At 35.7% G+C, this 72,089-nt stretch overlaps 1 protein-coding gene across 3 annotated transcripts; it reads left to right on the top strand.

The window, feature by feature from the left end:
- The first annotated feature begins 12,689 nt into the window (after positions 1-12,689).
- Positions 12,690-64,281, top strand: DYNC1I2 (dynein cytoplasmic 1 intermediate chain 2). 3 transcript variants are annotated; one of them, XM_024765712.1, is made up of 16 exons: positions 12,690-12,845; positions 14,166-14,282; positions 16,628-16,745; positions 27,752-27,842; positions 34,745-34,860; positions 44,451-44,546; positions 44,774-44,936; positions 45,051-45,150; positions 45,645-45,770; positions 46,666-46,812; positions 47,174-47,287; positions 47,604-47,737; positions 48,619-48,763; positions 58,672-58,812; positions 60,662-60,787; positions 62,337-64,281. In XM_024765712.1, exons 2-16 carry the CDS (start codon positions 14,175-14,177, stop codon positions 62,448-62,450), a joined length of 1,839 nt encoding a protein of 612 aa, XP_024621480.1. In that variant the 5' UTR covers positions 12,690-12,845; positions 14,166-14,174; the 3' UTR covers positions 62,451-64,281. The 3 variants fall into 3 exon arrangements, with proteins under 3 accessions (XP_024621480.1, XP_024621481.1, XP_024621479.1); XM_024765713.1 differs by lacking the exon at positions 12,690-12,845 and adding an exon at positions 12,954-13,092 and having other exon boundaries at positions 62,340-64,281; XM_024765711.1 differs by lacking the exon at positions 12,690-12,845 and adding an exon at positions 12,954-13,092.
- The last annotated feature ends 7,808 nt before the right edge of the window (positions 64,282-72,089 follow it).

Below are 72,089 nucleotides of genomic sequence, written 5' to 3'. Positions count from 1 at the left end.
CTCCCTAAAATACTATTATGTATAGAATTCTGGGTTCTGTGAGACACAGTTTGACAAAACCTATTTCAGCATTGAGTTCTTCCCACAAGGCAGGCCTTTCTCAGCCTTAACTGTCTAAAAGCTGCTAATGATAATGACATTCTCTGATGTCACACTCCCTGTGTCCTTTGTATAGATGATACCATGCTTTCTGAGAAGGTTTGGTTCTCCCTGAGGGGTTTTATATCCTCACCCTGTTGATGAAAACTTTTTCTTCTAGGACTATTCGACTCTCCTTTGCCAACTCCTGTTCTGGGTCCTTGTCTCATTACCTAGAGGCAGTGAGACATTTTGGTGAATTTCCCTCTAGTTTTTTTTCCCCACGTAATTGTTTACAAGTGATTGGAACCATACTCTATATACAAACTTATATCCTTTGTTTGTTTGTTTGTTTTTCCTGCTGTACGCGGGCCTCTCACTGTTGTGGCCTCTCCCATTGCGGAGCACAGGCTCCAGACGCGCAGGCTCAGCGGCCATGGCTCACGGGCCCAGCCGCTTCGCGGCATGTGGGATCTTCCCGGACCGGGGCACGAACCCGTGTCCCCTGCATCGGCAGGGGGACTCTCAACCACTGCGCCACCAGGGAAGCCCCTATATTCTTCTTTTCTCACTTGCCATTATAACAAAGGATTTTCTCATATCATCACACTCCTCAGAAGCATCATTCTTAGCAGGTAAATGTTTCCACCATATTGCCTGTACCATAATTGATGCTGGTTATCCTCTGTAGACATCTAGATTGCTTCTAATTGTTCACAATTATTTTACAAGTCACAAAAACTCTGTAAATATTTTTAAAATTATTTTTTAGGATGCACTCTCAGGTATTGAACCAACTGTTGAATGAGGCAAATATTTTTCAAGCACTGAAAATTATTTTCCTAAAGACAGCAACAATGTGCACATTTACTGAAAGCATCTAACAGAGTGTCTGTCTACCTATTGAGGCCTAGAAGTTTTAAATAATTTCTAACCTGAGTTACAAAATTATATTTCCTTGTTTAATTTGCATATCATCACTACTAGGAATTGGACATTTTCACACCTATTAGCCATTTGTTGTTACTCTGTTATAAACTGTCTGTTTCTTTGCCTATTTACTTCCTAGTCTTCTAGTAATTTTTCTATGATTTCTGTGAGTTCTCTGAATGTCAAAAATGATTTATAAGTAGTACATTCATTGATTTTAATACAAAGGGTTTGCTGTAGAGCTGCTTGGAAACAATCTATTGGCCATCACTTCTGAGTTTCCTTGTTTGTTGTATTACAATGTGAAGGTGAGATTATGGTTTGTGAGCCTTGAACTATTAGAATTGTAAATCTGTAAGGTCCAAAGTAATAAGTACCACTATAATTACATTGTAATTCATTCAAAATTCAATGACTATTCACCATGGGCTAGACACTGTTCTCGGGGCCAGGGAGGCCATGACGCCAAGCAAGAGGGGAGCCCTAGCCCCTGCAATTTACTGTCTTTACTTTGGTACCTTGATAGTCTAGAATACACCTGAAACAGTCAAATCAATGGCAGATACTGTTCTTTTTTTTTTTTTTTTTTTTGGTACGCGGGCCTCTCACTGTTGTGGCCTCTCCCGTTGCGGAGCACAGGCTCCGGATGCGCAGGCTCAGCGGCCATGGCTCACGGGTCCAGCCGCTCTGTGGCATGTGGGATCTTCCCGGACCGGGGCACGAACCCGTGTCCCCTGCATCGGCAGGCGGACTCTCAACCACTGCGCCACCAGGGAAGCCCAGAATACTGTTCTTTTGAAACTGTGCAATCATTCAGAGAATAGCTTCTTAGGCAGCAAGTTAAAACAATGAGGGGGCTGTTAGTGAGAGAGTTATAGACAGCACCCAGCGACAGCTGATGTGATGACGACTGGCCCTAAAGTCCTAGAAGCCAAAAGTTGGAATCTAACTCCACCTGTTCCTTCATTCCTATTCCAGCCTCTGAGGTTAATTGGCTCCAAGGCCAGGGAAACATAAGGACTATGGGATCTACTGCTCTGTGGCTCTGCCCCAAGTCACCCTTAATGCTGATCAAGTTCTCACTTTGTATCTTCTAGCAACTGACTCATTTGTTCAGGCCACGTGTGACCGAGTCCCTGCCTGCCATCCCAACTCTGGGAACCCTTATCTTGTGTCTCCACCCCTGGTTTCCCTTACCACTACCTAATTTTCCCCCTAATCTATTAGTTATCTGTGCCCAGTGCTGTCTTGGTTGAACCTTAACCCCTTTAGTCCTTGTGGCTGGATTCTCATTTCCTGCTACCACACTTCCCTCATGAAGGCCATCTGCCTGGATCTGATGCTAGCTAGAGTCACACTTGCTGCAACCTGCCCACTTAGCACCACAGATGTCTTTCTCTTTCCTCCAGAAAATATTTAGGGGATGGAATCAACAGTGATAGATGTGGGAGATATGAAACGTGAAAAGGATGATTTTGCAGGACTGTGGCTAGAATGACTGAAGGAATTGTGGTTTCATTCAGTGATATGTGGAACAGGGGAGGAGCAGGCTTGCTGGGAAAGATGACAGGTCAGTTTTAGACACATTGAATTTGAGGTGCCTGTGGATCTCCAGGATACATCCAGTGGAGAGTTGGATGTATGGCTTGGGAGCTCGGGGGATAGTGAGAGATATATATTAAGCTCAGCATCTGTCAGTGACCAAGATTTCTATATTCATATATAGCTGAAAAGATCACTGAGCAAACCAAAGTTCTTTTCCCGTTATGCAAGTCTGTACATGTTGTTAATCAACAGTTCTGTATAATTGGAAGCTCATTTCCACGTTAATGTAGAAAGTCTTAGCCACCCTGAAATTTGCCTAAAGTCAGTAAGGTCAGATGTTGAATAAATATTTATTCAAAGGGGAATATTACAGATCGATGCTTCTAACCTGAAAAGCAATCAGTCTGGGTCTGGTTTGGGCTTTACATAGGGTTTGTGGTTGTTTAGCTATATTACACCTGCCAATTAGTAATTGTTGTTTTCCACCCTTACATTAGATAGCATATTGAATATGCAGGAGTAACTTTTAAAAAATGATACAAGATTTGATTCTACCACAAGAAAGTAAATCAATACAAGAAATTCCGGGGGAGAAAGGTATCTCCCTACCACACTCAGGGTCGGGGGGTATGTATTCCTTTAAAGGGGCCCTCTTAATTCCCATTACAGTTAATGGGAGTTGCGTGTGTGTAATGAGAAGCACACAAGCCTTGCTGTCTCTATCAGAAAATGATTCCTTTTGTGTTGATCTCCTAGCTGTGTTTTCATTCTACCTTTTAAAACCATTACACCTAACAGAGTTTTGAGTGCATTATAGGTAACTTTAAGAAGCTGTCATTATCTCCTCTCTCTTAACCACATCATAGGGGGTAGAAAAGTGAGAGCACAGTATATACACCATGCTGAGGAGAGGAAACGTGCCTTGAATTTTTGAACCCTCAGCCTATTTTCTGTAATGCTTGGTGGTGAATCACTCTTAAGTGCTCCATCATTCACTAGGATATGTACTTCCTGCCAAAGGTTAGCAGATTACAAAAGTATCCTCAGCTCAGAAGGGACTCATAATTCACCATCACCTTATTTTGACACTAAGAGAGAAAATATGTGCATCAAGACAAGCAGAGGAAATAATGAGAAAAAAACCCCACAACGATATTAAGTTAACAATGCAGCAAACACTCCAAAGGGAAAAATACAGACTAGAACAATAATAAGGATAATAGAAAAGTAATGCTGTTAAATTATGAGGAGAGATTTGCTGGTCAGCTCCTGAACACTTCTCTGAGTGAAGATAGTTTCTTAAATAGCTTCCCTTAGGCATGAGAGGAAATGGGAAAGTTAAGATAGTTTCCAAAGTTGGAATAAAATAGTTGTGCCAATGTTTCAAAAAGACAAGGTCAAATACATTTCCTGAAGGTGAAGTGGAAATATTTAGAAAGTATAAAAACGCAAGTGATGTGGAAATAATTGTTAACTTGCAAAAGATGAGCAGTCTCAAAGCACAAAGGCAGGGTGGTGGAAACATCAGGAACAAAACCAAAGTGAAATCGTATAGGACCTTTGATTAACATGTCAAAACAATAGGAGAGATGCAATATTTATGAAAAGATCCCAGGAAATATGCTCTTTGCCTGATAAAAAGGTCACAGGAATGTATATATTAAATTTTAGTACATTTCATTTTAGCAGAGTTTATAACCAAACAAGTGACATTTACAGAAAAATACTAAAAGTATAATTACCAGAAAGCTTTGTGTTTCACTAATGCAGCTATAAGTTTCTTTTTTACAACATAATTTCATAAACTTTGTACAATGAGGGTATATATCATAACAGTTGTCAACAGTTTTAAATGCTATTCGACTACCTGGGAAAGACTTACTGGAGTTCCTTGAATAGTTTGTGATGCCTGGATCACTGGGTGACACATTTCTAACCCTTTCAAATTCCTTCCTCTTCTGATTTGGGTGTTGCATCTTTCGGACAGTTTGTGAGTTTGTTTAAGTGCCACAGTTTAATATGCTACTTTTTTCTTAACTTCTCTATTGAATATAACCTATAAACAGTAAACAAGACCCGACTTAAGGTAGAATTTTTTACAGATTATATAAATCCATAAAATGTATACAATGTACAGCTGTACAATGAATTTTTTATAGATTATATAAATTTGTGTAGCCCCCCCCACCCAGACCATGATATGGAACATGACCAGCACACCACAGACCTCCCCATTTCTCCTTCAAATCAATACCCCCATACCTCATAGCTACTATTCTGACTTATAGCATGAGATTAGTTTCACCTGCTTTAAACTTTCGTATAAATGAAATCCTCCAGTGTGTTCAATATGTTACTTATATAAAATTTTCTAAATGTTGGCATGTTGAGTTCAAGTGTAATTCTAGATATGAGTGTGTTCAGCAAATGCAGTTTTTATCTATTTTACTTTTCTCTTACAAACTATTCTGAGAAGTTTTACTTATTTATTTTGATATGGACCATTTTCAAAGTCTTTACTGAATTTGTTACAATATTGCTTCCGTTTTATGTTTTGGTTTTTTGGCCACGAGATGTGTGGGATCTTAGCTCCCCAACCAGGGATCGAACCTGCACCCCCTGCATTGGAAGGCAAAGTCTTAACCACTGGACCACCAGGGAAGTTCCATCTGCGAAGTTTTAAAATGCAAGCTCCCTCTCTCTCTCCCCAAAACAAAAAGCCCCTTCAGTACTAATGCTTACTATGATTCCTCCTCAGCCCTGCCACTTTAAGAAGTAGGAATGGCATGGTGGTTTGAACTAAATAATATCTGTAGAACTGACCTTTTCTCAGCCATTACAGTCTATCTAATCAATGCTAATAATGAGTTTTTAAAGTGTTAAAAATGAAACGAAATAAAAACTTGTGTGGGGTTTTTTTGGGTTATTACACATTTACTTTTTTTTTTTTTAATTCAAATGGGCCACAGGACAAAGTCTTCATTTTATCCTAGATCCCAAGACCTCTAAGCCTCTTCTCTAGAGACATTCATTATTACTCACTTCTTGTGTATCCTTGCACAGGTATGTACACACAGATATGTTTCTTCTTTTTTACAGAAATGGAATAATTCTATGCAAATTACTCTGTACCTTACTTTTTTCAATTATAAATTATAATGGAGGTCATTTGCCATCAGCATGTAGAGAACTACCATGCTAATTTTAAAGGTTTCATGGTACTGCATTCTATGGCTATATCTTTATTTACTTAATCAGATTTTAGAATTTGAAAAACAGATATGCATCCCTGTTTGGCCAGTGATTCTTTAACCACAATGAGAGAGAAATTTCAGGACACTAAGATATAGAAACCAGTTAAAGGGTTTCACATATTTTTTATTCCCTATTAAGTGGATGGAAATTCCAAACAATATCTAGGTATTTCCCACACCTCTTTCAGCTCCCTGTCTGAAAGCAGTAGTCTTCAGTTCCTCCAGCCCAGAGCTGACATATTTCCCTGGGTGAGTAGGTTTCCCATGGTCTTAGAGAGACCAGACTCCACAGAATAATCTTGGCTACTCTTCCAATGAAAGGAGGAGATATTCTGACTTTGTAAAAAAGCAGTAGTTTCAAGAGTGAAAGTTTTTCCCCTTAGGGAACAAGGCAAGGGTGCTGTCTTTCATCACTCTTATTCAACATTGTACCGGAAGTTCTAGCCAGAGAAATTAGGCAAGAAAAAGAAATAAACTATGTCTAAACTGGAAAGGAAGAAGTAAAACTATCTCTATTCACAGGTGACATAATCTTTTTTTAAAAAATAAATTTATTTATTTTATTTATTTATTTTTGGCTGTATTGGGTCTTCGTTACTGTGCGTGGGCTTTCTCTCGTTGTGGCGAGCAGGGTCTACTCTTTGTTGTGGTGGCTTCTCTTGTTGTGGAGCACGAGCTCTAGGCGTGTGGGCTTCAGTAGTTGTGGCACGTGGGCTCAGTAGTTGTGGCGCGCAGGCTGTAGAGCACAGGCTCAGTAGTTGTGGCGCACGGGCTTAGTTCCTCCATGGCATGTGGGATCTTCCCAGACCAGGGTTCGAACCTGTGTCCCCTATATTGGCAGGCGGATTCTTAACCACTGCACCACCAGGGAGGCCCATAATCTTATAGTATATATAGAAAATCCTAAAGAATCTACAAAAAAGCTGTTAGAGCAAATAAACGAATCCAGCAAAGTTTTAGGATACAATATAAACACACAAAACTCAGTTGTATTTTTATACACTAGCAATGAACAATCCAAAAAGGAAATTAAAAAACCAATACATTTACAATAACGTAAAAAAGAATTAAATACTTAGGTAAAATTTAACCAAGGAGGACAAGACCTGTACACTGAAAACCAAGAAAAAAAAATTACTCAAAGAGATTAAAGAAGGACTAAATCAATGGAAAGATACTCTGTAGTCACAGATGGGAGGACTTGGTATTACGATGGCAGTACTCTCTGGAGAGTTTTTATCATAAATGGGTGTTGAATTTTGTCAAAATCTTTTTCTGCATCTATTGAGATGATCACATGGTTTTTATTCTTCAATTTGTTAATATGGTGTATCACACTGATTGATTTGCATATATTGAAAAATCCTTGCATCCCTGGGATAAATCCCACTTGATCATGGTATATGATCCTTTTAATGTGTTGTTGGATTTGGTTTGCTAGTATTTTGTTGAGGATTTTTGTGTCTGTGTTCATCAGTGATATTGGCCTGTAATTTTCTTTTTTTGTGGTATCTTTGTCTGATTTTGGTATCAGGGTGATGGTGGCTTCATAGAATGAGTTTGGGAGTGTTCCTTCCTCTGTGATATTTTTGGAAGAGTAGTTTCAGAAGGATAGGTGTTAACTCTTCTCTAAACGTTTGAGAGAATTCTCCTGTGAAGCCATCTAGTCCTGGACTTTTGTTTGTTGGAAGTTTTTTAATCACAGTTTCCATTTCAGTACTTGTGGTTGGTCTGTTCATATTTTCTATTTCTTCCTGGTTCAGTCTTGGGAGATTGTACCTTTCTGAGAATTTGTCCATTTTTTCCAGGTTGTCCATTTTATTGGCATATAGTTGGCTTGTAGTAGTCTCTTATGATTCTTTGTATTTCTGTGGTGTCCATTGTAACTTCTCCTTTTTCGTTTCTAATTTTATTGATTTGAGCCCTTTCCCTCTTTTTCTTGATGAGTCTGGCTAAAGGTTTAAAAGTTAAAAAAAAAATGGCAATACTCCCCAAAGCAATATACAGGTTCAATACAATCCCTATCAAAACCCTAATGTCCTTTTTTTGCGGGAATAAAAATATCCATCCTAAAATTCATATGGAATTTCAAGGGACTCCAAATAGCCAAAACAATCTCAAAAAAGAACAAAGTGGGAGGTCTAACACTTCCTGACTTCAAAACATACTACAAAGCCACAGGAACACTTCCATGACTCCAAAAGTTTCCTTTTGCCTCCTTGGCAGTTAGTCACTCTCTCCATCCCAGCCCAGGCAATCCCTGATTTGCTTTTTGTCATTGTCTAGGATTCTGCCTTGTTTAGCATTTCATAGAAATGTGATCAGTACATAGTCTTTTATGTCTGACTTCTTTTACTTAGCATGATGTTTTCAAGATTCACTCATGCCGTTGTGTATATGAGTAGTTCATTCCTCTCTGTTGCTGAGTAGTATTCCACAGTATGAATATATTACAATTTTATCCATTCACCAGTTGGTGGATATTTGGGTTATTTTCAGGATTGATTTTTTTATTGTTTTGTTTTTTATTTTTTTACAGTTATATTCAGCTGTGTCAAGTTCTGGATTTCTTTTCATTTATCCTGTTTGCAACTCATTGGAATTCTTCAATCTGTGGAATGGTGATTTTCACCAGTTGTGGAAAATTGTCTTTACATCTGAAATTGCCTCTGCTCTACTCTCTCTCCCCTTCCCTTCTAGAACTTCATGACATGCTTATTAGACCTACTTCTCCTATCCGCCATGATTCTAAATCTTTCTAACATACTATCTTTTTTTCCTCTCCATATTGCATTCTGGATGGTTTCTTTAGTACTATCTTCCAATACACAAATTTCCTCTTCTTGACCTGTTCCTAATGTTTCTAGGACCCTGGGAAAGAGTACAAATGGAAGGCAACATACTATATAAATATATTTAAAAGTTAGCCATCAAGCTAATAAAGTATTAAATAAAATAGATTCCATCCTCTGATCTTGACAAAGACCAAGTTTGAATTTAAAATTCTTGGATTGGGTTTCCCTGGTGGCGCAGTGGTTGAGAGTCCGCCTGCCAATGCAGGGGATACGGGTTCGTGCCCCGGTCCGGGAAGATCCCACATGCCGTGGAGCCTGTGCATCTGGAGCCTATGCTCCGCAACGGGAGAGGCCACAACAGTGAGAGGCCCGTGTTCCACCAAAAAAAAAAAAAAAAAATTATGAAATTCTTGGATACCTAGAGCTCTGCCCTATAATATAGTGGCATAGGGAGAGCTAACTCCTAACTGTTAACCCCAAACCCCTGTCTTCTCTCCTCAGCTCCATTCCACACTGCAAGGGACATCAAATGTACACATTTAGACACCCAATTTACAAATCCTAATTCCATCCATAGTCCCATGAGAGCCATTTCCTGCCCATCCCCTGAGGGCACAGTCTACTCTCAGGGGGAGAGACCTAAGGAAGAGGTCTGCATGAGGAACTGGAAGCAGGCTTGGGGCCATCTGAACTGGGAATTTCAGGGCTCCTGGTGGCAGAAGTATGATCCAGAAGGGGGCATATAGATTCTGTGTGACTTACCATATCCTTAGCCATGCAGATTTTTTGTGGCTGGATGAAGGCCTGCACATTCTCCAAAGCAGAGTGTCCAATGCTGTGTAAGGGCAATACTGCTCTCTTTAGCTATGTTTAACTCATCTATTGAGTTTTTAATTTCAGTTATTACATTATTGATTTCTAGAAGTTCCAGTTGGTTCTCTTAACAATCTTCTGTTTTACTCATATTTTAAATTCCTTCTTTAATATTTTTCAACATGTTAACCTTGCTTATTTTATATTCTGTGTCTGATAATTCCAATATCTGAAGTCCTTGTGGGTCTTATTCTACTATCTGTTGTTTTAGTTGGTTGGCTCTTGCTTTTGGTGCCTTCTTTCTTCATGTGTTTTGTGATTTTTGAGCTCAAATTTCTTAAAATTTGACTGTGTAGAATTCTCCAAAGCCTGGAATAAGGATGGATTTCTATAAAAAAGATTCATGTTTGCTTCTCCTAGGCACCTGAGTACATGACAAGTCTGGGACAACTGTAAACAAAATTTTCCATCTGTGTTTTTACGAACCATCCAAGTACTGACATTTCAGGCTGCAAATCCACATGAAGGCCCTTTTGTGATTGCACATTCTCAGAGAATTGCCTCTTTATTCCCACCCCCCTCAGTGGCAAAGTTTTTGGGCAGTCCTTCAGGAGTAGGAGTGGATTTCTTAGATCAAGGATGTGTTTGGAGGTTTCTTTTTAAAATCCCAGTCTAGAGTAGGCCTTGGGCTTTGTCTTTTATGATCTGACCCCTACAGGGCTGTGAAAATTCACAAGGTTAGGTAAATGCCCTCAAGGTTCCTACCTTCCTTTATCCTAAGTATTCTTTACTGTCTTGCCAGCTTCTTGAAGCAAGAAGGAAGTTGTTTTATCCTCATTTTTAGTTATTTTCAGTGGGAAGGTCAGTTGGGGTACAACTCTGCTTTATTGCTGTAAAAGTCTTACACAATGTTAATATTTCTTTAATCTATTTTGCTTCATCCCTACTGCTAATGCATTGGCTCATACACATGTAATTTCTGGTTCCATCCAAAAGCCTTCCAACTGCATTCCCTGCTTCTAGTCTCTACTCTGCCTGTTCTCTCCATATCCCATCCTTCCAACCAAGCAGGATCAATAAGGGTCTCAGGAAGAAACAGAGTTCACTCAAATAGTTCAAATGAAGGTCTTTTAATGAAAGGATCAGTTGCAGAGGGGCTAGCAGAGGTAAGGGAGCAAATAAGAGTTGATGAAACACTTAGAGACAGAGGAGAAGATAAAGAGACAATGAGAGAAGATAAAGTTTCCAGAGCCCAGTGAAAGGCAGAGCCATAGAGGAGGGGCCACCTGGCAGGAGTTGTAGTCATGGAGGGATGAAGCTACTACTAGAGATATAACATCAAAGGAGAGAAGGAGTGGGGAAGAGGTGCCAATTTCACTTTCCATCTGCCTTCTGATAACCTTACCTAAGCCTCACTTTCATTAAACCCAACCTCAGAGAAGATGAGGTCAACACCCAGAGGCATGAGCTTGGCAGAGAAGGGCAGGAAATGAGTCCAAGGGCCAAATAGAAAATATCAGCACACCAGCCTTTCCTCAGACACTTCAAAAGGTCAGTTGTCTAATATGCTAAACTTATCATACCATTCTCCTACTTAAAATCTATCAGTGGATTCACATCATCTTCACGACTAAATCTAAACTGGAATATGTGACTTCACCCCTGCCTATGGCTTCATTTCCCCAGTTTTTGTCTTACCCTACAGCCATTCTGAATTATTTCCAGATTCTCCAGTAGTCCCTGATCTCACACCTCCTCTGTACATTGGCCATATTCTTTCCTCTTCCTAAGGCAACCTTATGCATCTACTTTGCTTGGCAAACTTCTACTCAACCTTCCAGAATCAAAGACTTAGCTCTGGAATCACCTCCTCCTGAAAATTTTATTTTTCAGAGTTTTTCCATCACTTCCTTACTTAATCCCATCATAATACTTAGTTGAACTGAGTATCCCAACTGTCCTTCCCCCTTGAGAACAGAGATATGCATTTTAGCTCTTACCGTTCCTGGCACACAGTAGGTAATCAATAACAATTCTTCAAATTAATAAATGAAAACTAAATATTAGGAAAAAAGAAAGAAAAAAGGGAGTATAGTTATAAACCTCTTTGAAATTTTAGTTTATGGGGGAAAGTCTTGGAATTGAAGGATTTCCTTTCTCAAATTTATTTCTGAGATATTTATCTTGTATATAGGCAGAGCAAGAAAAGGAAAAGACTAGACACAGGCCCAAGGACTTAGATTTTGAATCCTAGGATTACTGCTAGACTTGGGCAATGTCATTCTGGAATATAAGAAAGACATTGCTTTGGTGTCAGCTTTAATTCTTGCTAAATAATGCTTTAAATTCTTTAAATAAAAATTTTAAAAATGTGTATCAATCCACACATTTCTGGTAAATTCATATTCCAATAACTTTTGCTTTCTTTGTATATTAAAAAATCTAAAACTGTGGAAACCTTCTTGCTTGGTTTAGATTCCAATAGTATAAAATGCTTTCTTTTAAAAAATTCTTTGAGATAAAACCCAAATGCTACCTACCACACTGCAACAAAACACTGAGGAATTATTTGCTATGCTGATTAACATATTCTGATTAATTCATTGATTGCAACAGTTATCATTTTATTTGCAGGCTCAAATAAATATTCCATGTATACATGGAATATTTAAAGAAACTTAAATTTAAAGAAATTTGGGAGGAAATACAGGAATCAGAGGTTTTCTTGCTAATTTTCATAACTGTAACACCCCAATGAAGCCAGTTTACAACCACGAACACTAGTGAAAACTGAGTAAAGATTTACAAATCTCTTTCTAATTAAAGACAATTTCTCACATTTTTTTGACAGATGAGGTTACACTACATTTTCAAAATTTAGATTTTGTATTCTAGAGTTTGCTTAAACCTCTGTAAGGCGTTTTTTTTCTAATACTGGTATAAATATCCTAGAAAGTGTTCACCAAATGTTCAGTGTAATACATAGGTTCACCACTTGAAAATAACCCTTCTTAAACATTCGGCCAATGTTGAGTCAAAGATCTTAAGATATAACACATACAACATTGTGAGCAATAACCAGCGGACAAGACTACATTAAGGAGAACTGCTGGAAGCTTCTCTTTGGAATCCTGAAGGAAGGCCTCAAGGTGGGAAAATCGGAAGACTAGGGAACACTACGTGTCCCAGCATACTTTGCGACTACCGTTGACCACAACTCCCAGAGTGCATTGCTCGCCGTACGCAGGTTTTCTTTGTAGCTGGGGCTTGTAGTTCTCCCTGGTCGAGTCAAACCTTAAGGCGAGGGTGGGTGTTTGCTTACCCAGCCCCAGGCTATTAAGCTTAGTCTTACAGGTTTTGGCAAAGCGGAAACACTTCGGGACCCTGAGGCGGATTCTTTGTCTCATCTCTCGGCTTCTGCTTTACACAGGTAAGTCACAGAGGGGCTACAGTTCCCCGCAGCAGGGCCCCTCCCTTTCTTTCTGGGAGTGACCTCGTTGTGGTGAAGCCATTTGTCCCTCAGCTCTCGCCGTAGCAGCCGCCGCCCAACCCTCTTTGTGTGCTTGGGGAAAGCTGCGGAGCTAGTGGCCGCGACTGTTGCCTTTGGGGGCAAAGGAGAGGGACGTTACTGGAAAGTTGCTGGCAGGCGGACCCTTCCCCATCCCACCATCTAACAGGTGGGTTGACTGTCCTTCCCTCTAGGCCCTTCTGTCTGCTGTGTCTCACGTCGGGACTCTAAGGGCGGCTTGGCAGTTCCTGCTGACAGCGCCGCCCGGGCCGGGCTCCGGGAAGGAGAGGCGGGGAGAGCCAGGTGCGGTGACTCATGGAGGCCAGGGGAGACGAGTCCACTCCGTTCCCTTCTGGACCCTCCGGAGGTGCCCCGAGGAGCCTCGAGGCTAGTTCGAGGTCTTCTCCCCCGGACCTATTCTGCACCGCTCCCTCTTGGCCGTGACCCCAGGGGAGAAGTGACTGCTTTTCGCCTTACTCCATTTTATAAATAAAAGTCGCTATTACTTGCGTTGACAGCGTTTTCCTTTACTTGGTGTGTATTTGAAAGTACCCGAACGCGGAGGTTGTAGCACAAAATTCCTGAGACTTTCTCTTCCTTGGAGTTTTAAGAAAGTGAACGCGTCAATCATGGAGGCTCCGGCCTCTAGGAGGTTAAGCGGACCTGACAGCTGTATGTAGTTATCCGGTCAGACTTTTTTGTTGGGCTTTGACTAAAAACGTACTTACTTTAAGTATATTTAATAGTTATTGGTGGTAATATTTGTGTTTTGCTTCTTCTTAATGTTACTATTACATGGTAGTTTTAGAATTTATAGAAATTTTCTGTGTGACCGCCTGTTTTATCAAATTTCTAGGAATGAATGCAAAACTCTGATAGCAGATTTGATCTGTGTCATATAGCTTAGCTTTTAATGCCAGCCCGTGTCCTCTGTTCTAAGAGCCAGAGATATTGTGTTGAATTTGAGCATGTGAACATTAAAGAGCTTACTGGTGCTAGTTACTATGTTCAATTCTGGGTATTTATTTTTTATACACATTTGTTTATATTGATAATTTTTTTCAGGTCTTAGTAATATATGTGCTTCCGTTATTTTAAAAGTAGAGTTTATATGTTCTCTTTAGATAGCATTGAACTACATGGCCTTGCGAGACAGTTCTCTTCTTGAAAGACTAATTTTTTTTAAAGAGTGCTGCTTTTACCAATGTAATAATGATTGTAAATGATTATATGCTTTTTAAGGTCGCAAACATGTCTGACAAAAGTGAATTAAAGGCAGAGTTGGAACGTAAGAAGCAGCGGTTGGCTCAAATAAGAGAGGAAAAGAAAAGGAAAGAAGAAGAAAGGAAAAAAAAAGAAGTATGTTTGATTTTTTTTAAAGATAATATAAAATAATTGGATTTTAAGTACTCATACCTTTATGTAATACTTTCAGAATAGTTAAAATTCCAGCAGTTGTGACTGCAAATATAGCACTTTAGGTGAAAAGTTCAATATGCATATTTAGTCTTCTAGGGATATGTTTATTATATAAAGTAAGGGGCATCTGCCTTGTAATAGCTCATAAAACATGGCATATACATCATAACTTAGTTTGGACTTTGAACTTACCTGAATATTTTACTCGTTGGAACTGCTAGTTGTTGGAATAAATAATGGCAAAGAGAAATATAGAATAGATTATTAATTGATTAGGGGATTATTTAACTGATTGTATCTCCTTTATTATGAGTTAGTCATTGAAATATCTTTACCAAGTAGTGGGTTTGATACTATTGTAAAGGTGGACTAGGTACTTACATCTTCTGATTTTTGGCATCGCCATTTCATCATGTATGGCAAATATACATTGACCCTGAGCTGGAGATATTTTACTTTCTCCTGTATTGAAATGTACATTTATCTCTATGGAAACTGTTTAGGCAGATTTGTATACTTTTATCATAGATGTTTTAAATGGCCAGTGTTAAGATAGTTTGTTCTCAGTGTGACAGTACCAAGTTTTTCTATGTGATAGCCTAAACAATAGCCAAGACTTCCAGGAATCTCTTAGGGAAAAAGAAAAACCGAAGGTGCAATTTATGTGCAGCATTGCTATGATACTGTAAAGGCCTGTACTTGAAGAATTTTCTAGTTTATTCTGAACCTTTTTGTGATCCATTATTATAAGAGGGTTGGACCTTAAAGTTCTCTATTTGATCAAAAGCCAACTGATAGAAGCATGAGTCAGACTGGCAGAGCCATTCCAAACTAGTATGTGTAGCCTTAAACCCTTCAGGGCTGAGTGCAAATTTGGTTTTTGTTTTCTAAAGATGGCCATAGGTGGCCCTAAGGGATATCTATTACATGCTTTATATCTGATTTAAAGGTTATCAAACATTACCAGAGACATTACAATTATAATACTATTAAACAGTGAGTCTACTAATATATTGTTATATACAGGTAAAGTGTCTACTTGATAATATAGTCTGTTTGGCTATTTTGATGAAATTTTCTGATGACTTCTTTAAGTTAAAATGGTATCAGAATATTATGACTAACAAAATTTACTGCAGACGATTGTATGAGTAATAGTTGTCTAGCTGAAAAAGACTTTTGAGGTGTATATATAGAACTTTTTCCTTGAAGGCTTAAATTTCACTTGAGATGTTTTGGATGATCTGAGAGTGTTGAGGCTTATCTAGTTTAACTGGAAGATTTTGCTAAAACTATAAATGGCTGAAATAAACGTTGGCAAAAATTTCAATGACAAAAAATGTTTTGTGCTATGCAAGAGTAAATTTTAATTTTACCAAACCAAACCGTGTGTTTATCATCATAAAAATAAGACCTGTAGTTTATAAAATAAAAACAAAACCTGTCTCCAGATGAATTTTTGACAAACATCCTTTACATAAAGTTGAATAAAGACACTGAAGACTTCATAAAGAAGTTTGAGGTACTTGTACTTTTTCAACGAATCAGATTGTTCATTTACTTAAAATTTGTTATCTCTTAAATGATTCAGTCTTTTTTTTTCTTCATAGTGTTGTGGTATTTATGTATTTGTGAGATTTCCACAATTCCTGACCATGGATAGCAATTTCATGTTGTAAATAAATAGAAATTGACTATACTTTTTGAATTTATCTGTTCAGAAAATTTTTGTGAGAACTCCTTGATTACATATAAAAATGGATCAATTTAGGGCTTCCCTGGTGGTGCAGTGGTTAAGAATCTGCCTGCCAATGCAGGGGACACGGGTTCGAGCCCTGGTCCGGGAAGATCCCACATGCCGCGGAGCAACTAAGCCCGTGTGCCACAACTACTGACCCTGCGCTCTAGAGCCTGCGAGCCACAACTACTGAGCCCATGTACCACAACCACTGAAGCCCGTGTGCCTAGAGCCCATACGCTGCTACAAGACAAGCCACTGCAATGAGAAGCCTGCGCACTGCAACAGAGACCCAGTGCAGCCAAAAATAAATAAATAAAATAAATTTTAAAAGTTTTTTAAGAATCAATTTAATACATATCATTTGGAGATTCTTACTAAAACTCTATTGAGAATGATTTTCATTTAATGACTATAATGTGTATTCAAAACTAAGTCTACCTCCAGAAGTATACAGTATTAGCGTGTTATTTAAAAAATTTATATTTTTTGCAAACAAATGTTTCATACCATATGTAAATTAAAATTTTTAACTTAAAAAATTTAGACTGATCAGAAGAAGGAAGCAGCTGCTCCTGTGCAAGAAGAATCAGATCTTGAAAAAAAAAGAAGAGAAGCTGAAGCATTGCTTCAAAGCATGGGGCTAACTCCAGAATCCCCCATTGGTAAGGATAAGAATATATCCATTTATAAGAGATAGGCATATATCTTATTCAGCCCAGACATACGTGAGATGAGTTGATTTAATGTATTTTGTATATTTTTCTTATTTGTGCTTCTTAAAAATCATTAATCTTATAATTCATTTGGAATTGACTTTTTTCAGATGTGCTAATATATGGTTATTTGGTTTGTTCAGAAGAGCAGCAAGACTATATTTATTAACATAAACCAATTGACTTTTCTTGTTAAATCAGTAATTTATTTCAACAAACATTTGTTGAACAAGTTATCTGTGCCATACTATATTAAGCCCAAAAATGACTGGGATTACTGATCTTAACTCTATAATCCTTTCTATAGGTTGAAGAGAGGTATAGTGAATCAAAGTTCTAAAAGTATATCAGTATTCAAAGGTATAGGAGTGGAAGGAGAAGCTTATAGCCGTCTGCTCTCAATGCTAATAAGGGAAATGATATTTGTAGCTTATTATGGCAGCAGTTTCACTTATTCTTGTTCTTTTTCTGGGCTGTTCACTTAAAGCAATACTAGACCAAAAAGCTGAAATAATAGAGGTATTGAGGACAATCTGGTTACATATAAGAAAGCATTAAATGCTTACTTAAAATAATTCTGAGCTGGGTGCTGTTACATAGTATTTTAGTTTGACATGGGCTTTGTCATTTAAGGACCTAAAATTTCAGGGTTAGTTTGTGGGCTAATTCCATCTAGTCCAGGGGACAAATAACAGAAGTAGTATCTGCTGTATGCCTATTGTGAACTGCAATATAACTGTCTTAGAGCTACAATTTCTAAAAGGTTTCAAGATGAAAAAGCTGGTTACTTTCATGGTCGGCTTCATTGTTATTACTTTCAGCTTATTTGCCTTTTCCTTATTGGTAAAATGTGAAGACTAAAGTACTTTAATTTTTATGTCTTTATAAGCTTCCGTGGCATATTGCAATTTTAAAAGTAAATGAATTAGAATACTTTTATCTTGTTAAGAAAATACCCTAGTAACTAAACCAAGTTGCTTGTTAGCTATATAGTCCTTTTTTTAAAAAATACATTTATTTATTTTATTTTATTTTTGGCTGCATTGGGTCTTCGTTGCTGCGCGTGGGCTTTTCTCTAGTTGCGGTGAGCGGGGGCTACTCTTTGTTGTGGTGCACGGGCTTCTCATTGCGGTGGCTTCTCTTGTTGCAGAGCACGGGGTCTAGGCGCGCGGGCTTCAGTAGTTGTGGCACGCGGGCTCTAGAGTACAGGCTCAGTAGTTGTGGCACATGGGCTTAGTTGCTCCATGGCATGTGGGATCTTACTGGGCCAGGGATCAAACCTGTGTCCCCTGCATTGGCAGGCAGATTCTTAACCACTGCGCCACCAGGGAAGCCCAGCTATATAGTCTTTAAGTGATCATTTTTTTATGAGCCTTTAGCTTTGTTTTTTTCCTGTAGGATTTTTTTCCCCTTTTCTGTTCTTTTTAGAACTTCAGTTTCACTAAATCCTCTTGCTCAGATTTCTCAGTTTATGGCCCACTTCCATCACCTGTTCTTGAAAGACTGTTCTTTAGTTGTATGTTCGTGTATGTGTGTGTGGTGTGTGTGTGTGTTTCGCCCTCATTTCCCATCTCCAATTCCATTGTCCTTTCCAGTCTTGCATTAAGTACCCATTCTTGGAGTTTTAACATACGTCCTTTTGATCTGTCCAACATGTGTTGACATTTTTTAAGATTTCATATATCTAAGTGTGTATGTTTTATATACATAAATGGCATTGTACTATATGTCTCACTCTGTTTTTTCCTTTTTTTCAAGCAGCATTGTATTTTGAGATTTACCCATGTTGTTACATATAGATCTAGTTATTCACTTCTGACTGGTACACAATATTCTGTTATATACTATATTTTACTTATCTGTTCCCCAGTGATAGGCACTTAGATTGCTTCTGTCTCTTTGCTTTGCTATTCCAAGCAACACTGCAAAGAACATATTCTTTTCCCTTGAAAGGACTGTGGAAGAGTTTCTCTGGAATGTATGCTGAGGAATTGACTTGCTATTTTATTGTGTGTAGGCTGACTTACATTTATTAGGTTCTACATACCACTCTCAAGAATGACTGTAAGTTTATGCTCCTGCTACCAGTGTATGAGAAAGTAACTGTTTCACTATATCCACATAACTTGATATTATCCAACTTTTTAGTTTTTGTCTACTTGACGAGTATAAAGTAGTATGTCAAAATGTCATAATATACATTTATCTGTTTACAGTGAGATTGACCATTTCTTCATATATCTATTTACCATTCAGATTTTCCCTTCTACGAATTGCATGTTCATGTCCTTTGCCCCTTTACTATTAGGGTTCTTTACCTTGCTGTAGGAGTCGCTTGTACTTAAGAGAGGACTTCTTTGTCTGTTTTAGTCTTCTAAAAAATACCTTCTCCTAGTCTATCATCTACTAACTGTTCATAGTATTTTTTTGGTTAATTTTTGTTGGAGTATAGTTGATTTAAAATGTTGTGTTAGTTTCTGCTGTACAGCAAAGTGAATCAGTTATGCATATATATATATATATCCACTCTTTTATAGATTCTTTTCCCATATAGGTCATTACAGAGTATTGAGAAGAGTTCCCTGTGCTATAGAGTAGGCCCATATTAGTTATCTATTTTATATACAGTAGTGTGTATGTGTCAATCCCAATCTCCCAACTTATCCCTCCCCCTTTCTCCCCCCCTGCCCCCTGGCCCCAGTAACCATAAGTTTGTTTTCTACATCTGTTACTCTATTTCTGTTTTGTAAATAAGTTCATTTGTACCATTTTTTTTTAGATTCTACATATAAGCAATATCATATGATATTTGTCTTTGTCTGACTTCATTCAGTATGACAATGTCTAGGTCCATCCATGTTGCTGCAAATGACATTATTTTGTTCTTTTTTATGGCTAAGTAATATTCTGTTGTATGTATGTACCACATCTTCTTTATCCATTCCTTTGTCAATGGACATTTAGGTTGCGTCCATCATAGTATCTTCTATTGAACAGAATCCTTCATTTTGATGTGTTCACATCTTTTATTTTGATAATGGTCAGATCTACCATTTATAACCTTTTTTTTTTTTGAAAAGAAATCCTTTCCTACTTTGAGGATACAAATATATTCTCCTACATTTTCTTTATTATTTTATCCTTTGCCTTTAGATATTTGTGTTATATTTTTGAATATAATATGAGGTAGGGATCCAGCCTAATTTTTCTCCATATAGTTAACTAATTTTCTCAATACCATTTGTTAAAACATAGTCCATCTTTCCCGCACTGATATTCTGATGCCAACTTTGTCATTGAGTCAGTTTTCATATATTCATGGGCATTTCTGGGCTCTGTATGTTCACTGTTGACCCATTTGTCTGATTCTATACTATTAACACACAGTTTTAATTACTGTGGCTTTATATTAGTATATTCTAATTTCTTTTATAGAAAATGGCCCCTTCTTTTTTCTTCTTTTTCAAAATAGCCATAGCTTCACAAAATTTTTCTTCCCCTCAAAAAAAAATAGTTTCTTAAGCTTCCCCTGAAAACCTTCCTGCACTATATGTTGCATGTTTTTAGTCTTTCTAAATCTAGAAGATCCTCCACACACATACTCCTTTTTGCCCCATGTCATCGACTGGTTGAGGAGAGTGGGCCAGTTGGTCTCTAGAATGTCTCACCTCTTGGGTTTTTCTGAGGGTTTTCTCACATTTAAGCTTTTGTTCCTCTATCCTTTATATTTCCTCTAAACTGGAAATTAGATTTTAAAAGCTTGATTAGCTTCAGGTTGAACCTCTTTGGCAAGAAGATCTCATAGATTATTCTGTGTACTTCATATTGTATCACGTCAGTAGCACATATGTCTGGGTTGTTACCAGTGATGTCAAGATTGATCGCTGGGTTACAGTTGTGACAGCCAGGCTTCTCCATTGTAGTTACTTTTTTTCCCTTTGGACTAGCAAGTAATATCTGGAGGTGATACTTTGGTACCATGGAAATATTCATTTCTCTGTCAGCTTTTTACCAAGTAGTTTTAATACTTATTGATGAATCTTTTCCAAATCAGTTATTTAATTATTTTTATAGTTCCATCATTCCTTCTACATTTATTGACTGAAATTCTTCTGCAAAGGGGAGGTTTCCCTCAGTAACTAGGGCTATTTGGTTACCCTGAATGCATTTCCTGTTAGAAAAGCAAAAAACATACTTAATTTTTTTCACTTTAGTTACTAATAGTCATATCCAGGTGTGGCAGATGAATTTTTCCATGTATTTAAAGAATAGATTGTATAATATTTTATTTAGGGTTTTTGTGTATAGGCTCATAAATGAAATTTGCCTATAATTTTCTTGTGCTGTTCATGTTCAGTGGCCACCATGGTTATGGTTTTAAAATAAATTGGATAGCTTTCTCTTTTGCTATTTTGTAGAACAGCTGTAAAAAAGATAGATATTACCTGTTCCGTAAATACTTGGTGGAATTCAACTGTAAAACTGCCTCAGATTATGCTTTTTTTCCCCAGAGGATAGTGGAGAGCAGGAGTTACTCACCATTTCAAGTTTTTCTAATGGTTATAGTCCATTCAAGTTTTCTATTTTTGTATCGGTTTGATATATTTTTTAAACAATAATAAACGTTTATTATCTCTCACAGTTTCTGCCAGTCAGGAATTTGGCAGTAGCTTAGCTCAGTGGTTCTGGCTCAGGGTCTCTCATGGGGTTGAAGTCAAGATGTCAGTCAGAGCTGTAGCCGTCTGAAGGCTTGATTGGGGCTTGAGGATTTGCTTTACCAGCCATGTGATTTGCTCAGTCACGTGGCCAGCAGGTTGGTGTTGGTTGTTAGTGGGAGGTCTGAATTCCTATCCACGTGGGCCATTCCATAGAACTAACTGCTTGAGTATCCTTGCAGCGTGTCAGCTGGCTTCTCCCAATGTGAGCAATCCAAAGACAAAGAGAGCCGGAAGGAAGCTATCCTTTTATCCTTACCCTTGGAAGTCAGAGGACATTGCTTCTGCCACATTCTGTCTATGGGAAGAGAGTCACTAAGTCCAGCCCACATTCACAAAGAATTTTGACATCCTTTAAAATCACCAAAATATGTATGACAAACTCATAGGTCTCCTAGTATTTTGAGATGATCATATGCTTTTTTTTCCCTTTTGATGTATTAATATGATAATTTATATTGGTAGGTTTTCAAAGCATGCTTACATTCTGGAATAAACCCATTTTAGTTATGAGAATATTTTTCTTATATATTGCTAATATTTAGGAGTTCTTCATCTATACTCATAAGAGAGACCTATAGTTATTTTCCTTTTACTGTATTTTGTCTGGTTTTATTATAATGGTTATAGTAGCCTCATTAAATGAGTTGTGCAGTTTTCCACCTTCTGTTTTCTCACAAATGTCTAAAGATCTTTCCAGTATTTATTTAAAATTAGGCCTGGAGAATACAAGATACAGGTGAAAGCAGTGGCTACCAAACTTTCTTGACAGTAACAATAAAAATACATTTTATATCACGACCCAGGATGGATACTTGTTTTTCTTTTCACTACAAATGTATTTATTAAATATTTTTAAATTGTAGAAGTAAGTATAAAAACACCACTAAAATATTCAAGAGGATTTATTAAAAGCATCAGTCTGGTTTTACCTAAAGTGGACTTTTCCCCTTTTTAAAAAAAATTCTGCTGGAAAGAATTCATTTTTTAAAAAAGAGACAGCTAATAAAACCTCTCTTAGCTTCTCTTTGCTGGTAGATTCTTATTTATTTGATCATTTGATTGTTTTTTGTCAGAGATCCTTGAGAGCAGGGACAGTATATTACATTTTTATCCCTGCTGTCCAGCACAGACTAGACACTTAAATGTTTGTTCAATTATTATTAGGTCATGTGTCTTTCCACCTGGTAAGACCAAATAAAAGCCATCTGCTTTAAAAGCATTAACAACAAAATCTTGTTTAAATTTCAGGAAAATGCATAGTGGAAATTGAAATTTGAATATTTCACAAAAGAAGTATGGCTTGATTTTTTTTTTTTTAACAAAATTTAAGTGGCCAGTCTTCAGAAAGTTAATTTTAGGCACAACTTTCAAGACATGTTTTATCAAATGTGGAGTTCGTAAACACTGATGGTCAAAAAATAAATAAAGTGAATCTCTTTTTGTATGTGTAACTACTGTTTTAACCATCTTGTAAAGAGATGAAAACAGGTTTTGTCCATTACTCTGTAGCCTGAGTCTGTATCAGTAGGGCAATTATTATTGATTGGTGTGATAATCAGTTTTTTTATCAGTTTTTTTATTAGGAATAAACAAAAGAAGTTCAGTAGTCAAAATAAGTATTGCTTCATTTATTTCCCTCCCTTGTAACTTTTGAATATTTTAAATCTGATTTTTCCAGTTTTATTGAGAAATAATTGACATACATCACTGTGTAAGTTTAAAGTGTACAGCATGATGGTTTAATTTATATATATAGTGAAATGATTACTACAGTAGGTTTGGTTAACATCCATCATATCATAGATACAATAAAAAGAAAAGAAAAATAATTTCTCCTTGTGATGAGAACTCTTAGGATCTGCTCTCTTAAAGTTTCTTATATATCATACAACAGTGTTAACTCTAGTCATCATGTTGTACATCACATCCCTAGCACTTACTTCTCTAACTAGTAAGTCTGATTTTTAGATAGAATGATTTCCATGTTATCAAGTCATTTTTTCAAGTTTAGCTTAATTTTAAGAACAGTTCCTTATAGTATTTTAATGCTATAAAATTTTATTTTTATTAATTTCTTTAAAAATGTTTATCTGATGCTCTGAATTACGTTGAAGAGAATAAAGGAAACATTTAGGGGAGGTAAGGGGAGGATATTTAAAGTTATCAGGAGAAGGGGTCATATGAAAGGGAGAAATTAATATTTCAGAGAATTAAGGGTTTTTTAAATTGAATTTTATTTATTTTTTTATACAGCAGGTTCTTATTAGTTATCCATTTAATACATATTAGTGTATATATGTCAATGCCAATCTCCCAATTCATCACACCACTACCACCTGCCCCCCTCGCCACTCTCCCCCCTGGTGTCCATACGTTTGTTCTCTACATCTGTGTCAGAGAATTAAGGTTTGTCTTTCAGGACAAAAAGAGTAAGTATGAAAAATTAAACAGATATTTAAATGTTAATATTCCAGCCTAGGAGCACTTGTATCCACAAGAGGGCATTACTGTGTAACTCGGACTGTGTTTGAGTGCTGAGTATCATAGATAGATGAGCTACAAGGGGCCTCACAACTTTGGGTTATCTCAGAAGCTCTCTCTTCCCATTTGTGCTCTGCCAATACTCCCACTCCCTACATTTACTTTCTTTGGCTGTCCACCTTTTCTAGGTTCTTCTTCCTGGCAGGAGCCCCTTCTTGCTAGAGACGTTTTTCTCTTAAAAAGTAATTGAGGGCTTCCCTGGTGGCGCTAGTGGTTGAGAGTCCGCCTGCCGAAGCAGGGGACGCGGGTTCGTGCCCCGGTCCGGGAAGATCCCACATCCCGCGGAGCGGCTGGGCCCGTGAGCCATGGCCGCTGAGCCTGCGCATCCGGAGCCTGTGCTCCGCAACGGGAGAGGCCACAACAGTGAGAGGCCCGCGTACCGCAAAAAAAAAAAAAAAAATGTAATTGAGCTGTGCACCATCCTTGTTCAGCTCTGAGACTTCGGTATAGTTCTGAGTGGTTGACTCAGACTTAACTCTGGTTTCTAAATCTAGGTGCATTCCCAGGTCCTTTGTGGTTTTAAAATTTCTGGTTGTTCTGTCACAGGCTAAATGGCAGTAGTGTTAATTTTATATCCTTGGGAGGCCAAGATCTAAGCTAGCAGGAAAGGCCTTCATGGTTCTTGGTTGTCTTTCTGTCCTAAAGAATCAGAGTCACAGCCTTTCAGTATTACTTGCATGATCAGTGAATGCCATGGTGTAGATCTGTCTTTCAGTTTACTTTACATTTCTTCCTTGGTTTTCTAAGAAAGAAATAGGTATCTCTGCTCTAAACTTCTAAGAAGTTTAAAAACATTCACATGATTAACTCATATATGTTAATATTAAATGTTTTGTACCATTTTTAAAGCCTTGTTTTAGGCTATTTTATATACAGAACTGTGGAGTAAAGGTAATCTGATTGAATCACTGTTCTTACTATGCAAATCATATCTCAGATATTTGGCAAAAGCTAATTAATAATAGCTTATGTTATTTCTAAAGCTGATTGTACTCTTAAACCATCTTTAAAAATGAACTCTAGAATTAAGCCCTTTCCGAGATTTGAGAGACTATGAGTTACTTAGTTTTTTTTTTAACCTCCCTGAATGCATGCTTTTATTCATTTGGGGGGGTCATTTATTGGAGTCTGGGAATATAGTGACATTGCCTTATTGTGCAATTACTGTATTCTTTGATTTTTCTAGACTAACTGGGTTAAAATATGGTAGTCACCAAATAACACTACCTTTCCCTTTTTTCCTGTTAACATTCCTCCTTTTTCAGTGATAGTAATTTTCTTTTTCCAGGTTTGTCCCTTCTGTGGTATAGATTATTTATTATTGAAAGATGAATTTGGTAGGCCAGATAATAACATTGAGTCCTTAATTAGTCTCTTATCAGCTGGCTTGAAAACTATCTTTGGTTGAAAGAATATAGTTCTGGGATGGAGATTTTTATCTAATTACAAATTTGAAGTTATGGTGATTTATCTTGCTTCTGGCTGAGAAACAGTGATAATTTGGTTGCATCACCCGTGTAACTTATTTTTTTATTTCTGAAACTTTTATTTGAGAATTGGCTAGTTTAGTGTATTTATGTATGTATAATTACTATTTAACCTGTTTTCATAAAGGATTTGAGGTAACGTATTTTTCTTTTAATGTAGTCTTAACCAATTAAGATACTGGTGATGAACGTATTAAGTGGAATCATAGATATTTGAAGTCACCAGAAAGGGGAAAAAACATTAACTGGAAAAGAATTTTATAATTTATCACAAATAATTAGATTGATAGGAATATTACTATTTGTCTCAAATCTTTCCTATATGTATACTTAGAAAAATTATTTTCCTAAGCCTGAAGTTAACTTTGTAATTTAAAGAATTCAAAATTTCTTCTTTGGAAATCTTTAATATGAAAACATTGTAGTAATATAAATTTATACTACTAAATATTTAGTAGTAAATTTATATTACTAAATATTTAGTAATTTATACTAAATAATTTAATAAACATATTTGTGCTTACAATGTAGTAGACAAACCACTGTCCTGTATCAGTTGGAACTTAGACGCCTAGGGGAAGCCTCACAGTGAGTGGTGGACAAAAAGATGGGGAAAAATGTAACCTAAGAGAAATTAGGGGACATTAATATTCTTTTACTTCAGATACAAGTCTTGTTTAGCTATGAGTTATACATGCAGCCCCTAGCACAGTGGTATCATGATGTGAATTATATGAAGGCAATCTGGTTTTAGCATTGTTTCTGAGAGATTTAATCACAAAATTAGAAACCTTTTATTATGTTTTTATGGTCTTTTGAAATTTGAGCAAGAATTAACCACTGTATCTCAGGAAACAAACATTCTAGCTATGATTTTTTTTTCTTCTAATCTTTTTATTGGTTTCCAGTAGAATTTGGCATTGAAAAATAAGGATGATCAGTTTTGTACCTATGTTTAAGATGTAATTCATTATACTATACTTGTGCATTTTGTTAGATGAGCAAACCCACTTTTTACTGAAGCATATTATAAACATTTAAACATAATTTTAAGGGTTCAGTGAATGTGACTATTCCAAAAACACAGACTTTTAGTTAAATACATATTTCTTTAGATTGGTTTCTATATAACTAGGAACTTACTTTCTTTTCAGTAAACTATTAAAAGAAGGGCTTGCAGCACGACATAAAATATATTGGTCACTTAATATTGTACATTGAAGAATTATTTTTAAAAGATACTTGGGATTGGGGTCATTTATGGTAAAATTTAACCAGAAGATGGCAGTGATGATCTTCAAAAAGTTTTACAAATGTAATAGCATGAAATACGCACGTTCAGCTGCTGGTATATAATGTTAAAAGTGACAGGTTAGGGGAAAGCATTTGCTGTTTGTTTTATATACTATGAAATGTGTATTTTTCTATAAGAAGGGATTAAGAATATTTTGGGTGTCTGTATCTTTGTCTGTACACTTCAGTTTTTTCTGAATACTGGGGTAAGGAAGTTACCATTAAGTCTTGCCTTGTTTAAGTTGCATGCATCACTTTATGTTATGCATCATGTCTAGAAGGCATGCTGTTTTATGGCCTGTTTGCATTTTTCACCCAAATTGCTGGAAACTAATGGACTTTTAAAGGAGCCATTCCTTTAGTGATAGTCATTTCTCTAAATTGGCCCTTTTTATTTTTGGTGAGGGGAAAATATCATTTAAGACATCAAATCTTTTTGAAAGATAAATTGACAAAAATGAACATTTTAAAATAAATCTCAGAAAACCAGACAGTAAACGACTTCTGAAGCAAAATTCAGAGTTTTGATTTGACACTAGTTAGAAATGATCTGGTGATCTTAAAAGCAAAGAATTAGAAAAGGGAGAAGGAATGCTCTCCTTTGAAAATTAGTACCCACATTTGGTGTTGGCCAAGATGAAGATGCATCCTTCCATAATCTTGCTTTTTTTTTTTTTAATATAAAGCCCAAATGCATTTTGCCAGAGAAATTGCATGAATCGTCAGCATGCATTGTTAACTTTGTCTTTCTCCTCTTCTTTCTACTGTTCATTTTCATTCATGTACTTTTGTTTTTTGGTTTGCCGTTATTTTTTCTTTTTGTTAATTACTTCATGTTAAATTACTTTTGAAACGTCATAAGCTGAGCAACCTCTCCGTGTAGTAACAGCGGATACCTGTCTATTTCACTATTTAGTCCCTCCTCCTATGTCTCCATCCTCCAAATCTGTGAGCACTCCAAGCGAAGCTGGAAGCCAAGACTCTGGAGATGGCGCAGTGGGATCTAGGTACAGTAATTTTCTTTCAGTATTTTAATGATAGAATGCATTTAGTGCCCAGATACTGTCAGTGCTGTACAGGGACTCTGAATAGTTATGTTGAGTTAGTCCTAACATTTTGAAATCTAAATGGCACAGAAATTGTTTGTTGTAAATTGGGGGGAAATTTTTTTAAACAATATTTTACTGTCACACTTGATTAACTGAGTACTGACTAGTTAACTGATTTTATGATGATTATTTTATATTAAAAATAGAAGTGTTCATTAAAATTATTTTTCTGTTTAAGCAAATTTTGTATTGGTTATTATGTGAATGTTTTGGGTACAAATAGTGTAAAACCTCTCTACTGTATTATGCTTAATTTCCATTCAGTAATTGAAAACGAAAACCTAAACAATTCAGTTAAACAGCCTAATTCTGTTCTATTAAGTCACTATTTCTAATTAGGGTAGAAAATAATAATGCATAAAATATCAAGAATAAGGAAATAACTGCTAAGGAAACATTGAGTGTTTACTGGCTTCAATAACAAATTTAAAGAATTTTTAAAGAGTGTTTACTGGCTTGAGGGCATTATGCTAAGTGAAGTAAATCAGAAAGGGAAAGACAGATACTGTATGATCTCACTTATTTGTGAAATCTAAAAAACAAAACAAAATAAGCTCATAGATACAGAGAACAGATGGGTTCATTTTTATTTTCATTTCTAAAATTTTTGATGGTTGCCAGAGGTGGAGGGAGGGGGTGAGGGGTGGGTGAAGGGGGTCAAAATGTACAAACTTCCAGTTATAAAGTAAATAAGTCATGGGGATATAATGTACAACATGGAGACTGTAATTAACAATACTGTATTGTGTATTTGAAAGTTGCTGAGAGAGCAGGTCTTAAAAGAAAGAAAAAAATCACAAGAAAAAAATTTTGTAACTATGTATGACGGGTGTTAACCAGACTTATTGTGGTGATCATTTCACCATATATAAAAATATTAAATCATTATGTTATATACCTGAAACTAATATAATGTTGTATGTCAGTTATACTTCAATTAAAAAAAAAGTTTACTGCCAAGTTTTCCTGAACTTGGGTCTTCCTTATAAAACAATATTTCATGTTTGTTTTAGGATGCTGCACACATGTTGGGACTTGATTTTCAAAAGTTCAGTAAGATTTCAGCTTCTTTCCAAAGATCATACTGAGAAAAGTATTATTACTTCTCTTTGTCACACACACAATAATACCAAGTCTTTGTTTAACAGCATCTTACATTTTGACTTCTTATGGCAGCTGAAATGAGACTAAACATAGTTAGTTTAGAATCTTTATTCAGAATCCTTATTTTGGTCTAGGAAGTTAAATGTTCTCCTCAGGAAAACTTCAAGACACCTTTTAATGAGAAATAAACTAGGAAGTTTTGTCTTCATTGTGCCCAAGCACCTCTGATTGAAGTTACAAACAAGTAATGAGCATCTCAAAAACAAGGCAAGAAAAAAAGAAGCAAAGGGGCTAGCTAATCCATAAACTCAGTACTTTAGTCAGTTTCTGAATAATCAGGTTGTCATTAATAATTAGAAGGCACAAAAGGCTCACCAGTCTGAATTTGAGATGTGCTTTCCAAACCTCTTCTGTTTATAGAACTGAAATTGCAAATCTAAGCAATACTGTTGTTGGAGGTAAATGACATAACTGTCATTTAAGAGAAGTCAAAACTTTCTGTTTAAGAATAATATTACCTCATAAAATAGTATGTATTACAGATTAAAGACTAAATTTATTTAGTCTAAATTCATTTTCAAAGGCTAAATTTGTTTCATACTTTCGTTCTTCTGTATTCTTATGCAAATATGTTAGTATTCCTTTGCTAGTAAACAGATGGCATTTTCAAGAGAAGGGTTTTATTTTCCCCTTATACATTACCATAATAAAAACATTTCCCAAGGTAAAAAAAAAGTATTTTAAAAATTTCTTTATTTGATATTATATATTACTTTAATGCAGTTACTCTACTGTGTTAATGCTGAACTCATTGTTCTTGATTTTGAATAGGAGTAGAAAGATTATTTTAATGCAACGTCAGCAAGTTTGCTTTAAAAAATACTATGTAACATCTGTATGAATTAAAATATGTCCTCCTGAGTTTCATTGGAAAACCTAGAGATTATTAGAGAGACCCATTGGAATATTGTAAATTGGTATAGGAAGTAAATAACTGTTAAGAAAAATATTTATTATGTTAGAATACATATTAATTGAATTGCCAATTTAATGTTAAATGCTATAGGTTACCACAAAAAATAATGTTCCTGGTCCTTGCCTTCGGGAAACTTGCATTCTAGTGTTCATTAATTTACATCATTAATTTAAATGCTATTCACTGTATTGAAAAATCCTAAGAATAGTGTGCTAACTTGTGTTTATAGTGTAGATTTGTAATGATAAGATATAAAACAAGAAAACAGGTATTTAAATATCTTTAGGGGTATTTGTTTTTATTAGAGAATGAGTAGAAAATAAGTTTCTTTTAAGTTTAACAGGAGAGGAAATAAATTCTCTTTTTAAATGAGGTGACTTGATATCATTTTAGAGAGCACAGACTCATTTTTAATTGTTAATTTTCAAGAGGACTGATTATGTTCACTTCTTAATATATATGTATACACACACAGTAGAAAACTATGAATTCCATTAAATCATCTCCAGATTCCATAATAGATAATTAATATTGTTGATTAATTGGTGCTATTGGCAGTGAAACAATAGCATTTTAAAATATGTGGCTTTTAAAAAGAATGCTGGAGTCTGAGAACGAACAGAATGAACTTCCATTGAGCAGGCATGATGATAAAGAATAAACAGGAAAATGCATGAAGATGTGTGAGGTGTATGAACCTATACACTTACATTAGCTGGCCAAGACAGTCTAAGATTACTACACTTAGGGAGTAGGAAAAAACATGTTAGACATTACCAAGTATGATATCAAAACATCTGAATCACTCTTTCTAAATGCCAGAAATTTCTGTTGGGCCTGGTGGTAATTTATGAATAAATATATGAGGCCATAAAAATGATATTTCTCTAACTTTGCAGATTGGGAAGTTGCATTTCATGAAGATTTTATTTAGTTCACTTTCTCAGTCACTTCTGTTATCGCTAAAATTTAGGTGACGGTTATTCAATTGAGTAATCCATGCCTCTTGTTCCTTTTTTCCATTCTTGATCAGTTTATCTCTTAGGCTTTTGATTATATGTCTCAGGATTATATTGAAATTTTACTTTATATGTCTGCAGATGCCTTTAATAAATATAATCCCATATGTTGTGCCATGTGTTTTCAGTACTGGTTCTATTTTGAGGTAGAGTTTTACTTGATTTTAGACTAAAATGACATCCTCAACAAGGAGCTCTGTGTCATTGGTAACAGCTAGAGCTCTTAGAGAATGTAAAGGCTATGTACAGAACATTCCTTGAAGAGCATCTCATAAAACCCCGTCTGGTTTAACAAAGCCTAAGTTTGTTTCTGTTTAATGCTTAGTATAAAGTAAATCTTCACTGTGGCCTCTTCCTTCTTTGTGTACACACAATACCATTTAAATCCCAAGATCTTTCTTTATATTTTTAAAATGAAGTATTTCTCTAGTTCAGTTCATCTGATTGCTTTTACTGATAAATTATAGAGGCAAGTATAGAAATCATTTCTTGTATTTAAATATTATAGCAGTTTTAGTTGTATATTATCATTTGTTGTATATGTGAAAAGCAAATATATTTGACAAAGATGGTAGCACCGAATGTACTGTGTTTAACTTTTCAATAGGGACTATGAGCATCTTACAGTACTGTACATAATTATCTTATTATCGCTAACCTTTCAAGAGTGCCAATGTCATAAAGCAGCTTTTATTCTAGTAATAACTAAATTTTCCTTAAATCTTTTGGAAAAGATCCCACGTAAGTTGTTTACCCAATAGGCAAGGCTAAAACACAACCGAATATTTATTTAGGATTGATATTCTCCGTAAGTTTAGTTAGTTTAGGTAAATCCATTAAACATAAAATATTTTTCCTGGGGGAAAAAAATCTACTTTTTCCTAGAGACAGAAATCTTTAGCTGCTTTCTAAAGCAGATGACATGTAAGCCCAGGGCAGTGCTTAACCCATAAATTACATAAGGGTCACATTTTGGAAACTTTAGCTATTTTGTATCCCAGTGGAATAGTCTTTGGTTTTCTTACCAAAAGGCTTATGTGTTGACTCATTTCCTTTACCAATATGACAATTTCCTGCACACATTTAATGCTTTGGGCAAGATTATAATATGTTAACTAAGATGTTTTTACTGATGTTTTTTTCATTAGGAAACTTAAAATTTCAACTTTTTTTTTATAGCTTAGCTTGCTATCATCCAAAAATAATGTGTTATTTGGGATGTTGGATGTTTTGGCTGTTCTTAGCCATTACTATGCAATATTAGTTTCCCAAAATCTGAAAATACTGTCTTTTAACTATTCTAGGTTGTATGTTTGCATCTTTAACCATATTATGCTTATTGCATGCACTAGAGCATTGAGTGATACCTGGTGTTTTTTTGTACTAACCAGAACATGTGGGTTTTAACTGTGAACCGTACTTTAGCTATTCGTAGAATGTATTTGCTTGACTAACTTATGGCCTTTTTTGCTAATGCTTCATGGTTGTCCTACAACCGTTTAGGACGCTGCATTGGGATACAGATCCATCAGTTCTTCAGCTTCACTCAGATTCCGATTTGGGGTATTGAATAGATTTATTACCTTCCCTCTTTTATAATTAATTTGATTCTTTGTGAAATTGTCCTAATTTTGTTTTGCTTAAATTTCTAATATTCAGGTAATAGTTTGAAGAGTGATATTTTATTGTGACACCTCATTTATCCTCTATCATTTGTGAAAGACATATTTTATGTATCTGATTTTAGAGGTACCCTAAGTCTACCCATTTAAATGTCCAAATTACTTTTATTATTTCTATATTTTTGATGTAAGTTTTTCTACAATGTATTATAAACTTCCCATACTTTTTCTAATAAATACGCAATATGTAATTGAACCTTTTCTAGGTTACTCAACATGAATATTAATTTATTTTTCTATATTAAAATGCCCTGATGATTTCTAAGGTTTTGAGAGGAACAGAGCTGTTGGTTTCTACACCGTGGCTCCAGATTGCTATTGATTTACTTATTAATTCATTTATTCATTCGTTTATTTATTCTAGTCTCCAATGCAAACTATAAATGTTTGCTGCTGCCATTGTGCCTGACTCAGATAGCTCTTTTCCCTTGATATTTTGCAGCTTCTAAAACATATGACCAACACCTTTAGGACTTATGTCTAAAGTTAAGAGTTAATAAGCCTTGAATTAGGCCATATAAGAAAAGTATATGAGCTTCTTGTACATTAGCTGGTAGGCCTCTCTCGGCTGCCCTGAGGCTTCCCCACCCCCCAGTTGCTTGCTTGTTCTCAGTAAAAGTGGCTTTGGATAACTGAGGTATTACCTCCCTAAATCTATCCCTAAATCTTAGAATATTTTGTTTGTTTGTTCTAGTATTGTGATTTTTACCTATTAAACCCTATATGTACTCAAGTTAGTAACTTGTTCCTAATGTTGGCTTGACTGTTTTTTATCAGATATGTGAGTGACTTACTTTTCATATGGTTTACATCTTAAATATCAGAATATAAAATTTCTTATTTCAGATTTTGTTCTTAGAATACTAGATTACTTCAAATGTACTTAAAATTTCCCATTTAATTCTTTGATTATGCTTTTTTTTTTTTTTCTTTAAGGCTAGATATCCCCAAGGTAGAAAACACATTAAAATTTTCTTATGGCCCACATTTGGGACCTTAGAGAAAATTCTTTAAATGTACTAATTTTATTAAACTTTTTTGTACAGGATTTTGAAAAGGATGTTTATATAAGAAAAAAGTTTAGTTTATATTACCAATGTGATATTACCAATGATATATATATATATGTGTGTGTATATGTATATTTCAGATATCCTCCTTTATATTCTGGAAGTTCCACTGTTTTTACTAGATATTCTTTTAAGACAGATTCATCATTGAGAACTTTGGGAGTTTGGAAGCATGCTATATTTGGTTTAGAATTTAGACATCTACTATAATAGCCACAAGTCTTCTGTTTGTCAGAAAAGAATGTATTCCCCCCTATTTAAAACAGAAGTGGCTTTAGTAATTTCATGATATTCAGAAGATACGTGGCTTTAGTTTAGGTCTAACATGTTTGCACAATAGTTTGTCCGTATGTGAATCAAGGACCATGTTGACTGTGCAGAGATTAGAGATTTAAAGTTTAAATATTTTATTTTAAAATCTAAATTGACTGTATGATTCTCAATTTCTGCAGAATATAAGTAGAAAAAATGGTTTTCAACAGAAACTTCTTTCTAACTCTTAAAGCTGAAGTCTTCTGATGGTGAAGGGAACTAAATGTGGTCTGAGTGAGATCCACGTATTTGATTCTTGTAAAAATGTCCAGAATCGTGTCCCTGCTAAAAACAGTTCTCATAACCAATATTATTCAGCAGTCTGCTCTGAAATTCCTCTCCTCTTACTCTGTTATTACCCACACATTTGTTCTAAGAAACTAAATTATTTGCCTTTTTAAAGTGAAAAATAAACACCTTGAATGATTCGGAAATATCTTTTGTTTTTGCTACCTTCTAATTCTTTTGTTAAAATAAAGCCAATTGTTCATTTAAAATTTCTTGAATAAAACAGGGATTTAAATTACACTGTTGGATATATAGTGTTCAATTATTACTTTTATAAAATAACATTATTTGATGTAGTTAAAATGTATCATTTGTAATATTTAAAAACATTTGTGTTCACTTTATTTAGACGAGGACCTATTAAACTTGGAATGGCTAAAATTACACAAGTTGACTTTCCTCCTCGTGAAATCGTCACATATACGAAGGAAACTCAGACTCCAGTTATGGCTCAACCCAAAGAAGGTGAGTATCTGTCCTTAATATGATTGTCATTAAGCCGCCATATTAAACAAGTGGATTCTTTCCTTTTTTTTTGTTTCTTCTTCCTTTTTTATTTTTTGGCATATTTCCTTAGGGGAATATTATAAAAGTAATGCTTTGGATTTCTGTATTTATGCATTTGTTCTTTAGAGTTTTAAAACTTTTTCTTTTAAAAGTTAACAGAAATATAAGCTGTATGTATGTTTTTAATTTTGTTGACGTAAATGTAAATATTTCCATTTTCATATTGTTGTTGCTGTGTGCTGCTTTAGAAGCAGAAAAACTTAAGCATGTTCTATTTCTGTGTCATGAACATAATTCTTCCCAAAATGAGAGTATCAGTATATCCCATAATAAATGAAATCATGTAAATTATTCAATATTTTCTGTGGAGTATACTGTATTCTGATATACTGTCATTGTTAATCCATATTAATGAACAAATCTGGACCTAATTCATAAACTTCCTCTTTTATGATCTAAGGGCTCTACTGTGTTGATTATATAGCAGTTTTTAATCTCTGTGAAACAGCCCCGGGATAACATTTTTATCCAAGAGCTTTTTTGTTTTGACCATGTGAATGTTCATCTCTATGGATACATTTTTTTCATTCCTGCTGCTCTGTGGTTTGGTAAGATAGCTTTCACAGGTGCAAACTCCTCCTCTTACCAGAAAAAAAAAAACCCTGATGGTTTTGAGACATAAGCCACTTTAAAAAAAGAAAACATGGGGCTTCCCTGGTGGCACAGTGGTTGAGAGTCCGCCTGCCGATGCAGGGGACACGGGTTCGTGCCCCGGTCCGGGAAGATCCCACATGCCGCAGAGCGGCTGGGCCCGTGAGCCATGGCCGCTGAGCCTGCGCGTCCGGAGCCTGTGCTCTGCAATGGGAGAGGCCACAACAGTGAGAGGCCCGCATACCACAAAAAAAAAAAAAAAAAAAAAGAAGACAGGAAAGATAAAAGTGTTGAACTACCAGTATGGAAAAAACGAATACTGTAGGATTCTATAATTTCCAGACAATATTATTTTATTAACTAGTATATTCAAGTGTTATAGTTTCTGTCTTTTGGGAGCTACATTGTTAGATATGTTAACTCGGAAAGTGAGTAAAATAGCCAAAATGAGGGTATAGTGACTCATTTAAAAAATAAATTAGGCTTTTTTTCCTTCTAATAATAATTTGGAGATTTAGCTTTACTTTGAGATGCTTTTTGGATTGTTTGAAATGTAAAGCATTCTGAAGCTATTTTGGGTAATACCTATTATAATATACCTATAATTAGTTTAAGTGAAGACTTCCATTTAAAAAAAGTTTTTTCTTTTTTTTTTTAATAATTGTAGTAGTGTATCATAAAGAATTTAGAGAAGACAGAAAGGGTAGGAAGTGTCTGTGTAATAGCCATTTGTTTCTAGTCTGTTTTCCATGATATATTTTTTCAAAAATTATATATGTATACATAAACACACACAAACATACGTATATACACATATGGTTTTATATCCTACTTGAAATTTGCATTTTTAATTGCTTATTTTTGACATGCATATAAATTTTAAAGTGTGAATGTGTGACAATGTCTTTGAACTAATTTGAATGTATAGCTACATAGTATATGCCTGGCAGTTTTCAAAAAAATTTTTTTTCCCATTTTTATTTTTCAAGTAATTGGAAAATTTAAAAGATTGTGATTTGTAAAGTAAGCTGATGACCCAGAAGTTCAAGATAAACTCTTTTTTTCACTTTGAAGTTATTTAGGGCAAGGCTTTTTATCGAAGTTTTTATCGAACTTCAGCTTCTTTGCCAAATTTTGCATGAGTGTAGGGATTGTTTCTTCTTCATTGCTGTAATGCCTGGTTTGAATAGTGTATGGCATGTAGTGAGTACACACTCAGTAAATATTTGGTGAAGGAATTAATTGCTTTTACCTACTCAGGAGAATGATTTACTTACTTGGGATTTTTTTTTTTTTCATGCCTTTACTCTGCAAGTAACTGCTGGGAAAATAGGTTATTTTCAAGTGTTAATGCTACAACATAATTATTGATGAAATTGGGTGAAAAGGCACTTAGTCTCAGTTCTTGGTTTTAACATGAACATATCATGTTCTAATCATTATTTGCTCTTAGATCCATATATGAAACATACATTCTCCTTTATAGCCTTCTTGAATTCCATGATGACATAGTATATAGATATAAACGTGTGCTGTTATTTTATGTTTTATGTATCCCTCTGAATGCTATGAACAAAATTGGACCTTTTAGCATGTTTCAAATATATTATCTTAGCTACTTGTTTTAACGGTTCTTCAAACCTCACGTTCAAATTGATGACTGAAAATTTTAACAGCAAAGAGTGCCTACTACATATCAGGTATAGTATAAGGCACTTTACATTACCTCTAATCCTCTTACCAAAACCTTGAGAGTTAAAGAGTTAAATATCAGCTCTGTTTACATATGAAGAAGCTGAAGCTGAAAGAGATAGCTTATCAAGGGTCACATAGCTAGTAGCTAAGATTCTAAACCAAGTCTGACTGATTCCAAGGTGTGCTTTCTCTCTCATGCTGCCACTGAAGCAGCACTTTCATGCTTTTATGACAGTCACCTATGGTAAGAAATTCAATTTATATTACAATCTAGTACAAACATAGATACAGATGTGTACAGCTGTCCCTTGAATTTCACAAGTTCACTTTACACCACATTGGGAGCAGAGAGCTCCTTCCCTGGGAACTACACACAGCATCTCGGCAGAAAGCTGCCATAGCTTTGAACTGTGTCTCTGAGCATCTGTGCTGTATTTATTTTGTGCATCCGTTAACAGGATGTGTCTAAAGTAATTACTTCTTCAATTTACACCACTTCAGCTTAAGAAAGAAAGGTTTCATAGGATTGCTCTACTTTCGAATAGTGGGGGAAACTTGTAACTGATACAAAAGTTTTATGAAATAACACCTTTTCTGCTCTTGCTATATTTCATTTTTTTCAGTGTTGACCATAATACACTAAATTTATTGGCTTAGACCTGTAGTTTGAAAATTACTTCATTAAAAGATTAAAAGATAGCATGGCTTAGTTAACTTATTTATCGATAAATTTGCATCAGGATAATATTTTATAGTGATTGGCTAAGAGTAATTAATAAACAGTTTTGATCTTTTATGGTGTTAAATAGAATTTTTCTTATCCTCACTGATAGAAGGTGAAAGTAGCAAGATGTATTAGCACCACTATCTTTAAAATTTTCCTGTGTGAACTAGACTTAGATGTTAGTTTTATAAAGGTCCACATTTATTCATTTGCAACAAGAATTCACGGATTCTGCAAGTTTATTGAGTATATGCTATATACTCGATTATTTCTTTGTTTTTTTTAGTTTCAGGTTGAGGTATGTAAGTGAAGGAGAATGCGAAATGTACCCCAATACCATGGAGCCATCCTTAGCCTTTGGAACTATTTATAAAAATGAAATCATTTCCTCTCTATATCATTACAATTATTTTCATGTCCAGGGCTCTTACATTGTTTCTTTTCCTAATTTGTAGAGGTTCTAGAAAGAGGGAAAGAAAAAAAAACCTGAACTTAAGGTTTTATAATGAAAACACTTTGTGCAAAACCGTACCTCTGCTTATCCATTGGTTTAACACAGTGCCTCTCAAACTTAGCCTTGTTGGCTTGCGTTTAAGAATTATGTAACAAATTCCAAAACTCACCATGAGGCAAAATTGCTGAAATCGCAGTTTGAGTGTAACAGACAGTAAATTGAACTTGGGTAGGCAGTATAATTAGTGCAGAAGTAACGTGAGTTACCAAATTGAAGATAAAAATTGGTTTTAGGCTTAACTCTTTTTTTTCATTTTTTAAAAATGGCTGAATGTATTCTTTTAAAAAGCAATTTTTATTCTTCTTTTTTTCCTTTTTCCCTGTTCTAGCCATCTTCTTTCAAGTTTACTCTGTGAGTTGGTAGTACCATTTCTGAACTGAGGTGCTTTGCTGTCTTAAAGCACCTACTGTGAATGAAATTGACAAGGAACATGTGACCTCAGTCAATTTTGTTCTCCGCAGGTAAAAGAACTTCTCATGGCAGGAGTGTGGTGCCCACAGATACACTCCTGGAAGAGTTACTTTCTTCTCTTTTAAAAGTTTTTAACTCTTTTGAAAATGGCGTTATTTTTTTCTTATTCACGTCGTCAGTATGGATTTTTTTTGTTGTTGTAATTTTTAGACACAGATTTTTAAAGAGGAAGAAATTCCAAAGTTTAATCAGCTTGTTTACACCTGAGGAAACTGAGACCCCAGGAAGTTCATTGATGACCCTATGGTCACAATATAAGAGAATATCAGACTACAGCCAGAACCTGGTTTTTGATTTCCAATGAAGTGCTATGTTTCGCATATCATTCCACTTTCTTATCTTTGTGGAGTTTTGTAATTATTTTTGGTGTTGATTTAGTAGTCAGATATTCTTCCTCAGGTACGTGTTGATCAGCATTTATAATGTGTAGAAAAATGTTATATGTAAAATAGCTCTTAATTTTTTTATTGCATGATCTTAACATCTGGAATCCACACTTCCCAAGTAGACTAAATCTGTGGGCCTTCTGGTTTAATAGTACCCTTGTCTAAAATGGATTTTTAAAAAAAATCCTGGAATAAATAACACATGTAATAAATTAGTTTTAACCCTCAGAGAATCTGTGAGAATATAAAAATAATTGAAAATTGAAGCATTTATTCGTAACCTTGACTGAAAGACTTTAATCAGCATATCTGAAATTGTGGCCTCAGAAAAATGTAATATTTATGAGATCGCAGATAACAGGATCTGTGTTAATGATGCCAATACTGCCTAAATAAAATCTGAATTTTACATAAAAAGAGACAATGTAGAGAGACAAATTCTGTGTTAAAGTAAATGTTATGTATGATTAAAGTATTACTCCCGTTTTATTTATCTTCCAAATTAGCATTAGATCTATATTCAAAATATTTCCCAATTAAAATTTTCCCTTGTTGAAGATCTAAATTATTAAGGAAATCCAAGTGACCTTGCATCTGATTCTGGGTGTTTAAAAAAATAAAAGGAATGAATTCCATTGATACATTCATGAAGTTTTGTCCTAATATAAGATTTTCTTAATATTGATTTTAAAGAGTAAGGTATAAGAAGATGAAATTATGGACAAATGGATCGAAATGAAGTGATTCAAAAGGATGTTGATCCAGAAAAGAAAGGGTTATTTTCAAAATATTAAAGGAAAATCATTCATATCTAACATGGATTTTTCAACTTATGATTGAAGCATTTCCCTCTAATATTCTCATTTTGTTTGTGAAGTTATTAGTTGAATTTTTGTAAATTATGTTTTTATATGCAACACATTTCCTGAGTTTTGGAACTCAGTGGCAACTTCCTTTGTATCATAAGAAATCAGACTACTCTGTAAATTAGAAATTCTTCATAAGATATTAAACTATCTTAAAATACAGTACACCAGTATGATGAAACTAGTTAATAAATTTATAGACAACAAATGTATTTCCTAAATGACATAATGCCCCAATGATGGTATTTATTTTTGACCTCATACTGAGCATTAATTGTGAGAAGTGATAGAATAAAGAGTATCAGTGTTTAGTGAGGATTTTCTAGGATCTTTCATATTACCTGTTAAATATGTTGTAATATTTTAAAATAATTCAAAGCATGCTTTGTGGCTTATTCTTAGATGTCTCTTAAATGTAGCGTGACATACAGATGAGAAAACTTGCTCTGAAGACTCCTTCCTTCAGCTTAACAAAAGCCACCCATTTCACAGATGATTTAACTTTGATTAACCTACTCCACTGTAACAGATTATTCCAACAACTGGAATTTCATTCTTTGGTGTTATTTCTAGGTGCAGCTTAATTTACAAAACTGCTTTTCTTTCCATCTCACCAAAATACATCACAATTTTGATGTTAACTCAGTAAAAATTCAATGGTTCATTAAACCTACTCTTAGCATTCATTGACAAGAGATTTGTCATTTTAAAAGTAACTGCTACTTTTATGCATTCTTTACTGCTCAGTTTATAACCTTAGATTCCCTGTCAGAGAAAGCATGGAGTTAACCACTTAGCATATTGCGATGAATATTCATCAATAAATTGATGTGACATGGCAGTCCCATTTTTCAGTCTTCCTGCATTGTTGCAGTCTTTTTTAGTTTTAAATATAGATAATCATGTAATAGGGACTAGCCTAGAAAATCTTTAGAATTGTAATACTATATTTTTGGTCTAATAATATAGTATTATTAACATAATACTACATGTTAATAGTTTTTTAGTAGCTAATTGTATTAGTTTTTAATAAGAGAAGTGTATTTGTTTCAGAGGAACAGTCTCTAATCTGATGTTACTGATGTTAGGCATTTTTTGCCAAATATTTGGTATATATAGATAATCAGCTTTATAATAAAAATACCGTTTTGTACTTTTAAAGAACAGATCATTTTTGTAATGTTCCTGGAATTTTTATTTAGCTTAGTCATTTTTATGAAGCTTGGGTTTATCATAGTTTTTAATCAGTTTTTAATTCATCTAGAAAGAGAGCTATGTACATTCATTCTAAAATAAAATCCTGAAAACAAGTATTTAAATAGATTATTACTCATTCAAACACAACTAAGTAATCTATATGGGCAAGTTAGCATGGTAAATGCCATAAAGTAGGCAGATACAGATCACTGTTTACCATACTTCATCTACATTTTAAATTTTAAAAGGAAAAGAGTGTCTATAAGCACGATCTTTTCTGTTAAATATATAGATTATGAGGTCACTTAGCACTGAAGTACCGACCATATGCATTATGACAGGAATTTGACACCTGTCATTGGAAATGGTACTTAGAAACCGTATAATGTAACAAAGTTGAGGGAGGGAAATATGATGTGGATAGGAGGCTGTAATTTATAATTCACAGTGCTTAAGAATGACTTGTCCAGGGTGACTCAGATTCCCTATCTTTGATTTTAGGATTTACATACAGTGAACCCTACTAGTCAACAAAATTGATTAAGATAACTAACAGTATTAGCAGAAAATACATATTTTCAGACTTAATTTTTTTATAGATAATTTATAAATTTATTTATTTTTGGCTGTGTTGGGTCTTCGTTGCTGCACGCGGGCTTCCTCTAGTTGCGGTGAGCAGGGCTACTCTTCGTTGCGGTGCATGGGCTTCTCATTGAGGAGGCTTCTCTTGCTGCGGAGTATGGGCTCTAGGCGCACGGGCTCAGTAGTTGTGGTGCACGGGCTTAGTTGCTCCACGGCATGTGGGATCTTCCTGGACCAGGGCTTGAACCCGTGTCCCCTGCCTTGGCAGGTGGATTCTTAACCACTGCACCATCAGGGAAGTCCCCAGACTTAATTTTTAATTGAAGTAAATATCCTGTTATTCTAAAAGTCAACTTAAGTACAATTAAATTATTTTATTACACTGGCAAGTGACTTTATGGTATAATTTCATTGTAATGTTGGAGCAGTACAGTATAGAAGAATTGTTACCAGTTACACTGTTTTCAGATTAATAATCCGTTGTATATGAGAATTCATCTGAAAAGGAGTACTGTCTTTCTGTTTTTCTATGTGATTATTTTGCCCAAAAAAAAGCTTTCATTTTTTTAAGTAGCACAAAAGCTGTAATTGGCATGCTTTGTAAGGAAGTGTCAGTGTGCAAGAGAGTGGCGATCACTAAGAATTCTTTCACGTGTTCTTTCCCCTTTGCACCACCGCCTCCTCAGCGGGGTCACTGAGATCACTAGCTTTTCTTGAAATGGCCATTTTCACTGGCAGGTGCATTATACCCTGTATTTTCAGATTGTTTTTCCATTCTGAATGTTTGGCAGGTTGATTGCTCTGGCTGCATTGACGGAGAAAGGGCTGACAAATGCGGTTGGGCTGGCTGAAAAGACAGTGATTACTGTTTTCCTTTGTGGCTGATTGAGGCCCTTGAAAGGAAAAATTTTAACCTTCACCATTTGGTTCAAAAGTATGAGCATATATTGAAATCATTCGTGCCATTTATCCTAGTTCTGTAAACTTGTCAGAACGTAAAAATCGCTCAATTTCAAGTAATGTAGGATTGGCATACGTCATTATCATTTTGATTAAGTTGGAGGTTGTATCATTGTGTGCAGTATACAGTGTCATTTAAAGCTTTCTTTCCTACAGGTACAGTTATATTTTTATTGCTTATACTATAGTGTTAGAAAGATTTTCATAGCTCTCCAAACCTAACACTATGTGTGTGGTTTGGCAGCTGGTGTGGCCTACAAGCTGCATTTTGTTTGCAGGGTAAAGGCTTATCTGTAGGCCTCCTGGAGTGTGGGTAATTGCACAGGCTAGCCATTGGGGAGAGACAGGATTGGAAGCAGTCAAGCGGAAGAATGTTATGCCATCCCATTGCCACCTTGTAGCAGAAAGACACAATCCCAGCAGTGCCATCTGGTTGTTGCTATCTAGTCAGCTGGCCTGGCTGCTGGGACCATGACTTGGCAGCTGGTTCCCATCCTTGACTATTCTTTTGTGTATGTCGTATGTATGCGTGTTTTAGATAATTTTGAACATAGGTCGGGGAAATGACTATAACTAACAAGTAAAGTCCCCTTACTGAATGGGCTCTTATTACTTGAGATGCGCTTTGCTGCAGACGCCTGCTGCCATTCCCTCATAGACAAATGACACATCTGTTTAGGCAATAAAAATAAGCATTTGCTTAATAAAAATCCATCTCAGTATGTAGTGAAAGAGAAGGTAGGCAGAGTTGTATGTTCTAGAACATTTTAAAATAAGTAATTTAAAGTTATTTCCTGGTTTGGGGGTATAAGGGGAGATTGAATAATTTTTAAAAGTCTTATAAACATTGTATATTATCTCAATATGTATTTTTATTCAAGTTAAGAAAACATTATGTTAAGTGCTTATTGCCACATCATGTAACAGTAGATAATGAGACTTGCATTTAAAATGACAGAATAGAAAATGTGGTCTCATAGCTATTATCTTTAAAATCTGCCTCTCAAATAGCAACCTGAGAGTTAATGTAAGCCGTCTTTATGCCATATGAAGACCCATTAGACACTGATGGTTTCAGATCACAAGTAAGCAGCCAGCTCTGTAGGCTATTTTAGACATTTGATTTTCTTCATTTTACAGCATTAATGTGTCAGCATGCTACATAAAACTATGTAGGAGTTGCATGTTGTTCTGTCTGGAATGATAAATGCTTGCAAGCTTTTAGAGATTTCCATGAGGGACTCATCCTAGTTGCTTATATATCTTATTTCAGTTTATGTTGCTACAGAATTTGATATGACTATTGCTGAGTTACCACATAGGTATGTATAAAAACCAAGAAGTTCCACTTAATTCTTTTTTTAAAATTGTATTGATAAAATTTATATTATTTGTACTCTTTTGCTTTTATCTAAAGAGTTGTGATACTTTCTGAAATACTTACCTCAAGAGTTAGCAGTTATTTTCATGAAAATAATTTTTGTGTTATTCTGTTTTTTCAGATGAAGAGGAAGAAGATGACGTAGTGACTCCTAAACCACCTATTGAACCTGAGGAAGAGAAAACTTTAAAGAAAGATGAAGAAAGTGATAATAAAGGTATCTTAAAGAATTCAACTTTAAAAAAAATAATTTAAAAAATTTTGTTGATTCCTGTTAAGACTGCTTTTATTATTTATATATTAAAGTAGAATAAAATGCTCTAAATCAAAGAGGTGAATCTGCTTGGAAAAAAATGAGTGGCATTCATTGACACAAATTGTGATAGTGAGGTGACATGATTTGAGTGGCATAAATCCGACTTCAGAAAAACGTTTGTCTCACAGCCCCCCCGCACGAGCTGACTGAAGAAGAAAAGCAGCAAATCTTGCACTCTGAGGAATTTTTAAGTTTCTTCGACCATTCTACAAGAATTGTAGAAAGAGCTCTTTCTGAGCAGATTAACATCTTCTTTGACTACAGTGGAAGAGATTTGGAAGACAAAGAAGGGTAATGTTTAATTGCTAAAATTATGGGTTCAGCAATGTTAAATTACTTTAAGATTAAGAGTGGGACGTTATAACACAGTTGTTGGGTTTTTTTTTTTTTCGTCTTTTTCTGTAGAGAGATTCAAGCAGGTGCTAAACTGTCATTAAATCGACAATTTTTTGACGAACGTTGGTCAAAGCATCGGGTTGTTAGTTGTTTGGATTGGTCATCTCAGGTAAATTATAACATAATTGGTTGCTATTAACTCATTTTTGAATTCCAGTAAGCAGGTAGTTTTAATTGTGGAAACTTTGTGTAATTAAATCAATGTATATTATTGAAAATTACAATGGATGATGGTTCTAAGGTTATGGTTGTCTTATGTACTTAGGAAGAAAGGATTGGAAACACTATATTTAAAAATCAAGAGTTTATTTATGCCACAGCCCAGTTTTACTAATTTTAATTGCTCACCAAATCTCCTTTGGATAGAATTGCAACACATATTTTAATAAAATATTTTAACATTAAAACATTTAAAATAACTAAACTAATTTAAAGTTTTACTAATGTTCCAGCAAGCATAACTCTATTGAGATATATTTTCTTGGTGAAGTGTTAGGAATTTGTATTTTCAGAATAATTTAATAATAACAGTTGAGTAACTAGGAATGTAAAACAGTTCTCATTATGCATAGCGTTTTTTTCCCACTTGATTCTTGCGAGCAGTATCCAGAGTTACTTGTGGCTTCCTATAATAACAACGAAGATGCTCCTCATGAGCCTGATGGTGTGGCCCTTGTATGGAATATGAAATACAAAAAAACTACTCCAGAGTATGTGTTTCACTGCCAGGTAAGATGGTCTTTTAGCAGTCTTTCCCAAGTTTAAGAATTCACTAATTAATTTAGACAAGTGCCTTTCTTCTTTTCTTGTCAACATAATGATTTCATTGGATTGGCATTTACTAAACCACCCCATATTTGCAAACAGATGTTAACGAAAAACTGAAGACTTCTCAGTTCAACATGATCGGCGTTTTCTAGCTTTTCTGACATCTCTTATGTTTAATCACACCTAAAGTCCTTTGCAGTTGTGATTTTCTGTTATTGTGATTGATTGTATAAAAGGAATCTTTTATAAAATGTCTTTTCTACAGGGAGTTTCTCAGGAACTTATTTGCTGAATATACAATTAGATGGTTGGCCCACTGAATTACTTATACATGGCCTGAGGAGTTGGAACTAGATAGTTTTAAGTAGAAACATATGTTTGAAGTAGGAAACAGATGCAGATTTTTAAAGTGGATTTAGTGGGAGGTTAGAATTTGCAAGCCTTTCTGGTTGCATAAGTTATAATCTTTTAATAATATCATAATTCTGCAAAAACACTTAACTGAATCAAAACTAGCATATATTCTGTTGTCAGATTACTGTCAGAAGCTAAAGTAGAGCCAGTTATCTTCTGATTTAATGATGTAATCAAATTAAGTAATTTTTGCTTTCTTCGATAAATTGCTTAAACATTTCTGTAAACAATCATTACATTTGACTTTTAAGCAGAACTATTCTAAAGCTGTATCTTATGTTCTAAAGCAAAATGAAATTTTAAAGTATATTTATTTACTGGTTTTTTATAATCTCTGATACTTTACAATAAAGGGGAAAATGTTTTGGATATAGATTTATTTTTATAACTTGTCACGCTTCTTCCATTTGAACCTTAAATATAAAAATCTTGCTATTTGCAGTCAGCCGTTATGTCTGCTACATTTGCAAAATTTCATCCAAATCTGGTTGTTGGTGGTACATATTCAGGCCAGATTGTGCTGTGGGATAACCGTAGCAATAAAAGAACTCCAGTGCAAAGAACTCCACTGTCAGCTGCAGCACACACAGTAAGTAAAGGGGTTATTTCCATTAGATTTCTGTCTTCTTTCACCATTAAATACTTAGTAGTGTCCATCAGAGTAGTCTCAAAATGTGTTTCCTTTGATGTGTGAATTTCTCATCATTTAGCAACCAAAACTGAAGGCTTTTTTTTTCTTTGTATTTTTGGAAATCTATTTTGTTAGAAACTCATCTCTCTTCTGAGATAATGTTTTGCTAATCTATGGAATAGCATCGAATTTCACATTAAAAATGCCATCAAGATATGAGACTGGATATGAAACAGAATACCTGTGATTATACAGTAAAAATTATTTCATTTTTTTTTGGTAAAATAATCCCAGAAAACTTTAATATCTCTTTCTTTAGCATCCTGTATATTGTGTAAATGTTGTTGGAACACAGAACGCTCACAATCTGATTAGTATCTCTACTGATGGAAAAATTTGTTCATGGAGTCTGGACATGCTTTCCCATCCACAGGTAGGTTAAACTTGGAAAGCTCTGAAATTTTGAGGCAAATATTGGTATTTTTTTAAGTCTATGTAAACCCTAGCTTATGTTTTTCATAAATATTTTATAATAGTATTATAGTAATAGTTTATAAATCTAAACATGTATAAATGTAATTTGTGGCGTATATACTTCATTTTCAAACCTGCTTCATGTAATCAAACTAAATTTATATAAGTAGTATAGTAAAATAATTGTTTACAAACTAATTAAGACTAGAAAATTTTCTTTAAAAAATTAAAAATTATAAGTTTACAAAATAATTTACTCAATTTTTTCTGTGTAGGATAGCATGGAATTGGTTCATAAACAGTCAAAGGCAGTCGCTGTGACATCTATGTCCTTCCCTGTTGGAGATGTCAACAACTTCGTTGTTGGGAGTGAAGAAGGTTCTGTGTACACAGCATGCCGCCATGGCAGGTAAATCTAAACTGGAATTTACAATTATTTAAAATTCTCTCTTGAATAATCGTATTAAAACAAATTGCCTCTTATTCAAGTAGAAATCTGTCCTAGAGCCACTCGTTATTTGTGACAAATTATTTAAATTCAGGTATATAAAATTAAAACTTAAATACTTTTTTAAAATAAAAGGTTATTTTGGATCACGATGTGTTCTGGATTTTGAGGGTTGTGCTATGTTGTGATTTTTGTACGTGTGGACATGCTCACAAAAGTTAGTGGTAGGAAGTAGCATTCAGCAATTACAAATACAAAATGCACATGCCACATACTGACCGTTGTAAATAAGATTTTCAGCTGTTTTTCCATCTTGATTTATTTGGACTTTGAGCCTTAGTTCAGTCCTGATAATCGCACAGTAACGTCACATACACGTTTTAAATTGACTAGTATTTCTCCTGCTGTTCAACCTGTTTTGAAATTGTCTAGCTGTACCTTATCAATTGCTTCCTTTAAAAAAAAAATTGAGGGTCCAGATTTCATCTCAAGTACAGATCACCTTCACTTCAAAGCTTTTGATTTAAAAGTAGCCCAGATTCTCTCTCATACATGTAGCATTCATTTGTCTCTATCCCACCACCTCAGAACCTCAGATATTGGACTTTTGATTTCTGTCATCAATAGCATGATGTTTATGGTTCCAAAATGTACTTAACCACTTTAGTAGCCTTATCAAATCTGGATAGGTAACACTCAACATAATTATTCTTATGTGTTACGAGCACAGAGTTAAGTTTGTTGAAATTATGTCAAAGTGTAATAAATAAACCCATGATAAAATATATTTATAAGTGCTCTACTTACAAGAGATTTCCCTATTTTCACTCTTAATGAAACAGCAAAGCTGGAATCAGTGAGATGTTCGAGGGACATCAAGGACCAATTACTGGCATTCATTGTCATGCAGCTGTTGGAGCAGTGGACTTCTCACATCTTTTTGTCACTTCATCATTTGACTGGACAGTAAAACTTTGGACAACTAAGGTATCTAAAAACAGATGTCTAGTCAAGTACTCAGGTTTCTGACACAAGGTGGTGCTCTATTACTACATGGGAAAGACAAAAAGCCTCCTAATAGCTTAGAATGATTTACTGATAGATCAAACCTAATAAGTTACACAGAACATGAGTGAACAACTAGATGTTGAAGTTTTCTTAAAAGTATGCTGACAAGTGTGGTAATCCCACACATGACCCAAGACCAATCTTCCCACCACTTCAGGCTTTTCAAGCACAGAACTGCTTACCCTGAACTGAGTTGGAGGAAAAGCCGCTGAGCATCTCACATGGCACTCACGTAGCTGCCCTATAGCCCAACACAAAAGCTGTGCATTTGCTCTTTGAAGAGCTTTTAGAGGCTGTTCAGAACTGCATTGGCTCACAGAGCTGATGGAAACCGGAGAAAAGATAGATAAAACCTGAGGTGTACAGTAAGTCTTATACAGTGAGACTATACATCATAAACTGGAATCATTAAGAAAGTATTGTGTAAATACTTCTGTGTAAATATATATGGATGCATATATATTTTTGTTTTCTGCAATACATAATTTAAATAGTTTGTTTGGGTTTTAATAAGCTTTGAAAAACCATTTATGTTATAAAGTGCTTCCGATCCTACAGCAATTCCAGATAGATGTGACATTGCCATGCCTCATTGAAAGTCTCAAGGCAAATCCAGGTAGGGAACATTTCTTCCTGTGATAGGCCTTGTAGTTTCATTTGACTCCATTTAAAAATTAAAGTGCCTTGACTTTTCTGTCTGGCTTTTCTGCAGTATTACATTGCTGCTGGCAAAGCTGCATACTTGAAATATCAGATTCTATTTAAATTAAGTTAAATTTTAAGCTGTGTTTTTTCATGTTTCTGTCTGCCTTATCCTAACTTTATTTGATTCTTCAATTTCTTTGAGAAAACCTAGTGGTCTTAAGAGATATTCTTCACTATTACAGTGGAACTCATTTATTCATCAAATGCTGGCCTCAGAAATCAGGGATGAACTCACTATTCACTCTTGTCCTTTCTTGATGCTTTCTTAGTGAGTTAGAAAACTTTCTCTTAAAATTGAACGTTTTCAGGTTTGGGATTAATTAGCAGGCATAAAAACAGCATTTAAGTCTAATGAAGGAAAACATATTAAATAGTGCTTAACACAGTGTCTAGCATGATAGGCACTTAACAATATTCATTCAGTTCCTCCTTTTCCTCTTTATGGAGATCAGACGCTCCGTTTGAATGCATATACTGTCAATCATCTGTTTTCTTTCCTGGATTGTTCTTGAATTTTTTTGAATGAGATTTATACAGTGGCAAAAGGTAGAGGTAGAAGGTTCTCACAATCACCAGCAAAGAAACGCATAATCCAGCTAGTAAAACCAAAGCAAGATGCAGAATTGGAAAGATGAAGCCAACTCTCTCTCTCTAGGCTGTAGGCAGCTACGTAAGTGGCTAGATTTCTGGTTATGCTTTCACCTGAGTAGTCCTTTATATAGAGACACAGGAAATGTTACATCTTTCTTAGATTGTTGGCCAGCTTCCTTTTTCAGTAATTGAAAAGAATCTTTTATCTATTTGTAGATTTATTATTTTTAATATCTCAGGTCTTCAGTTTGCCATCCTTCTTTTATCTTTAAATTTGAGGCTTCCATTCTTACATATATTACCAAATAGGACTGGAAAATGAAGACTTCATCTTGCCTAAGCAAGAACAGAACTTATATTTATGATAGCAGACTGATTGATGCTTGCTTTTGTGGTACTACACAGCTGGTTGATTGGTGGTTGATATTTTTTGTTCCTGTATTTTGCTATATTTCAACATAGAACTGCCTACTGAATAAGAATGACAGCCAGGCATATCTCTCTCTTTGCTAATTGAGCTAGGCATTGATTCCTTATGTGAGCTTCCTATAGAAAACTCATTTATTCATTCAACTGTGTTACATGGCTCTCCACTCCCCACCCCCACCACGCATACATACCTCTCCAATGTTAGTGGCCAAAGGATAGGACAACACAGAACAGGTACTTGCTATAGAATAGCAAGTACCCTGTAGAACTTTATCGGAAGAATTACCTTTTATTCTGACTTATCTTCACACAAATAGTTCTACTCTATCTATGAAGGGTGGAGCAGCAACAGTCTGCTGAGTATTTTTTTTATTTGGCCATATTATGGCTCCCAAGGTCATTGTTTTGATCTTGGATTTATACTTCATAGTCAATTGTGTTGCTGGTATTCATTTTTTCCCTGAAAACTTGGTAGAGCCTCTGTGCTCTCCAACACAATGATAATGAATAATGGGCAAGGTTTTAAAATAATCTCTTCTTAAAGACATTGTTCCAGTTCCATTTTAAGCTTTTTACACCAGTATCTTCACATTCATGAATTTAACAGACTTTAAATGTTTTTCTTTGCCTTTACTTTTTAAGTGTTTTCTGCCTCTAGGAATTGAGCCCCCATAAACTGGGAGAACGAATCATTAGATATTGCTGTGTCTTTGTATCCTTTAAGATCTGTCTCTGCCCCAGTAGCGAAACAAGAGTCTTTCTTTTTCTCCTTTTCTATAAGTCCTCTAAAAAATCCCTAGAAATCTCAATTTGTTACTGCCTCAAATTTAGTTTCAAGTAATCTACTTCTGTCGTCTGCTTCTAATTTTTGCAGAGTCAGGAATTTTAATGTAGTGACAGAGTTCTGGATCATCAAATTGTTTACTTTTTTGAACTCAGTTATTTTTAGTAAAGAAGATGAAGATCGTTTTCCACATTTTGGTGAGGGTTAATTTAAACCAGCCAGGACATTGCTTCTAATATATTTGAAGGACACTCTTAACTTTTTAAAATACCAAATTTGAAAATTCACAGCAGAAACACTTTGGAAGTCCTGAAAAATGGTAACAGGAATATGTGAGAAGTAGAAGCTTCTTGAAGGTAACTTGAGGATTCCATAAGCACTTGATTAGGGGTAGACCTGATAAATGAGCTTAATATTCTGACCACATTTAACCATACTTGTTACAGATTACTCACAAAATATAGTAATTATTTATTTGGAGGGCAAAATGTTTTAATGTATGCACAGTATATTCCAGGCTCAACACTTATTTGAAAAGCTTTAACCTTTTTAACTATTAGAAAATACCATAGTAACTTGTTGGCCAGTGTCCAGCCTGTCCTTTGCATAGTCAGAAACTCAATTTTGTCAGTCTGCTAGATTTGATTAGCTACGGAGTACTGACTAGAACTCACAGGCTTCTAAGACACTGATGCATTGGAGAAGGTCAATTTATTAATTTACAATGAGAAACAACTGCCAGAAGGCCTAAATACTCATGCTCACCTGACCAGCTCATTGTTTCCCTGTAGACAACCCACACGGGAAGCCAAATTATAATCAGAAGGTTGCTTGGTTAGCAAGGAATTGGAACAAAAGAAGATTTCTGATTTGAATGTGTAGTGGCATCAAGCAAAGACAGCGTGATTCATTCATCTTCACATAGAGATAACCCTGCCATGGGTGGTAATCCTCAGGATCCATTGACTGAGATGCTGTCTCCTGAGCAGTGCTTGAATTGGGCACTGTCTTTATTTTTCTTGTAAGACTGCTTCTGTATATTTCCATTGCGTTTAATAGACAGACACATTCCTTCTGAAAAAGTTAGTATCTTCCATCAGGTTATATAGGAAGGTATTTCCGCCCTTAGAATTGTTTCTTTTTAATGAGAATCTGTTTATTTCTGTGCCGATCCAAGTGAGGACATACTCACTTCCCATTTCTCTGGAGAGCACCTCACTGTTACGTTCATGGATTTACTATAGGGACTCTTTTGGCTATTAGTCTAGAACTCCCCAGTTACCCCCAGAAAAATACAGAATTACTGTATTAGTTTCCTGGGGCTGCCGTAACAAATTGCCACAAACTGGGTAACTTAAAATAACAGAAATTTTTTCTCTCACAAGAGGCTAGAAGTCTGAAATCAAGGTGTTAGCAAGGTTGGTTACTTTTGGAGGCTCTAAGGAAGAATCTGTTCCTCTTTCCATGCCTCTTTTCTAGTTTTTGGTGGTTGCCAGCAATCTTGTGCTTTTTGGCTTCCAGCTGCATCACTCCAGTTTCTGCCTCTGTCATCGCATGGAGCTTTTCCTACTTGCCTCTGTCCAGATTTCTCTCTTCTTTTAAGACAACAGTCGTGCTAGATTTAGGGCCTACTCTAAGCAGTATAGCCTCAGCTTAATTACATCTGCAAAGACCCTTTTTCCAATATCGACACATTTACAGGTTCCACATAGACTTGAATTTGGCAGGGGGCTGGGAGTTGGGGGACACTATTTAACCCATTACTGTAAAGAGCTCAGAAAAAAATATGGTTTGTCCCTTGACCTTACAGTGTTTATTTATTTATTCACCACTGTACTAGAATGAGTTACCTTTGATTATTCAAATACTATCTATTGTTCAAAGAATGATACATTCTTTTGATTCATTCTTTTGAAAAATATGTTTGCAAACCTTTTGTTTATAAGAATTTTAGAGCTGCAGTGACCTTTAGACATCACGTAGTTCAGTAATTCTCAGTTTTGGTCACATTAGAATCACCTTGGCAATTTTTAAAAATTCTAGTGCTCACCTGGCACCCCAGACTGATTAAATCATAATATCTAAATAGACTCAGGCAACAGCATAATTTTGAAAATCCCTCCAGGGTTAGCGGGATTACAATGTATAGTCAAGATTCAGAACCACTGATAACCTTTGTTTTGTAAATAAGGAAATAGGGACCTGGAATGATGAAGTGACTTCTCCAAAGCCTTAAAACTAGTTATTGGTAGCCCTGAGATAAGAGTTTATATCCTACGCCCCTCTTCAGCTCTTTCCTGCTGCCTCTCTTCCATTTAGGCAGAAGTTCTCTTCAAGTTAAGAAAAAGTATTACTATTAAAAAGTACTTCAAATGATCCATTTGGGATTTTAATTTGCAGTATCATACATAAAATTAATATATTACGAAACAGTTTTGGTGTTGTATGTGTGCTTTCTTTCTCTTTGAGGGGGAAGAATTGTTAATCCTTGGATGACTGTTTTTTAAATTAAACTTGAAAAAAATTACAGAGGTTTCTAATTACATTTAAAATTTGGGAACATGTTGCCATTTATTGTATTTTTATTTTTAATATAATCTTTTACCCAGTTATAATGCATCCTGCTTTTTGCCTGTGGCTGCATCACAGTCCACCTCATAGATGAAATATTTTATTTAATAATTTCCTGAGATATTCAGCAATCTTCTTTTTCACTTGAGATATAATTTTTATGTAAGTTTTAATCTAATTTGTATATAACATTTTTCATATTTTATAAAAAATGGAATCATATGATATGTACTTATTTGTATCTGGCTTCTTTTGTTCAACACTATATTTGTGAGAGTCATTTCATATTGTTGAAGGTAGTTATAGATTGTTTATTCTCTCAGATATATACTATTCCCGTATGTAAATATACCATAATTTGTCCATTCTGCTGCCGATGGTATTTGGGTTGATTGTAGTTTGGGGTTGTTATGGATAATGCTGCTATGAGCATAGTTGTAAGTGTCTTTTGATGGACACAAGCGCTCATTTCTGTTGGGCATATACTTAGGAGGGAAGTACTTGGCCATAAGGTACGCATGCACTCTGCTTTAGTTGATACTGCCAAGCAAATTTCTAAAATAGTTTTACCAGTTTATAATTCACCAGTGGCATATGAAAGTTTTCCTTGCTTTACAACCTTGCTGACACTTGGTATTTTCTGCCATTTTTTTTCATTTTAATTACTCTGATGGGTATAGTTGTATTGCAGTTTGGTTTTCATTTGTATTACCTTGAGACTAAAGAGGTTATCTTAAGCTCCTTTCCATGTGTTTATTGGCCATTTCTTGAAGTGCCTGTTTAAGTCTGCCCATTTTTCTGATAACCCCTTCTTTAAAAATAAAACATTAATATAAAAAATCTTGTCGACCAATACAGATTCTTACAGAGTCGAGCATGTGCACATGACTGTGAACAACTTCTAAGTCTTCGATGAGAGACCATAAAATTGCCTAAAATTGGGATTTTCTTGAAGAAGTATACAATTGCCTCAGGATTTACAGGTCTTAGCACAGTGTTTCTTAATCGTTGTTGTGCATCAGAATCTCTAGTGGAGCAACACCAAAAAGACTGATGAAGTACATTGAGGGTGGGGCCCTGCACCTGGAGTTTTTAAAAACTCGGCAGATGATCGTGATGTCATCCCAAGTTGAAAACTACCTCAGAGGGAGACTTCACTTGGCATTGTTGCCAAGGAGAGTTATAGGAAAATAATGATCTTAAGAAGGAAAAAAACCTCTTAGTTTCTGTTTTTAGCTTACTTATAAGTTTTGTTAAAATTTTTGTTTTCTTAATTACAGACAGACATTTTTGGCTATTAAGATAATCATGCAGTTGACAGTTACTGTGAAAATTTTTAATTTATAATTTTAAACTTTTTATTATAGAAAATTCCCAGTAGATTCAAAAGCAGAAAGAGGAGTATAACAAAACCATTGTACTCATTACCTAGCTTCTAAAATTATCAACACGTGACCAATCTTGTTTGAACTATTCCCGCTTATATTCCCTCCCCAGTCCTGGATTATTTTAAATGCAGACATATCATTTAATCTATAAATAAGCAGTATGTATCTCTAAAAAATAGTCATTTAAAAAAAAACCTGTAATACTACCATATCATTGTCACACCCCCCCAAAAATGAATAGTGATTCCTTAATTTCATCAAATAGCCAGCGTTCCATTAAAAAACTTTTTTTACTGTTTACTTGTTTGAAGCAGGATCCAAATGAGGTTCGTTTATTTGCAATTGACATATCTTTTGAGCCGCTCTCTTAAAGTAGGGTTTCCTACCCTGTCTTGTTTTCTTGCTACTGCTGTTATTGAAGAAACCAGGTTGGTTGTCCTATTAGTTTCTCACAGTCTGGGTTTTGCATTCTTATGGTACTGTTCATATTGTCATGTATAGTTGTAGATGTTTATAATTCTGTAAAGAGAAGCTTACCCTCGTGAATCACTTGGTGTCCTCCAGTCCTTATGTTGACATCTCTTCATTCTTTTTGGTCGCTTGAAGCTTATTCTGCAGTAGATTCCTCAGGAGGTGCTTGTGGGTGCATTATTCCCCTATTCTGAAGAGCCTATCTGTTTATGAAGGTCAGTTTGGCTGTATGTAAAATCCACAGTTTACATTTTTTTTTTGATTACCTTAAATATGTTACTCTATTGTTTTCTGGCAAAAAGCATTGTCAAAAAGTATGATGACGGGGCTTCCCTGGTGGCGCAGTGGTTGAGAGTACGCCTGCCGATGCAGGGGACACGGGTTCGTGCCCCGGTCTGGGAGGATCCCCCATGCCGCGGAGCGGCTGGGCCCGTGAGCCATGGCCGCTGAGCCTGCGCGTCTGGAGCCTGTGCTCCGCAACGGGAGAGGCCACAACAGTGAGAGGCCCGCGTACCGCAAAAAAAAAAAAAAAAAAAAAGTATAATGACAATCTGATTTTTTTTTTTTCTTTACTCAAGACTTGGTCTTTAAAAATCTGCATGATCAAATCTTTTTTTTTTTTTTTTTTTTTTAAGGGTTGAATGTCCTACATACACAGGATTTTCTTTAATATGAAGTTTCAAGCTGTCTTTTCTTTTAGGAGAGTTCTGTTAAATTAAGATTTTTGTATTCTATAGTATTGCTTTAGGTTTTTTTAGGGCCTGCCATTATAAGTATATCTTTGTTAATCTTCTTTGTCTATCAGTTTTTTAAAAAATTCACTTTATCTCTTCTTTCTTTTTTAAAATAACAGTGTTATTGAGGTACAGTTCATATACCATAAGAGTCACCATTTTATAGTGTACAATTCAGTGGTTTTTGGGTTTTATTAGAGCCATCCTTGTGGTATGAAATGATATCCCATTGTGGTTTTGATTTGCATTCCCCTGATGGAGAATGATGTTGGGCATCTTTTCAAGTGCTTATTTGTATTTGTAGATCTTCTTTGGAGGAATATCTATTAAAACTTTGCCCAAGTTTTAATTGGGTTATTTGCCTTTTTATTAAAATGTTGTAAGAGTTCTAGATACAAGTCCCACTTATCAGGTATATTATTTCCAAATATTTTTGCCTATTGTATAGGTTGTCTTTTCACTTTCTTGAGGGTATTATTTGAAGCATAATGGTATTTAATTTTGATTTAGCCCAATTTATCCTTTTTCTTGTCATTTGTGCTTTTGTTATCTAAGAAATCATTGTCAAGTCCAAAGTCACAATGATTTACGCCTATGCTTTCTCGTAAGTTTTATAGTTTTACCTCTTATATTTAGATCTAAGATATATTTGAGTTAACTTCTGTATATGATGTGAGGAAGGAGGGGTCCAAGTTCGTTCTTTTGCATGTGCATATCCAGTTGTCCCAGCATCATTTGTTGAAAGGCTATTCTTTTCCCATTAGTTGTCATGACACATTTATTAAAGATCTGCCACAATAACTTTGTGTAAGATTTGAGTGAGATCCTTTTTTTGTTGGTTATTGTCTAGTAGTGAAATGAGTTTTTCTCTACATTTAAGAGGAAGGGAATGGCAAGGTTAGCTTTTCTGGTTTCATAGTCTAGGTTAAAGCTCTTCTGGGTTTTTTGCAAAGTGGGTATATATCCCTCTATCTTGTACTTTCTGAAATGTACCTTTTTCCGTTCCTCTCCACCACCTTTATCTGAACCTTCTCTTTGCTTTGTCCCTATTGTGCTGTATTCCACAACTTGGATTCCATTCCCGGCAGTTTCTTTTTGGTGAGACTGTCTTGAAAAGGGAGCTTTGATTTGTTAATTTTGCAAGCTTATCAGGCTCAGACTGCATCATTAGACCTTACTTATACCACACTGGAGTCTGCCTGCAATTATTTATAAATCGAATTCTGTTGAACTCCCTCCCAGTCTCTGCTCCTGCTCTCAGACTGACCCCCACACTGTCCAGTGAGCACCCGCTGTGGACTGTGAAGCTCTCCTGTTCTATTCTCCAGCTGTCAGAAGCCCTCGTGCCTTCCCATACTTCTTCCCGCGCAGATGTACTGTGCAGATCTCATAGTAGTCCAAGGTTTGTTTCCACCTGCTTACATTTGGAACTTTGTCTCCTGATTTTGTTGTAGGTGTTGTCTGTGAATCTTTGGTTTTGCTATCCTCATTGCTTTGTCCGGGTTTATGGGGAGATTTAGAGGAGATTCAAAAAGTACACTGCCATTGCTCCCATCTTTCCAGAATCCTCTCATTGAAATGTTTTTAAAGCACATTCTCTTCCTTTTTTTAAACAGTATGGTGTCTACAAGTTAAACAGAAAATGCAATCCAGTCATTGATTTTGTTTTTTAATTAATTTATTTAATTTATTTATTTTTGGCTGTGTTGGGTCTTTGTCGCTGCGCGCAGGCTTTCTCTAGTTGCAGTGAGCGGCAGGGGCTCTTCGTTGTGGTGCGCGGGCTTCTCATTGCGGTGGCTTCTCTTGTTACGGAGCATGGGCTCTAGGCGCATGGGCTTCAGTAGTTGTGGCTCGCAGGCTCTAGAGCACAGGCTTAGTAGTTGTGGCACATGGGCTTAGCCGCTTCGCAGCATGTGGGATCTTCCCGGGCCAATGATTGAACCCGTGTCCCCTGCATTAGCAGGCAGATTTTTAACCACTGCGCCACCAGGGAACCCCAGTCATTGATTCTTAGTTCATAACTCCAGGTAATTCTTTAGTGAAACAAATTATAGGAACTTTTTCTAGGCTGAGTTAAGTATCATAAAATGTTATCATACCTGTTGAATGTATGTCATATTTTGACTGTGCTAAAAATCAACTTTTCCCTTTCAGAATAACAAGCCTTTGTACTCATTTGAAGATAATTCAGACTATGTTTATGATGTTATGTGGTCACCCACCCACCCAGCCCTGTTTGCCTGTGTGGATGGCATGGGTAGGCTGGATTTGTGGAATCTCAATAATGACACAGAGGTGAGCAGGAAAATAACAGAAATTGCACTGAAAAATAGAAAATTGGAGATTTATTGAATAATTTGTGAAATTCCTTTTATCCCAAGAAATGTAAAAGGACTCTGTGATTGTAGCTTCATCACAAAGAAACCAAATAAGCTTTGTACCCTAAATAATAAACACCATGCTGTGCAGAACTGAAGGGAGAAATATTGTTGCCAAGAGGACTGGGGCATTTCCTTTTACTTCTAAAAAGCACTATCTTGTCTCTAATGTCCTGACAAAGTCTCATTCATAAGGCAACTGGGATATTTTTGATTCATAGGCTAGAAAGCAGATAGTTTCAGATTGTTGACATATGTTAGCCTTAATTCTGAATTTCTAAATTTTCTCTTAGCCTTGATAGAATTGTATATTATCCATAAATATTAGTCTTAGGCTGACTTATTTGAATGAAGCAAAACGTATTTTGATGACTTGTTCCATGAAACACTGAAAACAGTGTTACTGTTACTATAAAATTAATACAGAAATCATCAAATTTCCTAACTGCTATACTAAAATGAGTTATTAGGAATGAAATTTAACTGCAGCTATTATTTATGTTTAACCAGGTTTATTTTTACCAATGTGGAGAGGCTTGAAATGTTCTTAGAGTTCTGTATTGCTTGTGGTGGTAAGAAGTAATGTTAGCAGTTCTGCCAATAAAAGTTTTTGAGGAGAAAGTCTCTTGGTGCCTTCCCCCACAGCCCACTCTTTCCCACATCTCTTCATATTTCTAGTGGCAAGTGTCCAAAATCCCTTGAAGTAAATTAGCTGGTTATACAGGACAAGGAAATTATATACTGGAAATGTAAGAATTTTAACACTGTGCTAACTCGTGCTATAGTAGTTTGAAGAGGAACATTAAGATACTGCCAGGGAAAGGTATTGACTGGCTAGATGACTGGACTTGATTATACATTTCTAGTTACTTCGAATGAGACCAATTTTTTTTCTTAATTTGGATTTTGGTGTTAGACATTTGGGGTCACAGTAAAATTTGGATCTTTTCTGTAATTTGCTAACTCATAGAAAATATCTAAGTTATAATTTTTCTCTTAGAACAATTCTGGCACTCTAGAAGTTTAAATTAATCATTTGAGGATGACTCGTGTCAAATAGTAGGATTATTTTTAATCAGATTTCAAAAATTTAAAAATTATTGTGATACTGTTCTGAGTCAAACATTGAAGGTTTGCTCCATGCGTGGCAAATAATTTCTTTTTCCTTAGCACAGCAGAGGGTACAGTCAGATTCCAGGGGATGGTGCCACTGTGTTGGTGACATCATCCTGCCCTGCTCCAGACAGTTCATGGGAACAGGGACTTTGGAAGGACCCATACTGCATCTTTAGTATGAACTGTTTCTGGCAACTGTGGATCAAATCACAGGTTTTAGCTAACAGAGATGCAAGCTACAAAAGTAATTCCTGGCCTCTAAAATTGAACCATAATCTGTTTATGAGGGCTTTTGAGATGTTTCTTTAAGTGAGGTTTTGGCCATCTGTTTTCAAATGGCTTGACTTCTTAAAGAAGTTAAAACAACAAAGAATCCTTTATTAAAGAGAAGATCTTTCAAAATGATGTATCCAGTCATGTGAAAATTTCTTATATAAGGACTTAAGTTATTTTCCCAAACCATTTTCAAGGATTGACTATAATGCCCTTCAGAATGTATCACTGAACAGGAAGAGAGTCGGGAAAATTCTTTATTTTCATCTTTGTTTTTAAAAATGTAGCCAGATTGGAAGAAAGAAGAATTAGTTTTACATGTTTATAGAAATCCTGATGAAACTTTTAACACTGCACTATATTTTAAATGACTTTAGGTGCCAACTGCCAGCATTTCTGTGGAGGGTAATCCTGCTCTTAATCGTGTAAGATGGACCCATTCTGGAAGAGAGATTGCCGTGGGTGATTCTGAAGGACAGATTGTTATATATGATGTGGGAGAGGTATGAGGCTCACTGCCTATAATTTTGACACATCTGTTTAGCTTTCACAGCATTGCGGTGGCAGTATCTTTGTGGCTAAAACTAGTCATTGAAGTTCATGAATTGATAAAACTTACTTTTCACTATAGAAGCAACTCTTGAAATTAATTTTCTTTCTAAACTGAATGTCCTGTGTCCCCATGCAGCAGATTTGGAGGGTAGTATCATATGTTGGAAGTACTTCAAGCATGCGTTGCTGGAAATTAGAAATTCTTCAGGCAGAAGAAATTCAGAGTTATAGTTGGGTTTGGGGGCTTTACAGAACTGTTATTGAGATAAGATTTTATTTTTCTGTATTCATAGGTTTCTTTGGGCCAGGTAGTGGAAATCAAAAGTAGTATCTTTTAAGAGTTATCTGATGACTATGTGAAATGTCAATCTTGACTCCTTGAGCCTTGTTGCAAAGCCATTATTATTGAACCCGACAGGATGACTTGTAGCTCTCTCATCTTTACTGTTTGGGCTGACTGTACACGATGCTCAGGAGTGATTTCCTCATGTTTTAGTCCTGGCTAGCACCTTATTCACTCTTTCTTTTGCTATGCCTTATGATTCCCCATTCTCTCTGGAAACCCCACAGCCTCTAGCAATTAGATCTGGAGGGAGGTAGAGTGAATGATTTAGAACAGCCAGTTGAACTGTCTGCACAGATGGAACTACTCTGTATCTGCACTATCCACCGTGGTAGCCACTGGCCACATTTGGCTATTGACACTTAAAATGTGGCTAGAACAACTGAAGAACTGAATTTTTTATTTTATTTAATTTTAAGTAATTTAAATGTAAATAGTCACATTTGTCTGGTAGCTACCATATTGGTTATCACTGTCCAATCTAGTCTCAAGTCATACGGTAGATTTAGAAGCAGGCACATCCATTTGCCACACTGAATGTTTTGTGCCCTAATGTGGCATGCCAGATTCCTCAAATATTATAATGACAGCTGTCGAAAATTTTTGGTTATTGGACTGCTTTAGTGAGGCAAAAGCATCACAAGCCTCCTTTCCCCTTTTGCTATTGGTACATCACTAAAGTGGTAAGAAGTAGCATACCTTTTGATGAAGATGGATTAAGATATCAGGAAAGGTTATCTTAGGTTCCAAACAAAAATAAACACTTACAAGAAACCAGATCTTATGAACCATGCTTCACAAATTATTTTATACTAGGAATGGTGCAAGAAGTAAAAATCTTTCAGGACTTCCTGCCCACCAGCAAAATCCATGAGATAGTGCATAGGAGTTATATTTACAGAGCATTGTTGTCCTTCTCTCTTGCACGGATGATGATAATAGCAAAATCATTTCTGAGGCTGTCACAACACACTTTCCAAACACTATCTTTTGTTTTGAAATGTTATAAATCATTGGTATAGTCTCTGTAATTATGGAAAGGCCATTCAGGTCAATTATTACTTTTTAATCGGAAAAGTATTTGAAAACACTGAATAATAGTAGGTCAGATGATCTTTTATTTCAGTGTACATAAAACATTGTATTTCTTTTAACAGCAGATTGCTGTCCCCCGAAATGATGAATGGGCACGGTTTGGCCGAACACTTGCAGAAATTAACGCAAACCGAGCGGATGCAGAGGAGGAAGCAGCTGCCCGAATACCTGCTTAGCTCCTGAAAAGGGAATATGTAGCCGTAGTGGATTTGGGGAAGACTCTTAAGTAGATCCTAGAACTATTTGCATGCTTCAGTCTAAATGATAATTAAAAGGAAATTTCGTGGATTAAACTGTGGATTTAATGCAGCAAGCAAATCTTACAAAGTCCTTTTTTATATAACATGCATCTTGTTTTGGATTTGTGTCATTTTTAATGCAGCTGATTGACTTTACAGAATGCACCCTTTTCTGAATTCTTATACACAAGTGTATATTTGGTATTCTTTTGAAGTCTTTTCAGCTTATAACACTATATACAGTTATTTCTAAAGCACAGATTAAGTAAGTTCTACATATTTTTAAATAATCACAATTCCCTGTTATACTGATAATGTTCTCACTAACCATAATATGTAGGAACATTGTTTATTCTTAGCCATAGCATGAATACATCTATCCAGTTCCATTCTAATATTCTTTTTTTTCTTTATAATTCATGTGATAACAATCTATAAATAAACACAAATATGCTTTAACTTTTCAAATTTTCATTTTGATTTACTCCTTGCAATTAAAATTTTATTAAATTCTGCTGCTTTTATAAAGTATCTTTTTTTTATCTCTTTCTTTAAGCTCCTGTTGTAAGCAGCCACCTCAAACCTCATAAAGCTTTGTGCCTTAAATATACCATATAGTATACTGTAGATCTCCCAGTGCATTATGAGCTGATGGCTAGATAATCGATGTCAGTGACAGAATTTTTCCTAGGTTAATTTTTGTTTTAATCCCTTTTTTCTTTCCATCTAAGATAATTTAAAGGATAAACAGAAAGCTGCCTATTATTTTCACTGATTGAGATTATATGTGAGCCCTCTAAGACTGAAACCTCCTTTGAGAGAAATTGATTTTGTGGTTGCAGTAGCCATGAAGGAAAGTGCTCAAATGAATTTTGTCATTGAATCAACTCCACATCTTGAGATCTGTTACTACAACCCTATCTATAAGCCTGAAAGGTAAGTGGCAGATATCTAAGAATTTGTATTGCAGTCAACCTGTTTCAGGACTAGAGAAAAGGATTTATGCTCAGATACTGAATTTATCCACTTTAAATTGTCCATTTCCTTGATCCTGACCTTTTGTCTTTCCAAAATTTAACTGTCATTTATTCAACAACATGAACTAGGAAGGAAGAGTAGATGCCAGATTTTGAACATTTTTGTTTGGTTTGATTTTCTTAAACTAACAAAGATCTGTTGGGAAATGAATTTTTAAGTAATTTATTCTTAACTATGAGTATTGTATAGTGTGAGGAATAATTGACCTGGAATATTAGACCCAAATTCTAATTCTAGCTCTGGCACTCATGGGAATTGTGATTTTAGCCAACCAAGTCTTTCCATCTGACTTCTTTATTATCTAGGAATTAAGTTAGGATTAGATGATTTCTAAATTTCCTTCCAGCTCTAAAATTATTGATTGTAATTACTTCAGGCAGTTCTCTATTTTTATATATTCAGTTTTCATAAGTTGACACCTCATAATTGCCTATTATATACCAAAGATTTTTTTTAATATCAGCAGGCAAATAAATAAGTTATCTCATGGTGGTAATGTCTGTGAGTCAAAAGTTCAATTTAGCAGGGTCACACTGTCTTAGTATAGAATTCATGTAATCACTAAAATAGTTATTGCATTCTTGCCCACCATTTGTATAAATGACTAGAAAAAGAGAAAACATAATTATGATTAAGGTTGGAAATCACGAGATGTGGCAAATCCAGCTGCTCATGGGATTCAAGTTGATGTATCCAATTGTGAAAGAATAAAATTGGTGTTTGTAAAATACTTCTCACCAAAGAGTTTTTGCTTTTTGGAAACAACTTGCCCTCCCCTCCCCAAAAATGCAGTGTGGACCTTTATCTTTGCCCATTTAACTTTAGTCTACATTTTTAAGAACACATGAATTTAATGTGAGGAATTGCCTTTTAAAAGTTGACTATGTAATAGCAAAAAAGAAAGTACTGAGGCTGTCAATATTGATATGAAATCTTCTGACAGATTAAGCTGACTAGAAAAGTGTTGCAGCTCTTCACTCTTTTAGAAATGAAAACCTTATAATTAAAAAAAAATATCCACTTACAGAAATTGTACCTTATTTGTTACCAGTTATAGTTTTTTTCTGAGTGGGAAACAAGCCATAGCTTTCTAGCTAATTTCTTGTTTTGTGTTTATTGTTTTCTTTTTGAATGAGAAGTTAAAGATTATTGGTTACCCTCGTTTGTGTAGAGGAGGAATACTTAGTTTTGCAGACAATAATTAACTTGCAGTAAACCTCAGAAATAACCATTGTTTGGTATCATTTAAGCCAAAAAAATTAAAATTCATTGGTAGAAGCCATCTTCTGGTTTATTGATCCAGTTTCCTACAAAGTTTAGAAAATCTCTAGATATAAAATATTGTTGCAATGATGCTGAGATATTGCATATTGAAGGAATGGATGACTTAAAATTTAGGAGGAGGAACTAAAGGAAAGTAGTGTTAGGGATGGTCCTTGTCTTTCAATATTGTAAGAGCGTTGATTCATTCTGTTCTGTGCTAGTACTGATAGACTGTAACCTCTACCACTTGAACCATATGGAAAGGAAGGTGCTTGAATGAGTGAATGAAAATCTGTGAAGTGTACAATTTTTCATCTTTCCATTTTGTCGGGCAATGCTTTTTAAATGTCTTTCCCACAATCCTGGTATTTTAACATTGGCATTGTGATATTTTATAATTAGAAAACGGTGTACAATTAAGTACATTGGAGAGAATGGAGCTCTGATTATAGCTCCAGCTGCTCAGTGGCTGTGAGAACCAAGTTGTTTCAAACATGACATACTGCCCGAGGTGGTGGTATTATGCCTGAATCTTGGGCATAAGTCTAGGTAAAAAGCCATCGGCTTTGCCTCATTTGATGGTTTAGTGATGGGATTCCCATTGAGATTCCCCACACACACACCCCGCCCCACGATAGAGGCAAGAAACGAGTTCTTGCTTTCCTGCTATTATCTTGCTGATTGCTAGGCAACTAGGGACCTTACAAGTTTGGGAAAAATACCTGGGCATCTCTCTCTTTGTTTTTTTTTTGGTTACGAGGCATTTGGGATCTTAGTTCCCCGACCAGGGATCGAACCCATGCCCCGTGCATTGGAGGTACGGAGTCATAACCACTGGACCGCCAGGGAAGTCCCAGTGGGAATCTTATTTTTGATTCATTAAAAAATGCTAGGAAATTATTTACTTAGAGATCTGGTTTACAGGTTCTGGGGGCCTCTAGTGCTACCAAAGAATAGGAAAGTTACCCTAAAGGCAAGAAGAAAAGAACGGCCATGTTCATTATTTCTTTTGAAGTAGAGGATTACAATTAACATTCTTTTAACTAATCGATTTTAATGCCCTAAGAAGGTAATAATTTGCTTGCACTTAATATATTATAATTTTTAAATCCTTTTCACTTATAAGAAACATGTTTTAGAGAAAGATCCTACAATCCTAACCAGAATGCCAACTGGAAGACTTTGAATAGTCATCACATTGTAATGCTTTTCTCAATAGGACAGTGCTCTCAGACCTTTTCTTGGAATTTAGATGTACAGATTCTCTTTCTGCCTGCCATGTTCGCTGTCCCCAAGCTTCTTAAAGTTCAAATGGATTTCTGGTATTTAAGTTTTCAGTATGTAGCTTCCAGCCACTGATAGTTTGAACATAGCCAATCAGCAATCTTTTACAAACTTTTCTAAAATTACAGTATTTTGTGTTGTTAGTTTCATAGCAGGAATCTCAGTTTTGGCTTCTTAATATTCCATTACCAGTTCCCAGTCAGAGGATGGAATCAGCTTGCACTCAGGTAAGCTTTCAGAAAAGTCTGTTTCACTTTGTGAGGTCGTTTATTCAGGTCTGTGGTAATGTATTATCCTGCCTCTCTTGTAATGCACTTGATTTGGTTGGAAAGCTGTGGGGCAGTGATTGTGTAGGTGTGGAACACACCCACGTGGTGCTGAACATGCTGAGACCTGACTCTGTGACTCCGGAAATCAGTGTACCACCAGTAAGGCTTTGATGGCGAGTAATTTTATCTTTTGTGAACTTTTGTAGTAGATTTAAAAAAAAATTTTTTTTCTGAACAAATAGAAATGCTTTGGATCAAAATCTTTTATACTTAAGGGTGGCTTGGTATATGGAAAAAAAGAATACTGGGCTCAAAGGTCCCAAGTTCTATTTCTGAAACTCCCCATTACCAGTAATATCACCTGGGACAAGGATCAGTATTCTCATGTTAAGTGATGAAAATATTTGCTTTCTGTGAAGGTTACATGAGATATATGTGAAGACTTGTATATTATGACTCCGGAAATCAGTGTACCACCAGTAAGGCTTTGATGGCGAGTAATTTTATCTTTTGTGAATTTTTGTAGTAGATTTAAAAAAAAATTCTTTTCTGAACAAATAGAAATGCTTTGGATCAAAATCTTTATACTTAAGGGTGGCTTGGTATATGGAAAAAAAGAATACTGGGCTCAAAGGTCCCAAGTTCTATTTCTGAAACTCCCCATTACCAGTAATATCACCTGGGACAAGGATCAGTATTCTCATGTTAAGTGATGAAAATATTTGCTTTCTGTGAAGGTTACATGAGATATATGTGAAGACTTGTATATTATGAAGTACCAAACAAATAAGGGATTCTTTTTTTTTTTTTTTAAGAATATAAGAATGGAGAGAGACCATTTTATGTAGCCATCTGTGCATTGTAACAAGAGCTGATCTAAGGATTAGGTGGCTCGGTGTTCAAGAAAAAAAGTTTTTAATTTTAAGAAATCACGTCACAACTTGAACTCTCAGATGTTTAGGAGTAGAAGTGAACTGAGGGAGAAATATTAATTGTCCTTAATAATACTTTTCCTAGGAGTACTTTCTCTTACTGCACTCTACGGTAGAATTACAAATTATGCTAGTAGAAAAAAATGACCCACTCAGTTTCCAGCTGATACTCAGCTCTTGCTCTTATGTTAGTTACATAACTAACATATCTGGAGCCTTAGAAAAGGGGAGGTGGAACCCCTTTTTCAAATCAATGAGAAAACAAACTTGATCCAGCTACATAGTAGTAGAACTGGAATTAGTCACTTCCATGAAAATCTGGGGAACAGTAGTTACTCAACTGTTACAACTTATGAAGTACCCATCCGTCTTCCCTAGGGTCAGTCCCCTTGGAAATAAGACAGGCTCATTTTAGGAAGATGGTCACTAGAAAGAGGAGCTTCGGTCCTTGAGGATCTGTGTTTGGTTGCCAGGCGTAGAGGAAGCCCTAAAATTAGGTCTGCAGGAATAGCTTTTATCTAACTCATATCTAGATTAGTAGATCTCTGCTGTCCCATTGTATCCAAAATATGATTTCCAGAAATAAGTCAAAACCTGACTTGTTAATGAATACTAATTGAGCAAGAAACTTGGTAAAATGACTAGGCCCTTCTTTTTTTTCTTTAATAAATTTATTTATATTTATTTATTTTTGGCTGTGTCGGGCCTGTTGCTGTGCACGGGCTTTCTCTAGCTGCGCCGAGCAGGAGCTACTCTTCGTTGCGGTGCATGGGCTTCTTATTGTGGGGACTTCTCTTGTTGCGGAGCATAGGCTCTAGGTGCGCAGGCTTCAGTAGTTGTGGCTCGGGATCTAGAGTGCGGGCTCAGTAGTTGTGGTGCACGGGCTTAGTTGTTCCACAGCATGTGGGATCTTCCCGGACCAGGGATCGAACCCGTGTCCCTTACATTGGCACATGGATTCTTAACCACTGCGCCACTAAGGAAGTCCTAACTAGGCCCTTCTTAATGGGCCTCATTTCTAGTAATGTTTGATACACTCCTGAATTTGTCAGTACATTGAGGGTCATTAGATGGATTTGGAGGACCCTTCATCTTCCAAGGCAAAAGAAATGGCCTTAGCCCTTCGGAAACTCAGGAGCTTAAGGAGAATTTGTATCAGGTGAGAAAAAGGACTTTTGTATTTTGTGCTGAAAATCAGATAAGGAGTACAGTGTGATTAGTAGAAGGTTACCCTTGGGTTTTCCTGCTCCTTATTTTAGGCAAGTCCTTCATTTCTCTAGGCCTTCATCAACTGTTTTAAAATGGATGCTGCTATCATATCAGTGTTACATGAGAATAACTAGAATAATACATCCACATAGATCAAAAGCCCTAAAAGGCTAATTGAATATCAAGATATTGTGCTTTAGTTGGAATTATGTCAACTGGGAGGAAACAACTGACTACTAAATCCTAATGTTTGGTTTGTAGATGAACCCCTTCAAAACATGGGGGTGCTGAGGTTGTATTTCTAGTTCAAAGTATCTTAGACTTAGAGTCAACTTGTGTTGAAACTCAGTTAACCATACCTTTGAGCAAATGGCTTCCTCTCTGTAAGCTTATTTCCACATCTGCCACTTCACAGGGCTGTTACGGAAATAACCCAGAATATGTGTGAAAATGAAGCACTGTACAACTCTGAGGCATTGCTGTAATGAGAGGTGATGAGAACTTTCAACAAGTTCACTTACTGCTACTCTTCAGTAGCTCCTACAAGTTTATAGGCCCTATCTCTTGGCTGTTAGAGGTTAAAAACAAGCTTTTACAAATTCAGAGATCTCTGCTGACACTTATGCTTTACCACAAAAGGCTTGACCAGTTAGGATTCCTGTCTAATCTTATCTTAGCTTTTTTTTTTTTTTCTTCTGCTTCCTCTACTGAGAAAGACCACAAAACCAGTATGAAATAAGTTTCAAAGGAATAGGATTGGAAAGATGTACTCAAAGGTCTTATACCAACACTTTATACGTAATGGAAGTGTATGTCTCTTGTTTCCAGAGTTTGTTTCCTCTGCCTTATAAACTCTGGCCTTAGTACATTCTGACCATGTATTAATAACTGGTAGCACTTACTGAGCATTTGCTACATGATTATACACACACACATATACATACACACACACTCACACACACACGTTCTCATCCTAGCTCCCCTATAATGTGGGAACTATTGTGATTACTAAGTTAAAAAACAGAAACTAATTTGAACCCAATTTCTGTGGTGTAAATGCATCCATCATGGCCAATAGCAGACTACCGATGTGATGTCACTGAACATGGAGTTGGGAAGATAAACATATAATGGGCTGTCACTGAGCTGGTGCAAACCAGGTCCAGCATATTGTCACTGTGCTTAGGGACATTAATTGACTGACAATCTAGGAACTGCACCTAAGCAGTCTGATGATACAGTTGTGTTCTTAAACACTATACTACACTGCCTTTATGATCTTAGTCAACAAGTCAGTTTTTTACTCAGATAAGCCTACATACAGTGCCACAGGCTTAGAAGACCATAAGATGTTGTAACTCTGTAAGAAACAGAGGAATTAGGATTAGTCTTCTGGCTTCTAGGAACCTACAAAGTGATCCTAGAACTTTCTGTTGTCCTGGTTGACTCAAACTTCAGGAAGAAACAGATTAGATATGGAATGTAAGTGTCCACTGGCTAAAGAAGATGGTGGTAGCTGTAAGTGACTTAACCTACAACTGATCAGGACTTCCTTGTGGCATCTCTATTAACAAGGACTCTGCCTGAAATCCACTTAGCAATCACTACCTTTCTCCTTCCTAGGTCCTCCCCTAACATTTTCAGGGCCTGAGGCAATAGGTGAAAATATTTTTATGTAATAAAATCAAGCTAACAAGATATTAAATTATGTTCACAACAACATGCATAGACAGCTTGGCTTTCAGAATTTTCAGACTTCTCAGAATTCCATGTCAGAAGGTAGCAGCCAGGAGACAGCCAGCCCACAGCCCATTCCTCTCCTCTTCCACTGCTCCATCTCTTACGAGCCACTAAGGAACATTTGTAGATTCTTCAGCCTACATGCCTAAGTTTTATCCCTCTGTAAATAGCCACCTCTTGGCCACCGTTAGATATTAGGGTGCGATTTTGGGAAAATAGGCCTGACTGAAGAGGCTCATGCAGGCCATGGAAGCTGTGCTGTCTAGGCAGGAAATTTGAGTCCCGGGTGCCTTGAACATGACCTTGAATGGAACGAAATGGGCTCCATATGGTCATATCCTATTGGCCCTGCAGATGGGGACACAGCTACAGGAGGGCCTAGACGTAGAATTCTTGATTTAAGAGGCCCTCTCAAATGAGGCAGCTAAAGGCAGTGCTGGGCGTTTTCCTAAAGTCAACAGAGTAGGTTTTTAAAAATTTATTTTTATTGAGGTATAATTAACATATAAATTGTGTAAGTTTAAGGTGTACAATGTGTTGATTTGATATGTTTATATATTGCAATACATAAATAGGTGTAGCATGATACAGGTGTAGCATTAGCTACATGTTGTCACAAATGGCAGGATTTCCTCCTTTCTCATGGCTGAATAATACTCCATTGTGTGTGTGTGTGTGTGTGTGTATAAAGCTATATATATATAAACTATATATATATATATATATAAGATAATATATATGTTATCCATTCATCTGTTGATGGACATTTAGGTTGTTTCCATCTCTTGGCTATTGTGAATAATGCAGCAGTAAACATAGGAGTGTATATATCTCTTCAATGTCCTGTTTTCATTTCTCTGGATATATACCCAGAGGTGGAATTGCTGGGTCGTATGGTAGTTCTATTTTTAACTTTTTGAGGAATTGTTGTAGTGTTTTCTATAGTAGCTGTACCAATTTATGTTCCCACCAACAGTGTACAAGGGTTCCCTCACCCTCACATGCTTACAACACTTTTGTCTTTTTTTTTCCATAAATTTATTTATGTATTTTTGGCTGCGTTGGGTCTTTGTTGCTGCGTGCGGGCTTTTTCTAGTTGTGGCGAGCGGGGGCTACTCTTCGTTACAGTGCGCGGACTTCTCATTGCGGTGGCTTCTCTTGTTGCAGAGCATGGGCTCTAGGCACGTGGGCTTCAGTAGTTGTGGCATGCGGGCTTCGGTAGTTGTGGCTTGCGGGCTCTGGAGTGCAGGCTCAGTAGTTGTGGCGCACGGGCTTAGCTGTTCCGTGGCATGTGGGATCTTCCTGGACCAGGGCTTAAACTCATGTCCCCTGCATTGGCAGGCAGACTCCTAACCACTGTGCCACCAGGGAAGTCCCTCTTTTGTCTTCTTTATGACACCCATTCTAACAGGTATGAGGTTTTGATTTGCATTTCCCTGATGATTAGTGATGTTGAGCACCTTGTCATGTGCCTGTTGTCCATCTGGATATCTTCTTTGGAAAAGTGTGTATTTGGTTCCTACATCCATTTTTTAGTCAGATTATTTGAGTTTTTGTTATTAAGTTGTATGATTTCTTTACATATTTTGGATATTAATCTCTTATTTGATATATGGTTTGCAAACACTGTCTCCCATTCCATATGTTGCCTTTTTTTTTTTTTGATATTTTGCTGTGCAGAAACTTTTTAGTTTGATGTAGTCCCACTTGTTGATTTTTCTTTTGTTGCTTGTGCTTTTGGTGTCATGTCCAAAATATTGCACAGATCATTATCAAGGAGCTTCTTCTGTATGTTTTCTTCTAGGAGTTTTATGGTGTCAGGTCTTCTTTTTAAGTCTTTA

Source organism: Neophocaena asiaeorientalis, unplaced genomic scaffold (genome assembly GCF_003031525.2).
Source record: "Neophocaena asiaeorientalis asiaeorientalis breed wild unplaced genomic scaffold, Neophocaena_asiaeorientalis_V1.1 scaffold721, whole genome shotgun sequence".
NCBI classification, from domain to species: domain Eukaryota; kingdom Metazoa; phylum Chordata; class Mammalia; order Artiodactyla; family Phocoenidae; genus Neophocaena; species Neophocaena asiaeorientalis.
The sequence above is the reverse complement of the archived record's forward strand: the minus strand, read 5'-3'. Positions and strand labels throughout refer to the sequence as shown.

Bases quoted from the DNA above. Each gene is read 5' to 3' on its own strand.
- DYNC1I2 (XM_024765712.1), top strand. From the start codon at position 14,175: ATGTCTGACAAAAGTGAATTAAAGGCAGAGTTGGAACGTAAGAAGCAG. The intron at 34,861-44,450 runs GTGAGTATCTGT...CTGTTTTTTCAG, and splicing joins TATGGCTCAACCCAAAGAAG to ATGAAGAGGAAGAAGATGAC. The intron at 46,813-47,173 runs GTAAGTAAAGGG...CTCTTTCTTTAG, and splicing joins TGTCAGCTGCAGCACACACA to CATCCTGTATATTGTGTAAA.